Below are 66,523 nucleotides of genomic sequence, written 5' to 3'. Positions count from 1 at the left end.
TCATTACTTGCATGCCACAACAAGTGTTTTTAGCATGTGAACAAGTGTTGTGTTGGCTGTAACATTATCATTAGAATAAATATGAGAATCAAAAAAATTCAATAAATCAGTTTGAGGGCAAGCACGTGATTTACACCATCTATATTGTCAGCACATTATCCTTCACAATCAAACGGTCATAGAACATTTACATGCATGTATTATAGCTATTGACAAACTAAGCACAAGCTCCACTCTTCAACCCAATGGTAACCAAAAAAAAAAAAAAAACATAATTTTATGTTGTTTGAACTCTTTTAAATGTTCAGAATAACTAAACATTAAAAGCCAAAACTCTAACAGGCCTTTCATAAAAATGCAGAAAACTCACACAACTCTGTATGAAGGCACCAGTCTGAACAGCAAAAACACTGGTTGGATCAACAAGAGTGAATTATGTTCATGGAACATTCACAGAATATGTTAAATGAAATTGGTGTGATCTCATTAAATAAGCATGAATTTTACTCATCAGTACATTTAACTTAATTTAAGTTCAGATAAATCAGTTTAAATGCGTGGAAATGTGCGTCATAATTTGAAGTTAGATCAACAAACTTTTTTTTTTCTTTTTTTTTAGTGCAGGTGAGTAAAATCAGATACCACATTATTTCGGTGTGACTTTAATCAACTTGTTATACTTCTGACACAGCAGAACCTTTTAAAACGTTCCTTCACAGCGATGCACAACTGCTGTCTAAATTATTGTCCGTGGTAATCTTCACAGATAAAACTAAAACTAAAACAATCAGTAGTCAGTTCTCAACCCCACACACACAGGACCTCAAACCAACCAAACCGACCTCTAAAACACATCTCTCCTCACAGGCACTTTCCCCACTGCATTCAAGAACGCTTGGGTAACACCACTGCTCAAAAAACCTACATTAAACACTTCTCTTACAGATAGCTACAGACCTGTCTCTCTCTTTCCATTCATAGTGAAAAACTTTAACAAGTTGTTTTCAACCAGATACCATCGTTTCTTTCACAGAACAACAAACTGGATGCTAACCTTCCAGTTTCAGGAGTGGCCATTCAACTGAGACTGCGCTACTGTCAGTCACGGAAGCCTTGAGGATTGCAAAAGCTGATTTCAGATCATCAGTTCTTGTTCTGTTGGATCTGCAGCTTTTGACACTGTCAATCATCAAATACTCCTGTCAGCCCTCTCATCACTGGACATCACAGGGATTCCACTATCTCACTCCTTCAGGGTGGCCTGGGGAAGGGAGGTATCCAGAGCACATCAACTGGTTACTGGGGTTCCTCAAGGATCAGTTCTTGGACCCCTCCTCTTCTCCATAAACACGACATCACTGGGTCCCATCATACAGGCACATGGATTCTCCTACCATTGCTATGCTGATGACACACAGCTCTATCTCTCATTTCAAACAGATTGTCCAATGGTAGCTGCACGGATCTCATGCTGCCTGGCGGACATCTCGGCATAGATGAAGGGAAATCACCTACAGCTCAGCCTGGCAAAGACTGAGCATCTTGTCTACCCTGCCACTCGAACTCTACAGCATGATTTCACCATCCAGACAGGCTCTTCTACAATTAACCCATTAACTTCGGTCAGAAATCTTGGTGTAACCAAGATAAAGTAATCTTTAGCTGACCTTCAAATAACACATTGTAAAGACTGCTCGATCTTGCAGGTCAGAAAGATCAGGCCGTTTCTAATGGAGCATGCGGCACAACTTCTTGTCCAGGCCCTTGTCATTTCTAGGCTAAACTACTGCAATGCTCTTCTGGCCGGACTTCCATCAAGCACAAACAAACAACCGCAAATGCAGCAGAATGACTGGTCTTCAACGAGTCCAAAAGCATCCATGTCACACCTCTCTTTATTTCCTTCCATTCGCTCCCGGTTGCGGCTCGTTCAAGACATTGATGCATGCAACAGCCTCAGGCTCAGCATCCGCCTACTTCCACTCACTATTATGAGTCTGCATCTCCTCCAGAAGTCTGAGATCCGCTAGTGAGTGATGGCTTGTGGTACCATCACAGAGAGGTTTAAAATCACTTTCCAGAACATTCTTGTTCACCTTTCCTGGCTGGGAGAATGATCTATCCTATATTTATTTGAACAATGCCTGAAACTTGGTATTACAAGCTTTTCCTGTATCTGTTTGCCTCTTTAAGAAGAACCGCTTTATGTATTTTGCAATTATAAGTCGCTTTGGATAGAAGCATCTGCAAAATGACTTAATGTAAAATATAAATGTAATCAACAGTAATCCACACATACAGTACACACATTATCTTGAAAGAGCTCTTTAATATTCTTTTGATTCCTCTTGGGATGGCTGATATCTAGAATCTCTGACTCTCTGTAACTGTGTGTGTATGAGTGATGAGCGCCCAGGGCTGCAGGTGACCTCGCGTGACAGGTTGAGTGAAGGGGCCGGTGAGGGCCTGTCATCTCCTGTTCACTCACTCAGTGTCTGACGCAGCCAGGCAGAACTCTGCACAACACCTGCTGACACTCCACTGGCCCTGTGCCTTCATGTCATACACACTGCCGTCAGGATGCACTCGCGAGGTTACCAGCCTCCTACTTACACACACACCGCTGCCAGCACGTCACTCTCCATCTGTACGTTCTGCCATGTCCCGCTCAGAGGATCTTCTCACAACACACTTATCAAGCCTCCAACAGTCTGTAATATGTGTTTGCATGTAGTTTCTTGTCTTTGGTTGGCCAGAAATATACTGTAAGTAAATACGCAGAAGTGAATGCCTGGGGAGGGGATGACAAAAAGTCTGAGCCATCGAAACCATTTCCATAACTTGTTAATTCTTGACCATGATTTACTAATTTATTCTTTCATATTAGTAAATTGTGGCCATGTTGTACTAATTTGTTCCCTCCTTTTGAATGAGCTAAAACAAGGGAAGAAATTTGTAAATCATGAATTATTCATTTGTGGACAAGATATAGTGTATTTGTCCTTACATGCCAAGTGTGGAGCTCCGCACATTTCAAAAGGAATCAATACGATCCGGAATTTCACAAGAGGCAAAACATTTCTCCATGATTTCGCAACGGGTTCAAGTCACGCAGATTCGCCACACTGATCAACAGAAAGCTGCTTAATTTGAAAGTGATGTTATGAGCTGTACTCGTAGTACCATCACAAAGAGGCACAAAAACACTTTCCAGAACATTTTTTTTTTTACTTATTGTACTTATTTGAACAATGGTTGAAACTTGGTATGACGAGCACCTCCTGTGTCTATTTGCCTCTTTAAAATAAATCGCTTGATGTATTCCCTATTTGTAAGTAGCTTTTGATAAAATCATCTGCTTTTTTCCCATTTAATTCCACAGAAATGTTGGAAATGTGAGGGCATCATAAGGCACACTTTAGTTAGTCAGTCACATTAGCCTTGTTAAAGGCCGTGTTGCAGGGTAAATTTTTTTACGAATTTGTGCAATTTGCTTGATGGTAATAAACATTTAAACTGTTATCCATTGTATTTTATGTTGTTGGGTATCACAAAACGGAATATAATACGAAAAAGTAGGTACTATCTTACAGCGGTCTCCTTTCCCCCACGTGCTCACTTCCCTACAGCACAAGCTTCCCAACCCAGTTTTCATGGGACAGCACCCACACAAGCACCTGCCAAACACAGCGACACACACGCGGCTACGTTTGCAACAACATTTTCACCGGAGGAAGAGATAAACGCTTAGAAACGTCCATATAGCTAGGCAGGTTCGAAATTACACAGCTGCAGGTCATCATACATGTCGGCTCTTGCCATCTCTTCCTCATCCCAGTCAGTCGCTATAATGTTAGTTCTGATGCTGCGTTCCAGGCAGGTTTTTGAACTCGTAATCACTATTTCATACCACGACTAACGACTTTGTACTGTTCCAGGCAAGTTACCCCAAACTTTCTGAGTGCAAGGAATTGTAACTAGATTATTTTTTTTATTGCAACGGTACATTGACCTAAAATCGTTTTTTCAACGTGTGTCACTTGCATAAACCGCATCCGTAGGCAGTATTATCCGTAGGGGCTGTCATTGTTGTTTCGCATGCTGTGACCTCGGAACTCGGAGTACATCGATCTAGTACGAGACACGAGTTCACGGGTGGGAAGTCACGAGTTTGATTGCCGTTCCTGTGCACTTTCACGGGTTTAAGGTTGGAAAAACACGGGTTACGGGTTGCCTGGAACGCGGCATCATACTAGACTGAGGCTACCTTACCTTTCTTCGACTTCTCCCCAACGTGACGTCATCGCCGAGTTGCATAAAAAAAATGTTAATACCAAAAACTTAAAAAATAGGTCTTTAAGACTATTTTTGAGACATTTTAAAAATGATATATATATCTTGAGTGATTTATGTACCCATTAATCGAAAGTGGTGGTTAACCTGCAACATGGCCTTTAAGTCTGTCAGTCCATATCGGATTTTGTGCATATACGATTAGAATATACATTTACGTTCTTATTTAGCAAGTATAAACAGCAGCAAAAAAAACAAAAACATCTCAGGCTACATTCCTATTTGAAATACTATTCAAATCACATTTCTGGAAATCCGTTTCTGTCTGACCGCTCTGATCGGATGTTGCACCATGCAAAATGTAGACACATCAGACATTGTTTGTATTGTGTTGTTGCAAAGTGCAAGTCAATCAGAAAATAACAATTTATTGCCGGTCTACACAACACTTTTAGTTTTGAAACTGGCGGCAACACGTTGCGCATTCCAGTTTAATAGGTTTCTGCCACTGCAAGACATAATAATGTTGCAAAGCCAACATGTTGCCATGTTGTAAGAAAACATCTGCAGTGCAAACCAGATGTTTTGTTGTCCTTATAAACCAATGCAGATATTCAATAAAATGAAAGAGCACCTTGCATAGGACACATAGATCAGATCTGAACAGTTGTGATACACAGTGTGGAAAATCAGTAATTTAGATCAGATTGCAAAGAGATGAGTTGTGCAATCAGATTTGAATATTTCTGAGCCCTATGAACTTTTTTTTCGTTTTGTTTTATTTTTCTGGATTCCACCCCCCACCCCATTAACCACTTTGACAATAAAGGTATGGTCACACTGGACATTTTTCTGCAAATCTCTGTGGGTGAAATCCAGTCATTTGAATATGAAGCCACATGACTGGGAATTCTGTGCGAAGGAAAAAGATTTCCCTATGCAATGAGTTCCAGTTGGTCACATGGATTCAATCCATAGACCAAAAAAAAAAGAAAAAAAAAAGCAGCTTAGGCTGAAAGTGACTCATCACCTCTTTCTCACTTAATTTCCTGTTATTTGTCTGTCAGTCACTTTGAATGTTAGTGGGAGGGAGCTAGTAAAATGGCTAACATTGCACCATCTATTATGTTTTGATATTCAATGTTGCCACTGACGAAGACAAATATTAGGAATTATACAGCTGAATTGCACAATTGACCAATCAGAATTGAGCATTCTAGAGTGCAATTTAATAATGTCTGCTAACACAGCAATGCTGAGAAAGCGATGAATTTGTGATTTGTTCTAAATAATTATAACAAACATCCAGTCACATCTACCATTGTTCTGCACATTTCTGGGTGAAATCCAATCATTTCAGTAGGAAATAATGCCACTGGGCATTTTGTGTGAGGGGAAAAGATTTCCCCATGCAGATTTTGTGATAGGTTAAAAATCGTCATGCAGATTCAACCTGTTAACCAGAAGAAAGCTGCTTGTATTGAAAGTGAATTCTGTGTGTCATTGTTACAGTATTCACAAAAAAGACAATGCCTGCAAAACTGTGGAGAAATTTTGCTAATGTGAAAGAAATTTCAGAATGTAATTTGGAAAATCTAGCCAGTGTTGTTTGTAGCCCATGCGCATGTATCTGTGTAGAGCATTACTCTTTCTCCCACAGATGTCTGTGACTTTCAGTACATCTCTTTCAGATTCCCATCAGAGCCTGGGAAGCCAGTAAACTAGGGAGGATTATTGTGTTGACACGCACTGAGGAGGAATGGTAGGGGACGTGTACCTACATCCCGCTTCCTCTTGAAGTCCCCTCCTCAGCCAAGGGGTGAGATTAATCGCTTGTGTTGGATTTTGCACATTAAATCACTCTCTTAGACAGTCAGATCCTCAAAATTCCCTGTCTTATCATATCATTCCTCTAGTCCCAAGTGCACTTCCAGATCTAAATCCTGCAAGTAAGCCCTATAAAATGGGCGGCCATACTCCAGTGTGGGTTCCAGATCTTAAGAACGATAAAAAAGAAACTGGGACTCGACTCATGCATCCAAGCAGGAAGTATTAGTCAAAGTATTGTGTGTTGGCAACCCAGAGGTAGAGAGCCCCAGTGCTCTCTCTTTGGATAGGCTCCCGTAGCCCTGAGCTAAATGCTTTCCCCTGCCTTGCTCCTCTCTTCCTCACATGCGGTGACATTGGGAGGCCACATTGTTGGCGGTGTCCCAGGTGTGAGGAGGAGGCGCATTCCTGGGATGGCCATCGGCTCTGCCGGGGCAGGAACGCCCTACCACCCCCCTCTCCCGCACTTCGCCGCCCTACTCAGACAAATAATCTAAAACTATGACTTATGTAACGCAACACCAGCGAGCTGAGAGAGAGAGAGAGAGAAAGAGAGAGAGAGAAAGGAAGGAGGGCTGTTGAAAGTAAGAAGTCGTGAAGAGAACTTGAGGACATGTAAGGAAGGATGAAAAAAAAGATAGTTTTAACTGTTAACACTTGCTAACTTGCCACAATTTCCCTAAACACAGACAATCCAACATTACTGGATTTTGTTGGGGAACCTTGACCAGCCAGAAATAGCAGCAGAGGATCAAACCAAAGGCATGGGTTTGGGGACCGTTATTTGTCTGTCTGACCAATGGGAGAATGTTTTGGAACCTCTTTAGATAAAGTCTGCTGTGTCCCAAATGATGCACTATACATTTAGCACTAATTCTATGCACAGTGTTGGGGAGTAACTAGTTACATGTAATGGAATTATGTAATTTAATTACAAAATAAATGTAACTGTAATCTCATACAGTCACTGAGATAAAATTGTGTATTTAAATTACAATTACTTATGAAAATTAAAATTAATTTTAACACCTGAATATTTCACACACATGCAGATTTGATTCATTTCTTTTCCAAATTGCAATGAATGCTGGGAAATATGAGACACAAATGTTTCAGGAGTTTAGGACACATGCTTTTCCAATAATTGATTTATTTCTTATTGGATTTATGCAATATGCATATGCTGTATTTTTTAAGATAAACTTTTTTTATTCAAGCATTGTTAGATGCCATTGTTTCCTGTCATAGGTATGCAAAGATCTTATGATTTTAAATTTCAGTTTCAAATTTGGTAGCACTTTATTTTAGGAACCAATTCTCACTATAAACTATTTGCTTATTACCGTGCATATTCCCTGCATATTGGCTGTTCATTAGTACTTATAAAACACATAATAAATCCTTATTCTGTATGAGCACATTTTAGATCTCTTAATCCATCCCACACCTAAACTTAATAAGTACCTTTCTAGCTACCAATTAGCCTCAAATTAGGAATTTATTGAGGCAGAAGTCATAGTTAATAGTTAGTTAATAGTGATAATTGGTCCCCAAACAAAACTGTGACCACAAACTCATACAAAATCACCAACGGAGATCATGTTGGTTATGTACATAACTGTGTTTTTATGTCAGTGTTTATGGAAATATTATCATGTAACACCCTCTAAGACATACTGATGGTTTTATAGTACCAAAAGTTTGCAAAATAGGCTGATAATAATATAATTATACAATTTGACGGCAAATATATTTAGGAGCAGTAAATCATACAGGAGAAAATTTTTTAAGAAAATGTGCAAAGTATTTTGCAGCCATGATGACTGTCACTGGTGGTTGTTTCTATGTGTTTCTGTCATTTTTTTAGCATGGCTCCATTATGACTTATGACCAAATAGACCACACCTTTTTATACCTTAGTTTAAACAGGTATTTTTGCAAATCTGACTCCGTTTGGTGGATCACTTATTGTGTTAAGTGAACTTGGAAGATAACATTAGTTTAACATTACTAACACTGATTTAGATACAATTTACCAGATATTAACTACATTCTCGGAATAAGCTGGTGTCCATAGCACACAATAAGCAGCACTAAAGATTGTTCAAATGACTAAAGTATGAGCAACAGCCAACAGCCTCAGCAAACACCACTAATTAAAAGTACAAAAGGGAGTTTGACAGAGACACAACTAGAGGAAGAGAAAAGGAAGTGGGGTTGGGGACAATGCAATCATGCATCTTGCTGTAAATCATTTTAAGCATATTTATTTGATGGCCTAGTTTTGCCTCCCTGTGACGGACCCCTGGTTTGAGCGCTGTGTAATCTCACTGACAGAGCTCTGATGTGAACGCTTGAGGCCCGCTCCAAACCCAACAGCAATTGCATGTTTACTTCCTTTAATTTGCTGTCAAAGAAATTCTCTATCACCTCGGTGAGTGTGTGCGTAAGTGTCAGCCTTAGCGAGATAGAAACTAAACAGTTGAGAAGAGCAATTACAGATGGAAGATCTGCAATGCAGAGATAGTGTGAAAGCCCCTGAAAGCTCATCTGAGATTACAGAAGGGTTGTGTGCTGGATGTGTGGCCTACAGGTTTCAGTGTTTAAACAATGACAGACAGATTTTAACATGAGAAGAAAAATATATATTTTTTTTGTTTCTTTGTGTGTGTGTGTGTGTGTATTACTGTATCTAAATTCATCATGACACAGCAATCAACAGTGGTTTTCAGTCCAGGGCTGTTGGTTGCCTGAAAGGTTTGTGGTCTGATGAGCTCTGACTCAGGGCAAACCGTCCCAATGCCATATATCTTTCAACAGTGATGAAATAAAGAAGCTTTGATTTGGTCCATTGGATATTTATTCAAATACTTTACCAGCCATATATCTTTAATCTTGACAGGGTCACATCAAGAATTCAAGTCAACTTTATTTTTATAGAACTTTTAACAATAAAGATTGTGTCAAAGCAGCTTTACAGCATTAATTAGGTTAACACATACAATAGTGTGTCAATAATGCAGAAGGACAATAGTAAACATTACATTTGCAATTAAAGGCAGTTCATCATTGAAGTCAGTGATGTCATCATCCAGTTCAGTTCGGTTTAAATAGTATCTCTGCACTCAAGTCGATGAAACTGCTGGAAATTAAGTGTCCCCAACTAAGCAAACTAGAGGAACCAAAACTCCATATGTGACAGAATGGAGAAAAAACCTTGGGAGAAACCAGGCTCAGTCAGGGGGCCAGTTCTCCTCTGAGTAGAACAACTTAGAAAAAAAGAACAGAGGAACAATTTAGGAATAATGCCTATATTGGACTTCAGCATCATGAATGGAACAATGGGGAATATATATATATTTTTTTTTACATCATCAGTGACTTAAAAGTGTCAGATTCATATTTAAAATGTACAGGCTTGTACAAAGCCGATTCCAAAAAAGTTGGGACTTTGTTCAAATTGTGAGTAAAAAAAAGGAACGGAATAATTTACAAATCTCATAAACTTATATTTTATTCACAATAGATTATAGATAACATATCAAATGTTGAAAGTGAGACATTTTGAAATGTCATGCCAAATATTTGTTCATTTTGGATTTTATGAGAGCTACACATTCCAAAAAACTTGGGACAGATAGCAATAAGAGGCCGGAAAAGTTAAATGTACATATAAAGAACAGCTGGAGGACCAATTTGCAACTTATTAGGTCAATTGGCAACATGATTGGGTATAAAAAGAGCTTCTCAGAGTGGCAGTATCTCTCAGAAGTCAAGATGGGCAGATCACCAATTCCCCCAATGTTGCGGCGAAAAATAGTGGAGCAATATCAGAAAGGAGTTTCTCAGAGAAAAATTGCAAAGAGTTTGAAGTTATCATCATCTACAGTGCATAATATCAACCAAAGATTTAGAGAATCTGGAACAATCTTTGTGCGTAAGGGTCAAAGCCGGAAAACCATACTGGATGCCTGTGATCTTTGGGCCCTTAGATGGCACTGCATCACATACAGGAATGCTACTGTAATGGAAATCACAACATGGTCTCAGGAATACTTCCAGAAAACATTGTCGGTGAACACAATCCACTGTACCATTCACCGTTGCCGGCTAAAACTCTATAGGTCAAAAAAGAAGCCATATCTAAACATGATTCAGAAATGCAGGCATTTTCTTTGGGCCAAAGGCTCATTTAAAATGGACTGTGGCAAAGTGGACAACTGTTCTGTGGACAGACGGATCAAAATTTGAAGTTCTTTTTGGAAAGCTGGGACGCCATGTCATCCAGCCTAAAAGGGACAAGGACAACCCAAGTTGTTATCAGCGCTCAGTTCAGAAGCCTGCATCTCTGATGGTATGGGGTTGCATGAGTGCGTGTGGCATGGCCAGCTTACACATCTGGAAATGCACCATCAATGCTGAAAGGTATATCCAAGTTCTACAACATTTGCTCCCATCCAGACGTCATCTCTTTCAGGGAAGATCTTGCATTTTCCAACATGACAATACCAGACCACATATTGCATCAATTACAACATCATGGCTGAATAGAAGAAGGATCCCGGTCCTGAAATGGCCAGCCTGCAGTCCAGATCTTTCTTTTACCCATAGAAAACATTAGGCTCATCATAAAGAGGAAGATGTGACAAAGAAGACCTAAGACAGTTGAGCAGCTAGAAGCCTGTATAGAATGGGACAACATTCCTATTCCTTTACGTGAGCAACTTGTCTCCTCAGTCCCCAGACGTTTGCAGACTGTTATAAAAAGAAGAGGGGATGCCACACAGTGGTAAACATGGCCTAGTCCCAACTTTTTTGAGATGTGTTGATGCCATGAAATTTTAAATAAACTTATTTTCCCCTTAAAATGATACATTTTCTCAGTTTAAACATTTGATACACACACACCGTATTTGAATTTCACAAACAGTCACAGTGCTTTGAATACCTTACATGGGTAAAAATAATGGTTACAAATAGGGTTTTGACAGAAATTCCGTAGAAAGTGCCATGAACCATTTTTGGTTCCTCAAAGAACCCTTAAGTGAACAGTTCTCAAAAGAACCATTTTTCCCCCTTAATGTGTAGAACATTTAAAAAATCTGAATAATCTTTTTCTCTGTAAAGAACCTTGATAGAGTGTTGTTGAAGGTTCTTCATAGAAGCATCAATGCCACAGTCTAAAAATGCGGGCACCCAGCACTGGGTAAAATATGGACAAACCCAGCAACTGTGTTGTTCCTCTTCAGGAACTCGAGCTGCGTATGTTTGGGAAACGCCTGCGTGACGTCTCTGAATAACATGTGTAATCAGTCCAATGGAAGGGCAAGACGTCATAGGCGGGTGACGTCAGAGACCAGGAAGCATAAAAGCATGAGCGGCGACGCCGGTAATCAGCCTTCTGTTTTCAGCAAGCGCTCTCTGTGTGTGTCAGTCGTTTGTGAGTCTTATTTAGTGTCGTTTGTCCACTGATAAACTCAAAATTTTTCAAAGCTTTAGTCAAGAGAAGTTTTGGGTTAGTGCAGGCAGCGTTCAGGCTGTGTGGTTTCCCTGCCAGCAAAAAAAAAAAAAGGGTAGGGACACACGCAGCTTGTGTGTTGTCTGCTTGAGAGTGAAGCGCGCAGTGTCAGCTCTCAAGGGAGTTGACGACTGCGTTGCAAGCCTTTTGCTTCACTCTCAGAAAGCTCTCTTTGAGGAGGGAGCTTTCACTGGCGTTTCTCGCGGTGCCAGCTCCGCTTTCGCCGAGGCGGAGCGGTGGTTGTGCTCACGGGTTTCGTATTCGGATCCGCTGGAAGGAATGTAGACGGGCAAGTCCCTATCTTCTTCCTTAACCACCAGATCCGGCGCCTGCTCTCGGGGCTTCGGAAGCCCGCGTTTCTGGTACTTTCTCCCCAGTGAGAGGGTGCGATGCACTGCCTGTCTTTCACTGAGGAGCTTGCACAGTCGGCTCTCGGGGGGGGGGCTGATTGTGCTTTTCTCACTGTTAAGCACTCAGCTCTCGCCGGGCATGCTCCGAGGAGTGTGTCTGTGCATGCGATCTTGCGGTTGCGGTCAGGCTGGTGCTGAGGCACAGCATTGACTGCGATAGCGGGAATCACACATGATCTGGCGAACGGGTTGGAGACGGCTTGTCCTATCTCCACCCGTGTTCACTAGATCTAGAACTTGTTCTCGAGGCTTGGAAACCCGCGCTGCGGTTTCTTTGTCCTCGGAGGCAGAGCTCGCTGTAGCATTTCTCTTTCTCTGAGGAGATTGATGTTGTTTGTGTGACTTGAGTACTCCGGCCGAAGGCTTCTAGTAGAAAGGCCAAGTCCGAGGACTGGTGTGTCACAATCGATCAAAAAGATGCACTTATCTCCATCCTTCTTCATTGGAAGTTCCTGAGGTTTGTTCTTGGGGGCTTTTGCTTCCACTGGCCTTGCAGTCTCACCCCACACTTTCACAACTCAACCACATTGACGATTGGTTGATATTAGCTCAATCAGAGCAGATGGCGGTTCAGCATCGAGGTGTCGTTCTCGCTCACATGAAAGAGCTAGGGTTAAGACTTAACACCAAGAAAAGTGTGCTTTCTCCAGTACAGAGAACCACTTATCTGGGCGGAGTGTGGGATTCGACCACGTTGCAGGCACGTATGTCACCTGCTCGGATCGAGTTGATCCTCACTGCAGTCGCGAGAGTGAGAGAAGGCCGGTCACTCACTGTCAAGCAGTCTCTGAGATTGCTGGGTCTGATGGCAGCTGCGTCCAACATGAATACTATTGGCCTGCTGTACATGAGACCCCTACAGTGGTGGCTCAAGACCAAGGGTTTCTACCTGAGGGGAAACCCACTTCGCATGCTAAAGGTCACACGGCGGTGCCTACGTGCCTTAGACATGTGGCGAAAACATTGGTTCTTGTCTCAGGGCCTGGTGCTGGAAACTCCTTGTCACCGCGTAATGCTAGCGACAGACGCATCACTCACCGGCTGGGGTGCGGTCATGAGTGGCCACCCCGCTCGCGGCCTGTGGAGTGGCCACCATGCTGGCCGTGCTTCGAGCACTACATTACTTTCTCCCATACCTAAGAGGTCACCATGTGTTGCTACGCACCGACAACACAGCAGTGGTCTCTTACATCAACCACCAAGGAGTTCTGCGCTCATGCCGTTTATACAAACTAGCGTACCAGATCCTTGTGTGGTCCCAGGGTGAACTCCTCTCGTTGAGAGCAGTCCACATTCCTGGGCATCTTAATATGGGAGCAGACATCCTGTTGAGGCAGGGGCCGAGGCCCGGGGAATAGCGGCTTCACACCGAGATGATGAAGCATAGTTGGAGAGGTTGGCCAGCCTCGGTTGGATCTGTTTGCGACTCGAGAGACATTGCACTGTCCCCTCTGGCTTCCTATGACTCATCCAGCTCCACTGGGGCTGGACGCCATGGTACAGAGACGTGGCCAAGGCTTAATCTGTACATTTTTCCCCCAACTGCTCTGCTCCCGGGAGTTCTGGAGAGAGTGCGCCGGGACGGAGTCCAGCTGCTGTTAGTAGCCCCATTCTAGCCGTGCCGGGTATGGTACCTAGGCCTGATTTCTCTTTTTGACGGCACTCCATGGGAGGTTCCCATCAGGAGAGATCTCCTCTTGCAGGCGGAGGGTGCGCCCCCACATGGAGCGTAGAGGCTGTAGGTTTGGTCTCTGAGGAGCCACAACTCTTAGCTTCCAGTCTCTCAACCAAGGTTGTTGAGACCGTTCTCCAATACAGAGCCCCCTTAATGAGGAAACTGTATGCGTTGAAGTGGAAGCTTGTCACTTCTAGGTGCGGAGACCACCAGCTCGACCCAGTTAACTGCCTGGTTGGTACAGTGCTGGGGTTCCTGCAGACTCTCAGCAGGGTTGACCCACTCCACCCTGAAGGTCTACGTGACGGCCATGGTGGCCTACCGCGCCCCTCTCGGTGGCCAGTCAGTGGGCAGAAAACCTCTGGTTACATGTTTCCTCCATGGTGCGCTGAGGCCTCTGGCCAGAAGAACCTTATGCTAAGTGGTGATCAAGATGCTATCCTAAGCCTCGAGTACTCTGATCTCCCCTCTCCTGGGGGCCTTTGGACGGGTTGTCCCAGATTACTGTCAGGCTCCTGTTTCCTTCTCTTGCTTTAGCTGTGCTCTTCCACACTAGGCAGAGATTTGAAGTCTGGCGGCGTGGGCATTCTTGTTCCCCAAACGTTCTCGATGCAGCTCGAGTTCCTGAAGAGGAACGTCTAAGGTTACGTATGTAACCCTGGTTCCTCGAAGGAACGAGACGCTGCGTCGCCCCGCCACACTTCTGGCATCTCTGGCCGGCGCTTGCTTCATCCTTTGAGGCTGATTACCAGCTTCGCCGCTCATGCTTTCATGCTTCCTGGTCTCTGACATCACCCACCTATGATGTCTCACCCTTCCATTGGACTGATTACACATGTTATTCAGAGACGTCACACTGGAGGCGTTCCCCGAACGTTCTCGATGCAGCGTCTCGTGCCTTCGAGGAACCAGGGTTACATACGTAACCTTAGACGTTTTTACCCAGCAGCTGAAATTCAAGACCTATGCTCTAGGAGGCAGTATTTGTGAGTCACAACAACAACACATGAGCAATATTTAACAACTGCACAGTTTTATTGCACCATTTCTTTTAGAATTTGAAAGCGCAATTTGATTACGTAAAAAGGAAAATACAATTATAGTTCAATAATAGTCAATAAAAAAGCAGAAAACAATAGTCTTTTCGTCAATATCTACCCGAGTAGTAAATATGATCAAAAGTTCTTATCTGATCCTTGTGTAGTTTCATTCAAAGAAAAGTTCTGTGGAGACTGAAGATCCTAGAAATCGTTGAGAGATCGCATATAGAAAACTTCACTTCACTCACATAATTAAACAAAGGTACACCATTTTGAATCAAGTTTTAATATTTTATTAGCTAAACAAAAGCAAAGCTTCCACCAAGAAAAAAAAATTGTTCAAGTAAAAGTACAGCGCAGACAGCTGTTTTTTTTTTTTTTCAGGCATTGGCTAGTTTTTCTGTAACTAAGTTTCTTGGTCATTTATAACGCTGAGTTATTTTTTTCCTACCCAACCGCTGGGTTGAGCCTGTCTCCTATGAAACCCAGAGCAGGCTTTTTCAGTCCTCTACAGGAGAGAGCACTCGCCGTCACCTATTTGGTGCGCTTCTTCGGCAAAATAAAGGTTTGTATACATTTTATTATTGCTGTAAATTGTATTTCAGACAGGGCCACTTTGGCAAGTTACTTGAGTGTATTGAACACAATTTATCTTTGGCGGTATGGTTCCTTATGGGGGTTCTTGTTCCCAAATTCATTGAACATACAAGAGCTTAAACATCAACCCCCCGGAACCATCAGCTTGGAAATACGTGACAATTAAGACACTTAAATGTCTTTAAAAGCAAACAGTGGTAATCGTGTAGATGTGGCAGTGGGATGTCTATCCTGTAGCTTGGTGATGAGGATGAGTGTCTCTCAGTGGACCTCAGTGTGGTCCATGCCAACCGGGACTTGAAAGCCTTAGTGATCTGAAACAAAGAGACGACAGCCAGAAGGTGCACAGTAATATGCTCATGCTTATAATGGGAAGGGAGGGAGGGTTGCGAGGCATTTGAGCATACTTACCGAGTAGTAGTGCCACGTATATATGTCCCGTGTCTAATTGGAGAATGGTAGTGATTGGAGCTATTTTACAGTTGACCGCATCAGCTGGTCACAGCCTATGCCTCCGTGGCCTGACTGAACTAACACTGCGCTCAATTATTTTACACAACATAAGGACGAGCGGTCAGCGGTTGCCCGCTTCGCATGAAGCCTTTTGCCTTGCATAACAAATTAATTTTATTCATTATAATACTGAGTTTAATTGAATTTGATGTTAAAATATGTTCTCTAATCTCAGTATTGTTTGTGTATGGGCAGGTTTTGGAGTCAGTCACGCCATCTCTCAACTACGAGTAAAACGCGAGGCTAAAGTTAGCATTTTCCAAGATCTCCTACTGCACCTTTAAATAAAACAACCCAGCATGTTTGGTAAAAACATCTAACCCAAACAGCTAGGTAAAAATAATCCAGCATGTGTTCTGTCCCATATTTCCCCAGTGCTGGGTTGCCAAACAATCCAAGTTGGGTGGTTTTTAACACAACCTTTTTTATAGTGTAATAGCCATTTATTGAACAATAAATGTTGATTTCCAATCTATTTTGGGTTCATTTTAAGCAAGAATTACATAAATTTTTAAGCAATAATTGAGTTAAATAAAGCTGGGTCAATAGAGTAAAGAACCTTTATTTTAAATTTGTCTTTCTATGTAAAAATATACTCCCAAACATCATGAACATTATTTTACCTCTCGACATAGTAGAATGTGTTAAACTGAGCCGAGAGTACTGTAGACACTCTTCCTGGCAGCATTGTGAAATTAGCTAAAAGATTATGTAAGGAGGAGGGGTTTGTAGAACTTTGTGAATGATGTTCCTTCTCTGTGGAATAGTCTGTGGAATCTGCAGGTGCGGATTCTGTGTGGGCCTGCTAACAAGCTTAGATCAATTGTAGTGAGGCAGGATCAAGTCTAAGCTTCTTTACTACCCGGAATAAGGAGTTTAATGTTTAAGTAACTAAATCACAATTACAACAGAAGCTGCAAAGGTGGGTCACATTAGATTAGCCACATTAGCCAATTAGCAGTATGCGTCAGCTACGATAAATGTCTGACAGTCAGATATGTTGACATGCTTCAGAAATGTTTGCACACTTTTATTGCATTTACTTGCTTTATGGAAAATATGACTCTGCAATTTTGGTTTAGTACACAGAATTTGAAACAAAATGATTATAATTTAAGGTGTTTTTGAACTAAGCGTTTGAAACCAACATACAAAACCACAGCTAGCTAAAACTCAGATTGGCGTAACTGGACGAAGGTTAATAAAGCTTCTATAGCTCTTGTGACAACTAGCCCCGGCCTTGTGTAGCTGGGCTCTCAGGAAGCAAAGGCGAGTACTCCATTAAATGTGTTCAGCTGGCTCAGGCTCAGTGTTTTCATTCCATACTGTAGGAGTCACACCACATTCCTGTTACAACTTCATTGTGGCGCATAAAAATCTCCTTTTTCAAAAACCACAGGCCCATGTGTTGTGAATTAAACCTCTGTTTGTTCTCATGTACAGCATTTCGCTCTCTTATCCCTACCTTCCTCTGCATGAGCCTCTCGCTCTCCCTCTCTTTTCCACATTTTGCGTTGTAAAAGCAGGATTTATTCACGATGAAAGCCTTCCACTATTGAGCATTGGAGGATTAGGTTGCCATGGACGACCAGCTGTCAATGGTCCACCGTCACGTCACTGCTGGGATTTTCCACCCAAAAAACGGTTTACGGGTTTTATATGTGAAGATAGGCACCGCCCACCTGTGCCGCGGCACAGCCAATGAGAGCGGAGCGGTGTCTAGCAGCGTGCGGCGATTGGCGGAGCGCGTTCGCTGGCCCCTCCCCCTGTCGGATTCCATAGAATCTGATAGGCGCGCTGTGGCTCGCGGCGTGGGCGGAATCCCCTCGGTCAGTTTATCAGCGAGCCACACACGAGCCGCGCACTGAATGTCACGCTCGTTCACAGACAAGAGAAATTGCCAAGAGCCTTCGTTTCCTCCTCTTCCGAAGCACGCTTGGCAGAGTGTTTTTTGGCACTGCGGTGTCTCTCATGGATGATATGATGTTGGGCTGGAGATTATCTACTGACATGCGTCCACGAATAGCCGCTCTCGAGCGTTTTTCATCGGGGACTACCGTTATGTGGGCAGTAAAGCCGTGTTAAATGCATGCTTGGCCACTCTGCTCACATCCCTCCGCCTGTCAACGCAACAGGTTGCATTGCATTTCCTAGCTAATTATATTATATATATTATATATGCCTAGCACTTATTACTTATTCTTTTGCTAAACGTCACCAACTATTTTTTACATTCAACAAAAGACAGTTTTTGACATTAATATAGGCTATTTTCAGATCCTCATATTCACTTACTGCTAGTATTTCAGTTGATTGTACCTATTAGTTTTAATAGCCTATGGACTATTCCAATTGATTGTACCTGTACAGTTCTAATACTAGCAATTCATCACTAATGCCTGTTCAACTATTATGCCAGGTATTAGTATACATTTCAGTCAGTGTACCAACTGAACAGACACTAGACGACTTGTTTAATAGACTCCAATGTTTATTCCATTTGGAAATAGCAACATTTTGTTCATCTCACTTGAATTAGGCTACTGTATGTTTGACCTATATTGGATTCAATCCAAGTACAGTGTATAACGATAGTGAAACTGAAAGATGGTAAATTGGATTAGGCTACTTAGGAATTGGGAAGGTAATAAATAGGTTACACCTTTTTCCCCCATTCAGAAGCTGCTAGTAAATTAACAGTTAATTACAAAGAAACAGCAAATAACATTTGCAATTTGTTTTTGTTTTTTTTTACAGTGTACTAATTGGAATAACTGTTAAAACTACTTGACATAAGAGATGGACGTGCAAGGAAATTCTGCATATGTAAATCTTTTTAAAAGGCACGCATGTTGAGTGGTAGAAGATGCGCGTCCTCCGGATAAACCTGTTCTGGAGGGAGTGACTTGATCCAAGCGCCGTCCAATTATCTTATAGCAGCATTTATCCGCCGCTACAGCCCAGACTAGTCATTCGCGAACAGGCGTGAACCAATGTGGAAGCAATGCTCGTTTGAATATTCTATCTTACGCAAAGAAAAGGGGAAAAAACGCGTGGGGAAACTGACAATCGGGAGACGACGCGGCTGAATCGCGCGGTTCCATTCACGCCGTGTCTACTATCAGTAACAGTGACTGCGCTCGTGCGAAGGGAGACCGCTTACAAATCTGCGGAGAGAGAGAGAAAAGGGACGGGAGAGCTCCAGACAAACGGAAACTGTGGCCAGACTCCAGAGGAAGTCAATTGATTTCGCCCTTCTTGATGAGAGAGATTTACAAGCGTGTCTGTCAGACCGTCTGTCAAAGCAATCAACAGTTGGTGCGAGCGCGCGATTAAAGGGACTTTGCACGCGCGAGACGCTTCAGTGATGGGTGTGTGATTTCAGCACCTCAGCCCTATGGACACCCTCTTGCGTGTGACTGAATTGTTCAGTAATATGGAAGACAGACTGTTGCACATCGTGATGCATTGGATGCTTTTGCGCGTTTAGTACACCACAACAGACCAGAGACAGGAGAATGAGCAGTCTATTCACGGATTCCGGTGCTTCTGCGTTTATTCTCGTTTTGCATTTGCTGTAAAAAAAAAAAAAAAAAGAAAAGAAAAGACTACAGACAGAGAGAACCCCACACAGTATAACCTCACTGGATTTAAGGGCGCATTTGTTGCTTTTCCTCTTGACCTTGCCTTGTGACGCTCAAAAGCAGCATGTTAATGATGGAGAGCAGCGGCGTAGACGCGCATCAGGTTGAACTGGACGCCGACTATGAGCCGCACTGCCGCCCGAGGTCGTGCACCTGGCCGCTGCCGTGTCCGGAGGAGGAGAGCCGCGCGCTGCCGGTGAAAGTGGAGCCGCGCAACGTGCCGGCGTGCCGGAGCGGAGGGGCGCCGACGGAGTTCAAACATCCAGCCGGCGCCCCGGCGCCTATCGCGGCCGCCCCAGCGTGCATGTCCGGCGCCGCGCTGGATGTGGCCGGCCAGCTGCGCAAATCCAAGTCGTCGCGCCGGAACGCGTGGGGCAACCAGTCGTACGCGGATCTGATCACACGTGCCATTGAGAGCACCCCCGAGAAAAGGCTCACCCTGTCGCAAATCTACGACTGGATGGTGCGCTTTGTGCCCTATTTCAAGGATAAAGGAGACAGCAATAGCTCCGCCGGCTGGAAGGTACGGTCGCCTTGCACCTGATAGCGCGCGCGCGTGTGTGAGCTCCATGCTTTGTAGGAATCTCGCATTATACAAAAGGCAATTCTTTGCTCGTGCCAGACACCTACATGCATTTGACACGATGTGAGGGCCGGTCACTAAATCGTGCATTTGAAACGCTTTCAGAGCGTCGGGGGTAGAGCTTGGTAGAGTTCATTGCTCTCACAATATTTTAAATCGTTTCTGACGCATCGAGCTTGGTTATGACGCGGTCAGTGAGATGAGCTGGAGTAGGCAGGTCACCTGGGGGACACGCACGGTCCGGCCCGCTTCCCCGCGCGTCGGCCACGCACGCACGCCTGTCTGTCTGCTCTGAGATCTCCAACACCCTCCTCCCCCTAACCTCCCTCCCTCTGCCGTCTTCTCTTCAGTCCTAACATCCTTCCAAAAGATTATGGGAAATAAAACAGGCGGTGTAAAATTGTAATTAAAACATCACATAATCGAAAATGCTTATTTAGTGAAGCAAATGCAGCCGCATAATTGCACCACATTGGTTGGCAAAATAATAATAATAATAAAATAAAAATAAAATACACTGAATGTTTCAGCTGTTCGTTTTTATTTTAATTTGGTTCAAAGGTTTTAATGAGATCAGATTTGATAATTTGAGCTATATTCACATGCTCTCACTGCACAAGCTTCATGGAGAACCCAAGGGACCTCTGTCTGTCTGTCTGTCTCTCTCTCGGTTCCCTCAGCACTAACTTCTAAGTTAGAAAATGATAGTCAGACACAGCTGAACTTGAATTCTTGAATTGTTTCTCTCTGTGGTTTGTGGCTTTCTGGCAAGCATTTTAGATCACATCACAAAACATCCAGAATGACAGAAAATCATGAAGTTTACTGATTGGAGATATTTATTGTAGCCTTTTATAGATAAAATACAATACCAGCCAGAATAATATTATGTTTTTGTATTAGAGAACAGAGTTAAAATCATAGAATTCATATAGTAATATGTATATTATATTATTATATTGTTATTACATAAGTATTAACAATATTAATATTAATAATAAAAATAATCTATTGCTCTTGGTTTAAAAGGATGGCGTGCTCTTGTTTGAATTCATCTTGTCTTACAATTATAATTTTTTTTTCATATCTGTGCAATAGTTGATACACACAGGCCTTTATTACATCATCAAAACAACGGGAGTTTTTAATATTTCTAAATGCGATATTTACCTCACGCTAAAGCCTTGTTTTCTCATTGGATACAGAGGACAAAGACTAAGGCTAAACTAATCTTAAGCCTTTAGTTTTAAACTGAAATGAAATCTGGTTTAATTCCTAACATGACTTGTTTGTGCTGCCCAGGCATGCGCAGCTGTATGTTGCTTATATGTTCCTATAAGGCCAGGGATTTGATTGGCTGGCAGGAGATAAAAATGGAGAAAAACAACTTGATTGAATCAAAATAAGGTTGTGGAAAACAGACCATGCTCACACATGTTGGCCACAGAGCATTTGGCGGCAGATTTTAATGCGCATTTACTGTAATTCTGATACATGCGGTCCTGTGCGCAACACACAAACAATACACATAAAAACATGCAAACATATTTACTTAGGAATGTATAGAACCTCCTTAGCACTCTTATACAACATAGACAGACAGACAGACAGACAGAAAGAAAGAAAGAAAGAAAGAAAGATTAGATAGATAGATAGATAGATAGATAGATAGATAGATAGATAGATAGATAGATAGATAGATAGATAGATAGATAGATAGATAGATAGATAGATAGATAGATGATAGACCTGAAGGTGGTTTGGAGCAGACAGAGATCACATACAGCCAGCACCATTAAAAACACTCTTTAATAGCTGTTGTGTAATCCTGTCCGAGAGCGGCTTGTCTAAACTGTGGCAGCCGGTTTCGTGTCTCTCGGCTGGCCTGGCTTGGACATTGAGCCTTGCCGTCTTTGGCATCAATTAGCTGCTATTAATAGTTCTGGTTTTGTGTGACGGCTCGGATTATGGCTGTTGTGTGGCGGGCAGTAGGGCAATGAAGAACACGCATGGCTCATTCAAATGACCAGTGCATGTGGTTCATGGAGGGATGCCATGTTGGAATGTTTTGCTTTCATGTTCACATTCTTTTAAAGTGTCTCTATGTATCTGTGGTTTAACATGAGGTTTTCAGAAGAGCCTGCTGATGTGAGGCATCTGGTATAATAGTGCACCAATAGTGTGTCACATCCTGTAACTGGCTGTTGAGACGTATGAAATCACTAATCAGATTTCCTCAAGCCTTCCAAGGATTTATTGCGTTTATCTGTGATTTAAAAATAAGTAATGGGATGGGGCTCACTGTTAATGCATGTGTGTCTATAGCGGTTTATAGGTTTTTCCAGACAGTGAGAATATATAATGGATATGTTGTCTATTGCTTTATCTATAGCCAAAGTAGAATTTTATAGCTCAGAGGTTGCTTTTTCAAAGAACTTTATGGAGAGCTCAATCAAATGTAACTTTTCCTCAGATATTTTTCCTTGAGCATAAATAAAAAAAGACAGAAATTATACAATTATTGGCAGAAGCTAAGAATTTAGAGCTATAAAATAAATGTGGATAGTAAAGTTCAAAACATTCAGTCTGGAAAGGTACTGATGAGAATCTTGATTATCAGATGAGACGTTGTTTAAATGTTTTTGTTGTTGTTGTTGTTTTGTTATAGGAAAAATCTCAGAAGCAGGAGTCTTAAGCAAAAGTAAACATTTTATCCAAACTCATTCCTTTCTTGGAGAAACAGTTGAAAGATTAGGTCTCATTTGCGATTGCTGTTAATTATCTAGGATATCAATGTAGAAAAAAGGGGACAGATGCTAAATTGAAAGTTAAAACACTTGCCTTTTATCTTCATTGTTGTAACTATATAACTTCATAACTGAGTGTTAATGTGAGAGGAACAGGCAGAGAAGCTGTAGAGGAGATAATGAGCACACATAGTAACAAAAGAGTGAGAAACAGACAGAGATACACGAGCAACAGAGGCGGTAATTTAGTAATTGTTGACTGGGCTCCCCATTCACACTAGCTGGGGCAGCGCTGCTCAGCCTGGCATAGATGCAGGGCAGATCTAAGTGCCAGGCTATTTGGCCAGAGCCGTGGTTCAGTTGGATGCCCTCAGCTCTAGAGAAACACTGTCATTGTTACTCCCTCAAAGACTGTGTCAAAGAAGTGACTGCAGCGTAGTCGGCCATACTGAAAACCCTGAAAGCATATTGTAGTGTAGAGTTGAAACATGACATATAGAAATAAATTAGAATGATGGTTATTATTGGAGATAAGAGCAGTGGTTGAGATATTTTGAAAAAATAAAAAAATCACTATGACTTTTTAAGTCCTAATTCTTATTCTCACAAATGACTCATTTGATGCATATTCGATACATAAAATGCAAAATCCATTCTGAATGGCTTTAGGCATGTTGATATATACCAGTATTGACAAAAACTGTAATATGTAAAAAAAATAAAATGAAATGAAAAGATAAGACCTAAATATCATGTTAATGGTATATAATTAGTTCAGTGCCTTTACTGCATCTGGTTGACTCTCCAACATAGGTGGCAGTATTGCCCCAAAATGCTGTTTATTTCCCAACATTAAATGTACAAAAGACACTACTATAGACACTACTGTTCTGTAACAAACAGTTCACTGAAGGCATCTATTCCAAAGTAATCCAAACAAATACAAAACAAAGACTTGACTTGGATAGATTTGTCTTGGCATTAACAGACTTGAACAGAGTTGACTTGGCATAAATTAACTTGAATAAATGTGACCTGGCATGCACAGACTTGACTTGGCATGAGCAGACATGAACAGACTTGACTTAGTATAAACAGACTTTACTTAACATGAATAGACTTGACTTGGCATGAGTAGACAAGAACAGACTTGACTTGGCATGAATAGACTTGAACAGACTTGACTTGGCATGGATAGACTTGACTTGGCATGAACGGACTTCAGCAGACTTGACTTGGCTTGAATAGACTTGAACAGACTTGACTTGGCATGAACGGACTTCAGCAGATTTGACTTGGCTTGAAAAGACTTGAACAGACTTGACTTGGCATGGATAGACTTGACTTGGCATAAATAAACTTGACTAGGCATGAACAAATGTGACCTGGCATGCACAGATTTGACTTGGCATGAGCAGACATGAACAGACTTGACTTGGCATGAACCGACTTGACTTAGTATAAACAGACTTTACTTGGCATGAATAGACTTGTCTTAGCATGAGTAGACAAGAACAGACTTGACTTGGCATGAATAGACTTGAACAGACTTGACTTGGCATGAATAGACTTGAACACACTTGACTTGGCATGGATAGACTTGACTTGGCATGAACGGACTTCAGCAGACTTGACTTGGCATGAACAGACTTGAACAGACTTGACTTGGCATGAACAGACTTGACTTGGCATGAACAGACTTGACTTGGCATGGATAGACTTGACTTGGCATGGATAGACTTGAATTGGCATGAACAGACTTGAATAGACTTGACTTGGCATCGATTGACTTGACTTGGCATGAATAGATTTGACTTGGCATGAACAGACTTGACTTGGCATGGATAGACTTGAATTGGCATGAACAGACTTGAATAGACTTGACTTGGCATCGATTGACTTGACTTGGCATGAATAGACTTGACTTGACATGAACAGACTTGAATAGACTTGACATGCATGAATAGACTTTGACTTGGCATGAACAGACTTGACTTGGTATGGATAGACTTGAATTGGCATGAACAGACTTGAATAGACTTGACTTGGCATCGATAGACTTGACGGCATGAATAGACTTGACTTGGCATGGACGGACTTGAATAGACTTGACATGCATGAATAGACTTGACTTGGCATGAATAGACATGAACAGACTTGACTTGACTTGACATGAACAGAAACAAACTCACCAACAGGAGATTGCACATTTCACGTACTTGACAGGAGACTATGGCAAAATGAGGGCTATTTATATCAAACAACAAGGGTCACATGACAAGAACCAACCAATGAGAGACAAAACACATGACTAACACAACCAATGAGAACATGACACATGAACCTAAAAAACAATAGCAGGATAACATGAGGGCAAGGGAATCACATGACTAGACAGGGACCATTACTAAACTCCAAAATAAAAGACATTATGTTAAGTTAAGTTCTACAAATATCATGAGAATATATTGTTATTGTGAACCCTTTAGCAGTGAAAATCTGCTCTATACTCATTTTATGGGAGCAAAATTATATCAAATTCACACAGTTCTATACATCACAAACATGTTTTACATGTCAGTCAAGTGGTTTCTTAGATGGGCGGTTCTTTGCCAGAATAGGTTTGAAGTAAACCAGACTCAATGTCAATAGTAAGTAAATAAAATAAAAAAATACAAATTTCTCAGTAAAAATATCTGCTAGAAGGATTTGACTGCACCTGTCAATCGGATGCACTGACATATGCTTTGTGGTGGAAATGCTTTATGATATGACTGGACGTTCTAATAGGTGTTGGTTGGGTGAACCAGGAAAATGCTAAATGTTGGATGGTTTGTTGGTTTGGCATTATCTATTTGCTAGTTTACTCTTAAAAATGACTGAATTATTTCATAGCAGGTCATACATATTTAAAAATTACATTTGGCTGCCAGGAAAATGTACCAAAAATCTTGCTTGTATACAGATCTTTGTCCAATATCATGCTCTATATAGGATGCGAATGTCTGTTTTTTTTTTTTTCAGCATTTTTTTCAACCCATACAGTAGATGCAGGTTATGATCTTATTGCAAATATATATATATATATATATATATATATATATATATATATATATATATATATATATATACATTTATTTAATTAAGAAATCAAAATGTTAGAGCTGGATCTTCCAGTAAATCAACAGACTCGTCTCTCCAGTAATATAGTTGGTTTAAACTTTGTCCTCCACAAGACAGAAATCACATACATTTTTGAGTGCAACGGCCACATTTCATTATCCAGTCAACAACCAATGATTAGAAACAAGTCCCCACCCTACATTTAAATTTTTTTAATGATCCCGTTACACTCAAATGTACAGTACATTGCAATAACTGTTAATTGAGCCATAACTAAGAATACAAAATAATAATAATAATAATAATAATTGTTCATGATTGTACGGCAAGAAGATAAAATAGTTTGATGTTCCATAGATATGATATACATTGATGTGTTGCACCACAGTGCTTTTATATGGCTGGATACTATTTATGCATTATTATATGATGTGCTGGAATTGTTTGTTTGCGTGTGTGAGAGACAGTCTGACGGGATTTTACGTCCAGGGGGGTTCAGCTCTCGTTAATAATTCAGATGAGGCTCGTTATCACGGCAGCACAGATCCTGCTCTGATTCCACCTTAATTAAAGTCATGAAGCTCTGCTCACACACCAACACACATACTTGCATTTGTGGTTTACGCGGATTCTCCATAGTCATAATGGTTTTTTATACAGTACAAAACTGCATTTTCTATCACCCTAAACCTACCCCTCACAGAAAACTACTGGCAATTTGTGATTTTCATAAAACACCATTTAGTATGTTTTTTAAGCCTTTTGTTTTACGGGGACACAGGTTAACCATGCACATACACACATTCCTGGCCTTCACATGCTCACACACACCCTCGAGTGTCATGCGGCCACGTGCGCCTTTTCCGTTCCGGTGCTTTCAGAAACGATGTTGATGCAGGATTTGTAATATATTCAGATTATTTGGTGTGATTTTTCATCTGGAACAGTCACCCACAGCACTTCAGCATCAGAATCAAGTACGTTTGAAGAAAGGAAAGACGCCTCCGTGACCTCTGACCCCGACCACAGTCTCTTAGATACTCGCTAGAGCCTGTACGCATTAAAGACAATTGACTCTGAAGCCTGGCATGTGCTGCTATTATCAGGTGCTTACATATTTAATCAGATCTTCATAAGATTCCCCCCCACCGGAGCGCTGGGCAAACTGAGATTGATGAGCTGTAATGGGTGAGAGGAGAGCAGCCATGATTAATGCATGCGCAGAGGAAAGCCTGCCAGTGCGCTCCACATCCACTGTAGGACTGACCCTCGTCTCACTGAGCAGACTCTGACCGTCGACATCAAGATTACTCAGGCCTGAACCCACCAGCTCAGACAGGGAAAGAGAGTGTGACATGATGCTCAGCCATCCTACAGATTTCGCCGGTCTCATGCAGAATAGAAAAGTCTATAGGATGTTTGAGATCAAGGTCATGTTTCTCTTTACGTGAAGCAATTTCTTGAAGGTATTTCTTGTCATGGAAAGAAAATGCAAACGTCTCTCTCTCTCTCTCTCCACATATTTCAAGCTGAAAATATTTGAATATTCACTTTCTTCATTTGCATAGCTATATGGTAGACAAGTGTGTGTCCGTGTGCTGATGTGTCTGTGTGTGGTGGGATATTTTTATGAGGCAGACAGTGTGTGGATTTTGAGTGTCAGTTTGATGAAAATGGGTCAGGGTGCAGGCCTGAGTGTTTAATATGCTGCCCATGTCAGTGCTAACTCTCAGACACGACACATGGCCTGGAATGAACCCTCTGTGTCTCGCTCGCCTCTCTCACTCTCACAGTCTCTCGCCCTGGATTTTAGGGCTTCTTTTTTCATGATTTATCTTTTACACACTTGTAATGATATGCAGATTTTTTTTTCATTCTTTCTTTTATAAGAATCTCATATTATAAACTAAAAATTCCAATTGCTGTTGTTTTATTTTATTATTAATATTATTATAATTTTTTTATTTCTCTTTATCCACACTGTGATAACTGGCTGGATTTAGTTATTTCTGTATGCATGAAATACCCAGATGACCTACTAATTTTTCGAAGTGCAATGCAGTGCACTTCAGCTGACCGTCTATTTCCAGTGTGACCAATGCAACCACTGGGTTTTTTCTTGACTTTGTCAGGTTACCAAAAGTGAGGATGTTTTTATCAGATGTTGGTAGTCAGCTGTGACAAAAGTATTTTGCAATCCATAAAGTCTGGCATAAAGATAGTTGCACAGTTTGCCTTGGCTTTTGCCCAACGTCTGGAATCTTGAACATATTCCTTTAAGGGACAGTTCACCAAAAATGAAAGCTCATTATTTACTCACACTCATGTCATTCCAAACCCGTATGAGTTATTTTTTTATTATTTTGTTGAAAAAAAAAAAGTATTTTGATTAAATATTTTATGTTTTACAGATGAAAGTAAGTCATACTATTTTGGAATGACATTAAGGTATAATGACTTAAAATAATTTTCTTTTTTGGGTGAACCACTTCTTTAAGGAATTTTAGACTTTAGAATCTAATGTTCATTTCATTTCTATTGCTCTAACATACACATTCCCACAATTTTTTTTTAAATTTTTTTAATTGGTTGAGTTACCATCTCTATCGATTTATAGCCTCACCCTTAATTTTGACTACATAAAATCCTGGATTCCATTAAGCATCTGTATTGTCTTTGATGGCTTGCCATCGGACTCCATCAGTGTGCTAATAGTGACAGAATTCTGTGTTTTAACTAGTGCCAAGGAAAGAAAACCATGAGAATTAAAAAGAGGAAAAGGCTGTTGGAAGAGGGGTGGTAGAGTTGAAATGAGACAGACATACACTTGGAACAGTCCTTTTTACTGTTCAAGATGATTTAGATCGATGTCAAAAGCAGACAGATTTAGGAGCTTCATTTCTTGAGCGACGCCATTTCAGCTCTAACACTATTTCATAACACAATATCTTTGGTCTGATAACCTTACGGTATGACTTTTTTTTCATAAAAAGTATACTTATCAAATATTATCATAAAACATAAAACAACAGCTGCTTTAGCTAGGTATTCTTGTGCCATTTTGAGATATTCTGAATCTACAGCTCCACAGTATATTATAATAATATCTTACCCTCTTCTCCTGTTTGTTATTTGACCATTGTAGGCCAATTCACAATTAATGACCACCTACTGTATGAACACTTTTTTAATTTTATTTCTTTATTAAAAAAAAAATATAATAATTGCAACGTGGTTATAATATAATATAATATAATATAAAAATACAGTGAAACAGTGATATTGTGAAATATTATCACAATTTCAAATCCCGTTTGTAAATATATGTGTAAGTCTTTAATGTCACCTTAGATCAATTCAGTGTGTCCTTGCTGAATAGAAGTATAAATAAATAATTAAATATGTGTATTGCTGAAATAGTAAGAGCACGTAGTATGATAGTATGCTATTCTGAATGTGGCCAGCGAGAGGAAAAAACATTAAACCCTTAAAAACTGTAATCGGGAGACACTCAGAGACATAAATTGAAATGAGTTTGCGAATTGGACGGATATGTGGAGAGACGGCTGTGTGTTTGCAGCTGTAATTGCGTGACTGTGAACAGTGAGCTGGCCGGCCTGCGTTCTTCTTCTCTCAAACAGATAATGAGAAGCCCAAGGCCAGCGGCTGCGTCCAGAATCACATACTACTTCTACTCCTACTATTTCTGTATCATATATACTAAGCACAGTATGCAGAACGATGCATACAAGGAATACTCAGATGACCTACTTCATTTGCCAAAATGTGCAGCATATAAATATATAAATATCCCACAAGGCAGTGGGGCACCCGATGTGTTCCAATGAACCAGAAATAATACAACATCTGTGATTTTTAACTTATTTTACAACTTATTAAAAAAAAAAAGGTAATAATTTTTACAAATATACTGTTTAAAAATAATATTCATTGTATACTGCACAGTAAGCAGTATGCTAGTACTCCATTCTGAACAAAGCCACTCTCTCTCTCTCTCTCTCTCTCTCTCTCTCTCTCTATCTCTCTCCCTCTATCTCTCTCTCTCTCTCTCTGTCTCTCTCTCTGTCTCTATCTCTCCCTCCCTCTCTCTCTCTCTCTCTCTCTCTCTCTCTCGCACGCTCTCTCTCTATCTCTCTCTCCCTCTCTCTCTCTCTCTCCCTCTCTCTCTCTCTCTATCTCTCCCTCCCTCTCTCTCTCTCTCTCTCTCTCTCTCTCTCTCTCTCTCTCTCTCTCTCGCGCGCTCTGAATCTGAGCGATGCCCACCGACAGGGCCACTCAGGCGTAAAGACACACACACACACTCACACACAGACATATAGAAGAGAGGAATATCGCACGCTAGTGTTTATACAGAATATTTGAATAAACCCACACTGACACACAACCTCTCCATCACATGTATGGAGACTCTCTAAGTCATGCAAACACACTCGCATAATTGTGTCAGAAAACACACACACAAAAAACATTATAATACTGTACATTCAGGTCAAAAATGAGGTCAGATTGTGTGTCTTATGCCACTTTATCTTGAGGCTTCACTGCTCATTGACAAAGAATTGATTTAATATGGTCCACATGGCTTGATGTCTTCTCAATGGACTGCTTGGGAAGATCAACAGTTTGTCATATTATTATCAAAGATAATAGTTTTAGATTTAGAAAAGAACAGTTAATGTCTCCAAAAACATAGCGTCATGTGTTCACCATCTTCATCGTCCCAAACCCATATGATTGCTTTCTTCTGTGGAAAACAAAAGGAGCTATTATTCACAATGAATGTGAACAAGTATTGAGACTGTTGAGCTTCAAAAATGACTAAAAGTTACCATAAAAGTAGCACAAAGCTGCAATCCCATGTCTTACTGAAGCTGTGTGAGGAACAGACCAGCATCTGAGTTACTGTACACTGAAGATCTTCATCTCTTCTGAACCTCACAAAACTCACAGATATTCACATTTTGCACACTGTGCAAGGTTTAAATGTTTTCATTGAATAATGATACTGCAGTAGTGTGTTGAATATGTACATATATTTGATGGACCTTTGTAGCATTTTTTTTTTCTAATGGAACATATTCAAGAGAAATATGCCAGTCATTCAGAACACATGTAACATTAAAGCGGATCTTTAAAAAATGTTTCATTGAAGAGTTGTAGGTGGTATGTGTAACGTCACAGTATTTGAATGAACGATATATAAAGCCTTCATATGTATGCCAACTCTAAGCCAACCAGAGCGTCATTCACTGTTTTGTGACAAGAAATTCATTGTCTATCTGTCTTCAGGAGTCTGTTTATTAAGTGGTATGCGAGTGTGTGTGCATGCATGTAAGGCTGTTGAATATTCGCAGTGTGTGTGTATAGACTTCAGCTTTTTAATGAAGTTCTCCGTTAAGTCTCCCAAAGACTTTGCATCCCCCATACACACCCCCGAGCATACACACACACAACCAAATGACCCCTCCCCCCCATTGCAACACACACGCGCATGCACACAAACACTTAAAACACACATTCCAAGCATCCTCATTAGCAATTCATGAGCTGAGTCTCATTAGACACTAAGTTTTAGCGCGGGCCTCTGAAGTCGATGGCTAGAGCTGTTATTAATATTTCATATGTCTTCCCATTGAGGAGCTAAAAAAAAAAACAGAGAAGTTGCTTCGCTTCGGCTACAAAGTAGCTCGAGCTCTCCACTTTTACCCCTCTTCCTCTATTTTCCCTCCTTTTCCCCCTTCGTTAGACTGCTTTTATGGACTGCCTCTTTCTTCGGTGCTCCATCTCTCCGCCCCTCTCTCCCTAACTCAAACTGACTTAATTGGGCTGTCTTTGTTCGAGGAAATGTGGACCTACCTTACGTTTTCCCATAGATTCAGACCAAAGATTAAGACTGAACCCATAGGAAAGAATAATCACAGATGAGATCGCTTTAATATCTGTAAGAAAGTCGTCTCAGATGTGTCCCAACTCCATTGGGACGAATTCATTGGCAGATATAGAGTAGAGTGGTGTTCATGTTGAATTAGAGAGATTTGGCTAATGTGGGAGAATCCCAAGTGAACCCTATAACCCCTGTAAAGAGGTTTGGGGGGAACAGAGGGGCTTGACAAACACGCATGCTCTGGAAATAAACACATGCATGAATAAGTCAATAATGGCCGTGGCTCTGAATGTGTGCATAAACAAATGTACGAATGTGTGTGTGTGTCCGTGTGGAAGGCCAGACTCCAGTTCTCGACAGACGCCACATTCCCTGCGAATGAGAAACAGACCCGGACAGAGAGACAGAAAGATGTCTTTAACAGCCTGGGAATTCCGAGAGCCCCCTCCTTTCCAAACCAACTTTATTCCCACTTTATTTGTGGGAGAATATGTGCCAGTGCTCCTCTGTCTCTCATTTAATTCTCACTGTCATGAGAGCCGTAATCAAACTGAAAAACCTCACAAAGGCAGAAGAGCATGGCAGTATGGAACCAATTGTGATCCAATGGCAGCCAAAATAACCATTTACACCTGAGACAGTAGATTCGCCGGCTTTATCTCCTCATTTGACCCTCAACTCCTGAGCTTGATCAATATCATCTTTTGTTTTCTCTGTCTTCCCATGTTTTCGGACGTTGTTGCCTTGGCTGTAGCCAGGTATGAGGTCTAGACCTCAGTCAATTTTTCATGTTCAAAAATGTAATTTGCTCTCTTAATGCTCTCTCTGTCAGTAGGTTAGTTGTGTATAGATACAGCATTATGTAAAGCATACATATAGTTTGTATTTTTTGTTTATGTATAGGTAAACATTTATAAATAGTATATTTATAGTCAGAATCTTTCAGTAGGTTAGTTGTGTATAGGTTTATACTGTTTTACTTCATTGTTGTATGTCTGTATTTCTGTAGCACCATGGTCCTGTAAGGCACGGCATTTCGTTCCACTGTATGTCCACACATGTAGCCGAATGACAATAAAGCTTAACTTGAACTTGAACTTAAACTTAATGACTAATTTGCAGTTTAAAACTCCTCATATGACTGTCTGCATGTATAATTCAGTTTTAACAGTTTGCAAGAATACTTAGCGCCCGTGGTAGGAAAATGACTGCTGCGAGATGCTACTGGAGTGAACAATGCTTGAGAGAGTTGTGAGTGATCCAGCTATCATAATCATATTTAGGCTTGTCTTTTCCACCCCACCTTTGACGCTTTAGAAAGTTAATAAAGTGGAAAGTTGCAGTTTAGTGTTAGCGATATCATTATCTTAATTACAAAAGACTTTACTTTTGGCTTTTATTTATTTTATTTTTCTTAGCAATATCGGGGAACACTTCATTATCAGCACTTAAATTTACCTTATTTCTGATCTGCCAGGAATATTATGAATGCTATCAAGTAACTTTTAACACTAGTATACAGATCTGTAGGCTACAGAATGCCACACCAAAACATTCATAGGAGCACAAGAGAATGTTATCTTCTATATAGCAATAGTTATTAATAAAAGCTATGACAGTAATATCGGGGCGGACTTACTGAATTGGGGGCCCTGAGCAAATTCCAGTTATGGGGCCCCAACACAATAACTATGTGGTATTTTACACCTAACCCTTATTTTGCATGCTTGATCTCATGGTTTATAGTTTATATTTCCCTTCACAACCAGTAAATAATTAGTCAATCTTATGCTGTTCTAAAGCCATATTATGCTACCTTATTTTATTGTATTTTTATGGATCACAAAAGACAAAAAATAATAATAATTAGAAAAAAAATTATTGAGGAGTTAAAATGAGGAGTTTACTGACGATAGAAGGAGAATACAGACAATATACTACACTCACAATACAATAGCTCGTTAACATACAAATAACAGCTTTAACATAGACAATAGGTTAAGTTACAGATACAGCGGTATACAATCACGGACGAGGGAGAACTGAACAGACCGGGTATTTAAACACACAGGAGGTAATGAGGGAACTGGAGACAGGTGGGGAATAATCAATTAACCAAAACAAGAAAAGGAAGGTGACCAAATAAGGGAACAGAAATCCATGAATGTAACAGTTCGCCCCCTCCCGGAAAGGTACGTCCTCGCACCGCAAGAGGAATACCAGCGGAGGGAGGGTGGGGGTTCTGGAGGTGGGCGAGGAGCAGGCAAGGAGCAAGCGAAGAGGGAGCAAGGAGGATGGAACCAGGGCGGAGTGGATGGAGGGAGGAGCCAGGGAGGAGCCCGGAGCAGGAGGAGCCAGATGGTCCTCCAGAGACCAGCCAGGATGGAGATCCACGGTGGAGTCAATGGCGGGAGGAGCCATGGTGGAGAAGGGGCCAACGACACCAGGGGGCCGACAGGCAGAGATTGCACCGGTGGGTGAGGAGCCCAAGATGGAGCAGCACAGCCGCAGAGCCAGGGTGAAGCCGAGGATCCGGAGGGCCTAGGTGGAGCAGAAGGCTCAGGCGACCAAGGCGGAGGCGGGGCCCTGGAAGACCGCTGCAGAGCCGGAGTGACTGAGGATGGAGGTGGAACCAGAGGGAAGGAGGAGCCTGACAGAGCCGGAGGGATGGAGTGACGAGGTGTAGCCAGAGGAATGGAGTCCCAAGGTGGCGGATAGTCGATGAGGTGGAGCCGGAGGGACGAGGGAGCCCGGTGGAGCAGGTGGGATGCCAGGCCACGGTGTAGACGAGGGAGCTAAGAGCCAAGGCGCAGCCGCTGGGTCGAAGGACCGAGGAGGAGTCCAGGGTTTGGAGGCTGGAGGCGGAGACAGGGATTTCACATGCCAAGGCGGAGCTGGAGACTGGCAGTCCAGCGGCAAACCATCGCGCCCAGATGGCGCGGACTGAGGGTGAGCTGCGGGACTGACCAGCAGAGACGAGGTCGAGGAACTGGCTGGTCTAGGAGGAGAAGAGAGAGGGAGGATGGGAGGCAACAAAGGAGGATCAGGGCTGGACGGAACCAGCGGAAGTGGAGCAGAGGAACTGGCAGGTCTAGGAGGAGGTGGGAAAGGGAGGCTGGGAGGGAATACAGGAGACACAGAAAATTCAAGGCTGGGCGGAACCAGTAGAGACACAGAAAATTCAGGGCTGGGCGGAACCAGCAGAGACACAGAAAGTTCAGGGCTGGGCGGAACCAGCGGAGACACAGAAAGTTCTCCGCTAAGAGACACTCCTCGATCTCCACTAAGACTCCCACGATGCACGGTGTTGCCGGCTCACACACCTGGTCAGTCGCGCTCTCGAGGTCCTGCTTCCTGTCCGTGAATGGCTCGGGCTCTGCGGCTGCGGTGGGCTCTGGCTCCGTGCGGCGTGATGGTGGCTGGCTGGTCTCTGGGTCGGGAGTGGGGCTGGAGATATCCTCTTCAGCGGTGCAGATGGTCCATGATCCATTTTTCTCCAGCACCCACTCCACGAAAGCGGCGAAATCCTCTCGGGGACCGTTTGCTGGTAGGCGTGCCTTACACCGCTCGTTCAGGCCGGGGTCGAAGAAGTTAGAGAGCGAGCGGTCGGGGAAGTGGGTAAGGCACGCCAGATCTAGAAAGTCCCTGGTATGGTCCTCCAGCGAACGGTCCAGTTGCTCCAGGCATAGGAGACAGACTGCTGGAATGGCCATTCCGGGAGAGGGAGGAAAATAAAAAAATCAAAAGAAAGAAAAAACGCCGCTAATTAAACTATTTTGGTCCGTGATTCTGTTACAACTGGGGTGTGTATGCTAAAAGAAAGACAAAGAGCTTGAGGAGGATCGGGATCAAACGAGGAGTTTACTGACCATAGAAGGAGAATACAGACAATATACTACACTCACAATACAATATCTCGTTAACATACAAATAACAGCTTTAACATAGACAATAGGTTAAGTTACAGATACAGCAGTATACAATCACGGACGAGGGAGAACTGAACACACCGGGTATTTAAACACACAGGAAGTAATGAGGGAACTGGAGACAGGTGGGGAATAATCAATTAACCAAAACAAGAAAAGAAAGGTGACCAAATAAGGGAACAGAAATCCATGAACGCAACACATGCCTAGGGAAAGCACACAAGACAGTCATTATGAAACATCAAGATACAATTATGACATTTCTTTACTGAGGTGAATATCTCTGTTCTGAGACAATATTATACAGCCTAGAATGCGAGGAAAGAGCGCTCCCTTTATAATCACTAAAAGCTGTCATTCACTTCAGTTCATTGCGATCTCAGGACTTTCCATTAATAAGATCTCTACACGGCACAATGAATCTCTTATTCACATCGTAACTCAACACTTGACAAAAACTTTTTAGTGATGAATGTATTCTAACTTAAACGCTTCTGGTCATTCCGTTGAAGAAATCAACAGATGTCTGTGATTGGCTACATCGCTCAATGCTGCAAATGTGTTTCGCCAATATCAGATGGGGCCTCCTGATTCGCTTACCTTGCTTGTATGTTAAGTCTGCCCCTGAGTAATATGTATTGTAGCATGAATGATAAACAACTGATGAAATCATCCACCCCTAACTGATAGTAACAGTGCAATTTGATATAATTGAACAATGCTCATTCTTCCAAAGCAGAGAAAACATCTTTCACAAACGTCTACAAGTCTGTCTCTTTTAATGAGTTGTATTTGTAGGGGTTATTGTGGCACAATTCTTAACCCTGACTAATTTTCAAAGCCTGGTTATGGCGATGGTCTCGTCTCGTCTCACTCCAGGATGCTGTTTCCACAGGGGTGTTGATTTGTCGCGATGTTGTTTCTTGCGTCTCCTCTGAATTTGTGTTTAATGAATCTTTTGCGCAGTGCAGCATAATTAATTTGTATTCTGTCAAGTGTTTTATCAGACACACTTGTGATGACACGTCGCTTATATCAGGTGTAGATTTGATAAATGTGAGCCGTGATGTGCTTAATGAGCAAAGGCACAATCCACTTCAACAAAGTTCCCAAAAGCCAGGCCAGTTAGAGGGTAGTGTAACGAGAGGGGCCGGGTCGCGTCACAACCAAGTGCATGCTGGGAGGTGGCGTTCAAGTGTTTGCTTTGAACAATTAGAGGTAGTTTGCGGCCATCTTGTGCCGTCGCTGGCGGATGAGCAGAATGGGACGCGGTGCAGTAATCCGACGAGTCGTTTCATGGGAAAGAGCGGCTGAAAATGGTGCTCCGGAAGGCGCTAGTCTCTTTAAAAGCGCCTCTTTTCTTTTCCCTCTTTCGAACTCTATCAATTTTCCCAGCACATTCTCTCCCCTGGTTTTGTGGTTTGTCTGCCACCCCTCCTCCATCGCTTCCTCGCTTGCTGTGTTCTTTATAAAGTCTTGCTCTTTCAACATCATACCCATAAGCCCTCTTACACCCCCAACGCACCCTTGCGCGCACTCCGGCTCTCCTATATTCAATTCCCTGTCTTCCTTTCTTTCTTTCCGTCTTTCTCTGCCTACTATGGTCAGGTCTCATGGGGAAAGACAGTTGGCAGGAAGCAGGCTTGCTGCCATAGCAACAGGATCACTCCCTCTCCCACAGGTCTCCTTAGCAACCGGTAGCTTGGCATTGTTGTAATGAGCGGACCCTGTGTGCCAGGCTTACAGAGAACGAGTGTGTGCGTGCATGCATGTAACCGCTATGTCTTATTGAGAAAAAGGGCCACTTTTGTCTTTTTTCATCAACTTGAATATTAAAAGATGCCTCTTAAATGCATTAATGTAGCAGGTTTTAATTAACAATCACGTGACCTGGTGCTTCCCAATCTGTTTGGGGTTTGATTAAAGCGATCAGCTCATTCCACGCCCTGCAACCGAAATAATCGATGCGTGACTTAATTAATGATTTACTAATTAATTGTGCATGCTCTGCTAAGAACAGAGGATGACTTTGTGCTCGATGATAAAGTCAGTCGTAGTTGTGAAAGCTCGTGTTTTTGCTTGCGGAGAGAGCGGCGGCACAAAAGACTGAAGGAATGCTCCTTGTTTGTTGTGAATCAGTAGCTTGCTTTTTGTCTATACATTTATTCACTATTATTTAGCTTCACAGTTAGACACGAACCAAGCAAATTAATTATTCAAATGTACTGTAGTTCTAATAATTGTGCATCAAGACCCACATTGCAAAAATAATTGTATTAATCAGTCACACTTTATTTTAAGGTCCAATTCTCGCCATTAACAAACCATTAACTAAAACTTTTGCCTCAATAAACTCTTAATTTGGTGCTTTTTAATAGTTAGTAAGGTAGTTGTTAAGATTAGGATTAGGGATGTAGAATATGGGTCTTTAATGGGGAGAACTGGTCTCTATACTGTAGTGTTACCCATTAATTTTGTCTTATTGTTTAAGTAAACACATTCAAACTATCTTAAAATAAGATAAATGATAACACTTTATTTATCACTATTAACCAGCATGTATATCACTAGCATATTGGCTGTTTATTAGTGCTTATAAAATAGATACTAATGCCTTATTCTGAATGACCATATTTTAAATCCCTTAACCCTATCTAAATTTAACAATTACCTCACCAACTATTAATAAGTAGCAAATCAGGAGTTAATTGAGAATTGAGCCTTAAAATAAAATGTGTCCAGATACATTTATTTATAATCCAGATTATAATATTAATACATATTTTTCATCCTTTATTATATTTTAAGTATCAAATACATTTGGTTATATTTGTGCTTAACACAAGAAGAAAAACATTGCCAGTGGGGTAAGCAACATAACTATTCATATCTTATGCAATTTTGCTTCTCATGTGAATTTATCTTGCTTTGAGGCTGTTCAGATCCTTTTTATGGAAAACAAGAAATTAATATATATATATATATATATATATATATATATATATATATATATATATATATATATATATATATATATATATATATATATATATATATATATATATATATATATATTAAACCGTGTACAATTATTCAGTGTTATTTTGTGTTGTTCTATCACAGCAAAGTTTGTGTCACAACAAGAGGTGTACATCTGCGCTCAGGACCCAAGTGTAAGACAGTTCTTCTGAGTCTGTGCGATCTCCCACAGGTGTCTGTTCTCTCCACCTGTTGTGTGAAAGCTTAGCTAGGAATCATCATTGTTTCAGGCTGACGCTGCTCTTAGCGCTGCCCCGGTCTGGGCCGTGTGCCATGCGACGACCAGGCAAACGTATGCCAGGGGGCGGCTGTGCACTGCTCCGCGATGGCGAAGAGCTGGCTTTCGTGCCCCGAAGGTCTGGTCAGCTCTGGCATGCAGGGCGGATTTTCCGATCCCCTGCACCGCTCTCAGATGCTCCTTAATCTGCCTGCTCTATTTTTAAACCTCCCTCCCCTCGTTTTGCTCTATCCATCCATCCTTCACTTCCTCCCACTCTCTCTCCCTCCCTCAGGCTCTCCCCGTTCCCAGGGAACTTGGCCCGGCTCGCCCAGCAGCTCCAATTAGAGCTCGGTCCAAGGGGATGGAGCGCACTAGCTGGCTGCTCCCACCTACAGGCCCTCAGGGTCCCCGGCTTCTTTTTGTGCCCAGTCTTCCTCTCTCAGGTTAGGCTAGAGCTCCAGACGTGGCCCCTCCCTTCTGTCCTGGTCCCTCTGGTGGGTGGGCATTCCACAGGGAAGCCATCGGCCTTCTGTCACCAAAGTGTTGATAGCTGTAGTGATGCTCTGTTTTCAGGATATGAATGCTGGGCTTCTATCGTTAACAATGTCTAATTAAGTTAATTTGTCGATTTGAAGACAAAACATTAAAGGTTCAGCTAAAAATGAAAATTCTGCTGTTTACTCACTCTTATGTCACCCTAAACTCATATGTTCTTATTTTTTGCTGGACTACCAACATTTCAAGGCATCTAGACATTGTAAAATGTCAATGGAAAACAGTCATGGAAAAACTCCACTGCAGCTTTCAAATACCATTTTTTTATATTCAAACAGATGCATCATGTTTAGTTATAACATGCAACAGCCGGTGGGGTTTTGGGAGTTATGTTGTCAGAGTTTGTGTGGCAGGTCATTTTTAGCTGTAGATTATAAACAACAATGAATAACGACTTAAATTTCAATCTGTTCCACACAAAAATGTATTGTATGATGTAGAAAGAATGCCTTGAAAAAGTGCCTTGAAACTCTCAGCTTCTTTCAGTGCTTTTAATAATACAGATAAGCAAACCAGAGGAATCAAAACTATCGGTGACAGAAATGAAAAAAAAAAAAAAAAAAAATCTTCTAAATGCAAATTTTGTCAATGTTTTGGAACACACTAGCTTACACTAGGTATCATAAACTTGCTTTCAGGTCATTCCAATCACAACAAAGTCATGCAGAAACATATGCCCTGTTGCAAAGAGACACATGAAAAATTTAAACGTTTTTTTTTTAATCGGCTCAAAATAGCAAACATGCTTCATATCCATTGACTAGATTGAATCAAAGTCTGAAGCTAAAAAATGGACACTGTCCATTATACACCTTGTGATTTTCTATGAAACCTGTCAACTCAAATTGTCTAGACTGTAAATAGGGACACACTCTTGGTAAATGTTTTGTAGTGTATTCCAGCGTTTATTCGTATGAAGCAGTTTTATGGTGTTTTGTAACAGGTGTGGCTGGAACAGCATGGCTGCCTTGACTTTGAGTCAACCAAGAGAACATGTTTTACTTAACTTAGCAAATGAATACATAAAACACATCCTGTATTAACCAGAAATAGCACTGTTAGCAAACGTCCGTTAGCATCATTATGTATTAGGACTGTTCGATCCTATAATTTCATATCACTCCATCCGTCACATTGCCCACACCTCTCTCTTTTTCTCCATACAGCCGAGCACCGCCCGTGACATCACTCACAGGAAGTGCATCTTTAGCGCTGGCTAATTTCCATCGATTGCCTCCAGACAGGCTTAGCAGACGCGCCCTGTTCCCACACAGAACTCTCATTTAAAGTCTCCTCGCCTGCAGGAGTCTTCTCTCGCTCTCTCCCTCTCGCACAATGAACGCAGTCAGCGCTTTTATCTCCTACCCCACTTGTGCTTATTATCAAATAAATGCGAGGTAGAGAGATACCCATTGACAGTAGCATGCATAATGACTGCTGGCTGTGTGAAATGGATTAATAAATAATGGGTGAACGCGCCTGAAAACAGCTTTTGCAATCCTGCGAGTATGCGAGAAAGCTCGACAGAACAATCCCACAACACACGAGCCGTGCGTTCCGGACCGCGTCGAATGGAACACTGGGCATAATGTAAAACAGAACGCTGCCTGGAATACTTGGAGGAGTCAGCTCAGTAAATTAGAATCCTCTTTAAAATGAGAAACCGATCGCTTGGCAATGCTGGAATAGTTCGCTAAAACTTCTAGGTAGATAGCGTCTTAAACGCTGTCTTTTATTTCTACTGAAGTAATACTGTAGCTATGGCCTTTTGTACTGTTCAGAAACTGAATGAAATCTTGCATAAAAAAATTGTCATGGTCCTTCCAAATCCCATTCATTGTCCATAGTGAAGTCGATCCAATGGCACTAATCCAAGGCCTACATTGATAAATAGTGGACTGAATCACTGTATCATAGAATCATTTGATTAAAGCTTCTTTCTGGGTCCAGTCAATATATCATATTTTGGGTATTCATCAATAGGTGCTTTTGGCAAGAGATGATCTGATTAGGGAGCTAAGCAGGTCACAGGTCACATCTGTCTTTTTAAGATTTGTTTGATACTGTGACATCTTTGTACACCCTTCAGTATATTTGACTCACTGGATACAATCACAAATTTTCCCTGATTCCAAAACAAACCACTGTGGTAATGAAAGTGTCGAAAACCCTTGCTTTCTTGCTGTATGATATTTTGTTTTTGGTGTGTCAGGGCAATTGTTAAGGCAGAACTTTCCGTGTAATAGCAACCCTTTTTATGGCTTGTCGTGGGCAGATGTGCTAACATGAAAACAAGAGGGCGGAGGTGACCAATGGCGCCAGGCGGTCAAATACATAGGTAATGATCTTGGTTCATAAACCTCCATTTGACGAAATGTACCAAGCTACGTATTAGCATATATTATAAAAGATGGTAAAATTGTGAGCAGTGTCATTTAGTTGCTCCTTTCCACAAAAAGACTTGAAAGTATAAAAAACTGTTTTATTATTTTCTGTTAAAGAAAATGCCAGAACGAACACAGCATTACAAGTAACAAGGTTTGAATTTAGCCTAGTAGAAGTTGGTATTTAGTTATTTATGAACCAAAGTGGAATGTGCCATTTCTTTAAGGAAGCATGAGTACCCTGAATCTCTAACCCTACTGAAATTCTCCTAATTTTCCATCTTGATCTCAATGCCAATTATTACGCCTGTCATCGCTCTTCCTCTACACACCTCCTTCCTGGCCAATGTATGATCATTTCAGTCCCTCTTAGTGTGTTGCTTTTCCAGGGGTTATAGTCAGCTAAGGGGCCACCAGATTTAACCAGGATTAGCCCTAGATTTCTCTGGATTATGCAGGCTGGAGTGGGAATAAACATTATTGCCAGATTTTTCCAGCATATTTGAAAGTGTCTGTATTTTAGGTTAGAGTGAGTGTGTTTTCTCCATTGAGCACACTGTTTCTTATAGGAATATCATCCTTCATGTATGTGTTTGACTAGCAGGGTGTTTACATGTTTGTGATTAAAATGCTAACAGGTCAGTTTTGGCTACTTTAGATGTTGCTCAACTGTATCCAGTATCCAGTTGTATGAGGTGGCAAAAAGCTTCACTGTATGCCTTTTTCCCATTGGTAGTAGTTGCACTTTGTTGTATCGGCAGCATGCTGTTGCTTACTTTATATTGCCAACTATCTTTGACAGTAAATCCAATCTTTATTATCATTGTCAGACTTTACATCAAGAAGTTGTCATTTCTAAATGCCATGTGCCTGATCACGCCACATCTCACCCTTACAGAAGAAAAAAACTTTACTGGTGAAACATCTACTATAATAAAATTATAAAATAAAAAGTCTTTGTCAGAATAGACCAATTTTGTTGACCAAATAATTGTGTTGTTTCTGCCACTCATCAGTTAATACTATTATCCTTCATATTTCTCAGAGAGGTCATCATTACTGCAGCATTATACTGAGACTTTATGTAAGCGTTGATAAGAGAGTATCAGTTAGTAGTTGCAGATTTAACCAGAAGAGTATCTGTGAGAGCCAAAGCAGGTCACAAGAAGACAGCTACATGGCTGGCCAGCAAATGACTCAGACGCTTGAAGGTGTCTGGGTCAAATTCCGAACCACAGACCTGCTATTTATAACGCTTACCACAGGCCACACCACCACAGCAATTGTGACTTTATGAATGATCTGCTTTCATCAAACACCAAGCACTCTACCTCTTCCCCCGTCTTAATGGAGACACTAAGGGCAAAGAGCGAATCTTTTCAGCGACTAAACGACGACTCATGGCCTTTCAAGTCTGAGAGTTGTCATGTTTTAAAAATGCAAGCTTTCTACAACAAGCTCATGTGCAGACGGCTGTTTGGTGAGCTGAGCTGTGGAGTGGCGGGGTGCTGGTAGCTACTGTGAAGTCATGTAGCCTATAGTTGACTTGCTAATCACTGTTCCTCTGAGACAGCTCTAGCGACGGTGTGACTGCTGATGATTGAAGCTCTCTAGCGAGTTGGGCGAGTCGTCTGACTGTCAGAGATGAAAGGATGTTTGCAGTTTACCTGCAGCATCAAACGGCATCTGCCTCTCTCTTCCCCCCGCTTCTCGCATAGAGATCCTCTCTTCCCGTTTCCACAGTAGTCATGGTTACCCCCGCAACAGAGTGCACTTGCCGGAGCTGTCAGGGCGTCGTGCTCAGATCACCTCGCGCAGGTCGTTTCGGCACGCAGTTCCCACTCGTGACACCGCGCTTCAATTTGGCTTTGATTAAGTCAGCCTGGGAAGCATCTGGCTCTTTCACCAGCACGGGGGCTTCTGTAATTTGGCAGAATAACTGAATGAGAATAAAGCCCCCTATCTGGGGGTCGAGGGGACGTAAATGCATCTTGCTTATCCAATTTCTCACCATTCTGAATGGGAGCGCCGCAAAATGCAGCAAATCTGCTACCAGTGTTGGGGAAAGAATTAGCCTCTCAGGTGTGAGGTGACACTGAAACAGCACGCTCTCTGAGATTAGCCTGCTTTACAGTCGATATCCAGCTGTAGTGTAAATTTTGCCAAGGTAATTGGCTCTTTTCAGTGACTGATATCTGACCACTCGTGTGAGCGGTAATAGTTCTCAGAATCACTACGGAAAACAAGAGGTTGCTTTCCGTAAGGGGTTGTGATGAGGGATTATGGAGTATAGATGGGCTGATAGATGCACTTGAAGCGTAATTATATTGTGGATGATTGAGGGACAGGAAGTAGATTTGTTTTGTCTTATTTGCATTTTTTCTTCAGTCAGAGCAGGTGAATGAAATTAGTAGTGTGATTTGTGGCGGGATGGAGGGTGAGCGAAAAGAGAGAGATAAACAGATGCGGGACACAGGGGAAGAGAAGAATGAGTGAGAGAACGAGGGAATCTGAGTGAAGGAGGGTGTGAAGAGGCTATGCAGCTTTGAGAGAGATTTTGTGTGTTTGTAGGGAGTGGAGCTTGCACTACATTATTGTTGTTGTGTACACATCAACACATTATATGCATTGTTGGTAATGTTGAAAATTTGACCGACAGATGATAAAAAGTAATAGAGAGGGAAACAGAGATCAGTTAAAGATGATAAGTTTAAACTCTGATTGTGTACCAGGCCAAGAAAGGAGAACTATGAACATTGTCCCAGGCCCAGGGATGAGGGGCTTCTATGATTTTATCCTTCGCCTCTGTGGGAGAGGGGACCAAACATAAATATTTTGTCCCAGCCCCTTTGGATTTTAGGCACAGCCATTGTGTGCAAACCAGCATACTGGGACAAGAGCATGCAACAGGAAGAAGCAGATTGAGGGATGTCTCCCCTGAAACCCTTTTGCTTTTTTTTGTCTTAGAGTAGTTGTCCTCATTCTTTTTGTTTGTATTTCTTTCTTATGATGATTTATACCCATTCTCTAGCTAATCAAAAAATAGCTGTTTTCAAAGGAATAATTTTCAACCTCAGTAGACACCAACCATTAGAATTTCTTTTTTTAATTGCAACAGTTTTTTTATAATATATAAAATTAGTCAATAAATATCTTGTTGGTTTGAATTATTTCTGCATTGTACGTATGGAGTTAATGAATAAATACTTTAAACATGCTATTGAGAATCTTTACACTGAGGTAATGAAGCTATAAGGCATGCAAGACCTTACTATAGTGTGAAATATAAAGTTCATTGTTAGGCAAGATGCACAGAGGAATGTTTAGCAAAAAGCTTTTGCTGTGACTTTATTTAATATATAGTACAGCCTTGAGCCTTTATAATAAAAATGTAAGTAATGTAATTTAATTATTATTATTATTATTATTATTTTTATAAAGCAGACATATTAATGTGAAATAACTAAGGAACTGTGAGATCTGTGCAGTAGTATACACAATAACTACAGTATGTGAACAGGTGTTTCATGTCATATTTGCTCTAGTGCACAGCTGGAACAATGTATTGACCAATTCATATCTGAGACTATAACTATCATTAACATTCTTGACTCCATTGTTGTTGTACACCAAAGAAAGAGATGCATTTCTCTGCTGAATCTGTACCACTAAATCCTTTTCTCTCTCTCTCTCTCTCTCTCTCTCTCTCTCTCTCCCTCTCTCTCTCTTTCTGGTTTCCTTTGTCTGGTGCTCCTCCAGGATCTCTAGTGTGCCAAAATCACGCCTCGCTCTCACTTTCTCGTCTCACTCTCTGGCTTTCCCTCATATTTCCCCAAGACTGCAATCGATAGAGGCGTCTGTGATCAGGTTGCCACGTGTGATTCATTTGGGTAACCTTGACTACAGTTTGATGTGCGTGTGGACTTGGCTTGGCTAGCTGCAGCGTGAGTCAGAGAAAGCGTGTGCCATGCAGGAGCTGGTCTGCTTACAGTATTGATTTGCCTGAGCAGCCAAGAGGGGTTTCATCTCTTCCTACAATGAGTGTCCTGAACTGCTTTAGAGTTTTTATAGGAACTTGCATAATTCTTGTGGGATTAGCACCCTCAGTGGTTTTATTTTGAATATCTGTTTATTTGAATCACACTTGCTTGATAAACAATAAGGACTTTCACACCAGAGGAGCCTTTCATAGTTCCTAGAACTATTGGTGGAAGTACTCGCTTTTTGGCGTGTTCGCCCTGCAGAAACTAGTAATGGTTTTAGTTCTAGGAACTCTGTTTTGAAAACTAAATTAGCTCCTACTACAGAGTAGGGTCTAAAACAGTTTTATAGGAACTGCCAGTCATGTAACTGTCCAAATGCATAGGAAACACCGCCTACCTGGCATTTTTAAAAAGCCATGCAAAAATACTTACTCCATGAACATAGAAAACAGCAACAATGGTAGCTCCGATCATGGTGTTCTCCATTTAACGGTTGTTGATGCTTGTAAATTCCGTGAATAAAGACACAGCTGTTGCTCAAAGTTCCTGATGCCGGTGCGAATGCAACCAGGAAAATGGCCCGAGGGACCCTGCTGGCTAGTTCCTAGAACTATGTGGTACTTCTAATACTTCTAAAAACACCTTTTTGTATATATACCTTGTATACACTGAAAATTTATTAGAATAATCCTTGTAATATACCATAGTTCAGGGGTCTTCAGCAGTGGCGTCCATCGATTACTTTCTGAAATAAAAGTAAAACAATGGTAGTCTACAATAGTGTATTTCATGAATGATTATTTGGACACTGTACTGTATTTATCATAATAAACACACAATGTTAGTGAACCTCAATTCAAAATCACTAATTACTTTGTCTTATTTCTTCCTGTTTTCTCCTTCCCACAGAACTCCATCAGACACAACCTCTCCCTACATACCCGCTTCATCCGTGTTCAAAATGAAGGAACGGGAAAAAGTTCCTGGTGGATGCTTAACCCAGAGGGCGGAAAGATGGGCAAAGGGCCCCGAAGACGAGCTGTATCTATGGACAATGGCACTAAATACCTGAAGAGCCGAGGCCGAGTCAGCCGGAAGAGAGCAGGAGCTGTGGGAATGGGCAGAGAGCTTGGAGGACCCGGAATAGAGGGATCGCCAGAACATGGAAGCCCAGCTGGTAAAGGAGTAATTGGAGTTGGGGGTGAAGGGTTTGATGCCTGGACAGACCTTCACTCCAGAACAAGCTCCTCTGCGTCAACTTTAAGTGGATGCTTGTCTCCAATTCTGGCTGAGACAGAACCTGATGAACCAGAGGAAGGAGGACTTTCCTGCTCAGCCTCTCCAAGACTCTACCCTAGCCCCACTAGCACAAGATCTCCAGCCCTGGGAACAGGGGGACACTGTCCATCTGTCGAGCTCCCGCACCTGGCTGATCTAACTGGAGCCATCAGCTTGGAAGAGGGCTACTCACAGCCTCTACCACTTAAGCGCAATGGCTTTCACTATGGCCCTGGACCAAAAGGAGAGACCTCCTACTGTGGAACAGTTTATGGCCAACCGTCCATGGGCATGCTTAGGCATCATACGCCTATGCAGACAATTCAGGAAAACAAGCCTACCAGCTTCCAGCGTGCTCTTAGGGCATACTCAGAGAACAATGCCCTTGAAAGTCTGCTTGCTGGAGGGTCACAATACTGTGGTAAGGACATAGTTGTGGGGCAAGGAGCAGCATCCCATTCCCTTATGTCACAATCTAACAGCGCCTTGCACTCTCACAGCCACAATCAGAGCCAGAATCACAATCATAACCCAGAGCATGGCCACAATCGCAGTTCCAGTCAGAGTCTTCATAACGGCCATGGAGTAACCCACGAGCAAAACCCAAGCCATCATCACAATCCCAATCAAGCTCGTAACCCAAGTCTTGACTACAATCATCACAAACACCACCGTGGCCATGACTACGTTCAATCTCATGACCACAAAGTCAATGCTAGTCCCAATCCTAACCACATGCACAATCACCTACAACACAACAACTCCAGACAACCAGACCTTTCTCCCAGGGTGAACAATGACATGTTGCAACCCTATAACCACAAATCACCCAGCCTTTATGGCTCACATGCTCCCCTCCCTTCTACTGCCCTGCCTCCTAACCCTGCCAGTGTCTTGGATGTACCCCAAGACCCTTGTCGCCTGGCTTCAGCCCCCCACCCACGCCATCAATTCTATCCAGGTTCCCACCTCCACCAGGGCATAACAGAACCCTGGCTGGGGTATTACCACCACACATCACAGAATTCTAATTACCACGGCAACCACCAAGCTAACCATCACCAGGATCTTCACAACCGGTTGCAGTCCGAGCTGGAACTAGATGTGCACCAGGGCAGTCTGGATTGCGACGTGGAATCCATCCTCCTGAATGACTTCATGGACTCAACAGAGGGAATGGACTTTAATTTTGACGGGTCGCTATCACAGGGTGTTGGTATGGGAATGGGTTTGGGAATGGGAATGGGGGTTTTTGCAGGACCTCAGCAATCACACAACAGCCAGAGTTGGGTGCCTGGGTGAACCGTGGGGGCATTGAGGACCTATATATAAGCAAGTGTTCAACCATACAGCCTTCTGAAGGGCAGTAGGATCAGTTGGGAACTCACATGAACGAACTGACCAAGATTCCCTTTTGCTGATGTCAGATTCTGGACTCATGACTATCCCTTGCCCCATCTCCAAACCCAACCGCCCCCCCCCCCCCCATTACATTTTCCCTGCTGTGGAATAATGTCATAGTGCCCTAACTGTCCTTTCTGCGGTTCATGTCCTTCAGTTTGTGCTCAATTCATCACCTCCTTGTCTTTCTGGGCAAAAGCTCTGAAGCACTTTACATCGCCATCAATTCCGATGCTGTAACGACCACCCCGCGACCTGGGAGGAAACACATTGTCCGCTGGCCTGGGTTTAATGTATGCAAACGACTTTGTTATCCTTCCTGAACAAAAAAAGTTAATAAATAATTAAGCGTTGGTGTTGTTTTACTAAACATGAGTACAGGATTGAGCAGTTGCTATAGCTGTCTGGGTGTCTGTGCTGTCATTTGTGTATTCGTCAGTGTGTGTGGGTGCTTGAGTGTGGAGCTGCTTTTCTTTGGTACATCTACGCACCTCCTCCCAAGTAGGTCCCTTTATTGTAGGCCAGGACAGTCATCCATCAGACACACTCTATTGATATTCAGCATATCCTTTTTAATCTCCAAAGTAATGCACCGGCTATGCATCACTGTTGCAAATAGAATGTGATGCTCTGAGAGCGCAGGGCTGTTTTTCCCCCGGACACACAACGGCATAATGTGTTTTGGCAAAAGTGATGATTAAAGTCACTCTGCAGTAAGTGGGGGGCAGGGGGAGGGGTATTAGAAGGAGGTAGGGAGGGCAGAGATAGAAAGATAGAGGGGGAAAAGGAGAAATGCAAATATTATCACTATGCCCCCTTCCTCTCCATTCTGTGAATATATAAAGCTTTCCCTGTAATGAAATAAGAAACGATCCAACACTACCGCACATCCTGTGCAGAGCTCTTTCCTGGTTCACCTCGGTCTAGCTAATCTGTGGCAGCCTTACTCTGTCTTCAACCAATGCACTGGCTTTATTTCGGCTACATTAACATTCTTTATTCTTCTGCCTATGCAGCATTACCCTAGGTTATCAATGATGATTAATCAAAATTGATAATTTTGTCAACCCTTATTAACTGTGTGTTTTTTTTAATACAGATCTGGAATTTGGAAAATTATCCTTAACAAGTTAAAGCTTGACTAACATGACTAACTATTTGATGGTAGTGCTACCTCAAGGTTGCAAAAGGAGCCTTTGTGTCCTACACTAGTGAACTGCATGCTGATTAATTCAGTCAGCAAGCAAAAAATTGGTGCTATCTTCTCCTATCATGTTGCCCTTATCCAGTGATCTCCCAGACTCAAGTAATTAAGTGCAAGAGTACTGTATATTTTCTCATTCTGGGTGCAACATAACACCAAGGGTTCAAATAGAAAGAATTCTCCAATTATGACATGGTTTGAAAACATATGGGGCATGTTTATGCACACATCATAGATCAAAGTTGTCTTAACCTATTATGGCCACTACATAGGGATGGACAAATTAATGGAAACATCACATGGAAAAGGAGCTTCACTTTGAAGCAATTCAATCAAAGACTGTAATTACAAAGGAGTTTATTAGGTTGATTGACAATTACAAAACATGTCAGGTGTAAAAAAGGTCTGACAGTTAGCACTTATGAGAGCTTTCAAAGCAACGTGAGGCGACTAACAGGCTTTTAAAGCCGAATAGTTTGTATGTGAATTGCCGGTGCATCCATGTCAAAGATTGCTAAATTATTTATTTGTCAAGAGAGACAGGATCAAAAATAATGATAGCATTTTCCAAACAGTAAAAATGCATGGGCAAAGATTAACAGAAGTCGCAACTCAGTGCACTCTGACAATCAAAAACATATAAAGTACAGCATCAAAAACCATAGGCTATATGAATCAGTATTTCTCTTACCATGTCTTCACAAAAGGCATTTTCTAGCATCAGAGAGCAAAAGCACTGTTCACTTGTGATGTCCCATAATTACAGGATTATAATGTCTCTGTGCACACTACTAAACAAATGCAAGAGTAATTTCATGGCTGCTAGGATAAAGTCACCTTCCATGGCAAATCATTAAATCAGAACATCTTTGAATTTTTATGTAAATTTATGGAACACAAAGAGTAGATTTGGAGAGGTTTGTATCTCTTTAGCATTCCAACAAGAATGTGTCGTGAAGAAACCCTTATTAATTCTTATTTATATGCTGTTTGGTGTTTCAGGATATTTTGTCCACTCTTTGTATCATTACTTGCTTTTGTCTACCATTATCGATGTTCCATAAAGTGCATCCCCATCCCCCACACTCTTTTATTTATTTATTTATTTTATATATGTTGCCAGGTGCCTTCTCGGAGGCTGAAATTGTCCAGAGATACATGACTTGGATGCAGCTTTTTGTTCTGCTTAAATTTTGATGAGGAAAAACGTACATGGAGAGAGAAATGGAGAGTGCAGTTAAAAAAGATAAAGGAAGCTGACAGAGAGTGAGTTGAAAAGGACGGCACTAGGTTGCTTGAAAGAAGAAAAAAAAAGCTCTCACAGACAGAGATAGTGTGTGTTTTGTGCATGAGAGAGAGAGTCTGTCAGAGAAGCTTCTCTCAGCAGAGCTGTTTGAATCAGGACAAATGTCAAGTGGCTCTCTACAGTGTTTCTCACACAGGCCGATCAGATAGCCATCTATCTTTCTCACTCTCTCTCTTTCCTGCCAAGGACAATGAGCCCTGTCTTCATCCGCTTTCATTCCCATCTTTATGTTTTTTCGAGGTGGCCAGGAATATGTTGTTATCCAACTGTGATTTTGATTGCTGGCCTACGCTTGCTTCAGAGCTCAGCTTAGTGTGTGTGTGTGTGTGTGTGTGTGTGTGTGTGTAGCACAGTGACGTACCTGAAATGATATAAAAAAGAACTGAAATTGTGCCCTGGTATTTACTATGCCTGGCTATCAATAATATAATATACACAGTTTATATTTATTGGGTATAAAGATGGGCTTGTGGATGACAGTATGGAGCTCCTGTATCCCATTCATCTATATTACAAGATCATGATTCTATTACAGTTCATTTCTGTTACATGCTGTACAAAAATCTGTATTGAGAAAATTGTATAATATTTTTTGACAAGCAAATATCAGTTTTATTTCTTTTTTTAAATTATGTATCTGCTCATCTTGTGGCCTGTAAAATAAAACAAAAGAGAACTTGAAAATCCTGAAAGCCTTTTTCTGCCAATGTGTGTAAAGAACATTTTTGATGCTTCAATTGATTTGGTTCAGACAACAATGCATTTAAATGCACTTACCTCAGTATTTTGAATGACTTCTGAGTGAAACGAAATACTAAATGAGGATAAAAAGAGGAGCACTTGCATTATAGAAAAGCATTTTAGAGAAAAAACATCTGAGAAACATCGAGACAAACAAAATATTAAATAAACCCCATACAGTCGTGGCCAAAAGTTCTGAGAATTACATAAATATTGGAAATTGGAAAAGTTGCTGCTTAAGTTTTTATAATAGCAATTTGCATATACTCCAGATTGTTATGAAGAGTGATCAGATGAATTGCATAGTCCTTCTTTGCCATGAAAATTAACTTAATCCCAAAAAAACCTTTCCACTGCATTTCATTGCTGTCATTAAAGGACCTGCTGAGATCATTTCAGTAATCGTCTTGTTAACTCAGGTGAGAATGTTGACGAGCACAAGGCTGGAGATCATTATGTCAGGCTGATTGGGTTAGAATGGCAGACTTGACATGTTAAAAGGAGGGTGATGCTTGAAATCATTGTTCTTCCATTGTTAACCATGGTGAACTGCAAAGAAACGCGTGCAGCCATCATTGCATTGCATAAAAATGGCTTCACAGGCAAAGGATATTGTGGCTACTAAGATTGCACCTAAATCAACAATTTATAGGATCATCAAGAACTTCAAGGAAAGAGGTTCAATTCTTGTAAAGAAGGCTTCAGGGCGTCCAAGAAAGTCCAGCAAGCGCCAGGATGGTCTCCTAAAGAGGATTCAGCTGCGGGATCGGAGTGCCACCAGTGCAGAGCTTGCTCAGGAATGGCAGGAGGCAGGTGTGAGCGCATCTGCACGCACAGTGAGGCCAAGACTTTTGGAAGATGGCCTGGTGTCAAGAAGGGCAGCAAAGAAGCCACTTCTCTCCAAAAAAACATCAGGGACAGATTGATCTTCTGCAGAAAGTATAGTGAATGGACTGCTGAGGACTGGGACAAAGTCATATTCTCCGATGAAGCCCCTTTCCGATTGTTTGGGGCATCTGGAAAAAGGCTTGTCCGGAGAAGAAAAGGTGAGCGCTACCATCAGTCCTGTGTCATGCCAACAGTAAAGCATCATGACACCATTCATGTGTGGGGTTGCTTCTCATCCAAGGGAGTGGGCTCGCTCACAATTCTGCCCAAAAACACAGCAATGAATAAAGAATGGTACCAAAACACCCTCCAACAGCAACTTCTTCCAACAATCCAACAACAGTTTGGTGAAGAACAATACATTTTCCAGCACGATGGAGCACCGTGCCATAAGGCAAAAGTGATAACTAAGTGGCTCGGGGACCAGAATGTTGAAATTTTGGGTCCATGGCCTGGAAATTCCCCAGATCTTAATCCCATTGAGAACTTGTGGTCAATCCTCAAGAGGCGGTTGGACAAACAAAAACCCACTAATTCTGACAAACTCCAAGAAGTGATTATGAAAGAATGGGTTGCTATCAGTCAGGATTTGGCCCAGAAGTTGATTGAGAGCATGCCCAGTCGAATTGCAGAGGTCCTGAAAAAGAAGGGCCAACACTGCAAATACTGACTCTTTGCATAAATGTCATGTAATTGTCGATAAAAGCCTTTGAAATGTATGAAGTGCTTGTAATTATATTTGAGTACATCACAGAAACAACTGAAACAAAGATCTAAAAGCAGTTTAGCAGCAAACTTTTTGAAAACTAATATTTATGTAATTCTCAAAACTTTTGGCCACGACTGTACATGATAATTCAATTAAGTCTCCGAAGCTATGAGAGCATGACCCCTGAGCAATAAATGATTCCTTTGGGATTCCACAGAGGTCAATAAGAATAAAACTCATTATGCGTGTCATGAGAATCTCATATGGTTTCGACATGAAAGACAGTCCATACTGAGAATCAGCATTTTAAGACCTAGTGAGCTGCTGTTTACTGCTGCCTTGATTTGAAATGCTTTAAATAGACAGCAACTCCACACACAAATCGCAACGTTTGACATCATCATGTTGCTAAGCTAACAACAGTATTCTATAATCAGCGAAGCAAATATTGTGGAGAATAAACGCATTCAGTAGTGAATATAAAATACATTCAATTAGAATTTACATTGTTCGCTATTCTGCCATCACTATAATTGGTAACTCATTCTAGTATTGCCTTGTCCGCAAAATATACATGCAGTGCTGCATTAGAGTTTTGCTAAAGAGACATAATTATTCTGCCTACCTTTTTTTGGACAACCGTCATATTGGAAGCACATTTATGAGGCAGTTCAGTAGGGTTTGGAATGTGATGTGTATTCACTGTAAAAGTGCATAATTTACTATGCGTGTGTGTGTGTGTGTGTGTGTGTGTGTGTGTGTGATAAGGCTCGTTAACACCCCTGATGCTGTTCCACAGCTGTCCTCGTCCCTGTGGAAGCAGTCTCACTGAGGGAATGCCGGCATCTGCAGTGCCATACTGTTCCACATCTTTCTCTGAGATTCACACACACACACACACACACACACACTGCTGCTTGTCTAATTGACTCCGCTCATCTCTGGCTCTGCCTCGCCTCCACAGGCGACTGTGCGTGAGTGAGAAACGGACAACTGAGTCGTGAGAGAAAAAAGAGAGGGAAACGGTACTGGAAACACATGCTCACTCTGAACACGACTCCTCCTCTCTTCCCTGGGGAAAACGATAACCATAAAAACAGATTATTTTAATTTAGTTTTAAAGGAATATTCTGTCATCACCATTAACCTCTAGTTGTTCAAAACATGTTTGACTTTTAGTTATTAATATTATTTTTTTAAATCAATCTCCTAACACTGTCAAACTCTGAATGGAACCCAATCCTCTTTTTTTTTTTTAAGAAAAAGGTGTCTAGACATCTTGTGCACTATATCTTAAATGTTCTTAAATCATGCTATAGCTTTATGTGAGAAGCAGGCTGGAATTTACACTTTCAGGCAAATGATCATCTCTTCTGCTAATGCTCTTACATTATCAAAATCAAATTATTATTATTATTTTTTTTTTCAAAAATTAAAATTAAAATCCCCTCACACAAAATCCCCTGAACCAGTGTTATTTTAGTATTAGTTTCATTAATATTTTAAACTAGAGTTTATTTTTATGCTTTCTGGTTTTATTAGAATTTTAATTAACGCTTGGTATATATTTCTGACATTTTTATATGTATATTTTTTTGTTTTTAAATATGCCTGTATAGTTTTTATAAATTGTTATTTCAGTTTTACTTTTGGTTATTAGTACATCAAGTTAAAACTAAATGAAAATGAGAAATGTTGCCGAAACAAGATAAGTTTTTTCCTTTTTTTTCAGTTATTTATTTATTTTTTGTTAATGGTTTTAAATTTAGTTTTAGGAAACTAATAACCCTTCTCTCAGTACTCTAATTATATTATATTATATTATATTATATTAAATAATAGTATATGAATTATATTATATTATATTATATTATATTATATTATATTATATTATATTATTACATATAAGATCCATATAGACTACTTTAACATTGCTTTATTATATATATATAATAATATATATATATATATTTTTTTTTTTTTTTTTTTTTTTTTGGGGGGAGATTGAAAGATGCTGGTCACTATGAACTGTTGTATTCATTTACATGTACGTATTTAGCAGGGACTTTTATCCAAAGCATCTTAGAACAAAGTGACAAAGCAATTCATCAAAGAGCCAACAATCTTTCCAGTATTAGTATCAAAAAGAAAGGTGTGAAGATTCTTCAACAAATCTCTGTTTGAGTTCCAAGGGGGAAATAACAGTTTTGGAAAAAGATGGGGTGAGTAAAAGAAAAAAAGAAAAAAAGACAGAATTTGTCATTTTAGGCAAACTAATCATTTAAACTTGCATCCCTATAGGATAAACTGTCTGGAAAATGGATGGATGGATGGATGATTTTTACATTTCCAAATATGAGGTAAATTTAACATCTGAATGTTAAGTAAGAAACAAAATCTGACTTTGCTGCAGCCTGGAATTGAACTACTGGTTTCGTCCGGTCAGAGGAGAACTGGCCCCCCAACTGAGCCTGGTTTCTCCCAAGGTTTTTTTCTCCATTCTGTCACCGATGGAGTTTCGGTTCCTTGCCGCTGTGGCCTCTGGCTTGCTTAGTTGGGGACACTTCATCTACAGCGATATCGTTGACTTGATTGCAAATAAAAGCACAGACACTATTTAACTGAACAGAGATGACATCACTGAATTCAATGATGAACTGCCTTTAACTATCATTTTGCATTATTGACACACTGTTTTCCTAATGAATGTTTTTCAGTTGCTTTGACGCAATGTATTTTGTTTAAAGCGCTATATAAATAAAGGTGACTTTGACTTTGACTTTGACAAAAAAGCATTGTGTTCATGCTCAAATGTGAGGCATTTTTACAGACCCCTTCTCCACGTGCTCGCTAAGTATCAAGCGCAGCCATTAATGTCAGACAATAGAAGCTTCCGGATTCACGGGCCCTTTTCATCCCTGAGAGCAGGATTTGTCAAAACAGCATGTGTTATTGAACCCGGGTTTCTCACCGTGCTCAATGCAAATGAGAGCAGCCTGATTTATTCCCAGTGTTTGATGGATTTATTCTGACTGAGGAAGTGACAGCACTGTGACAGCCATGACCCCCCCCCCCCAACCTTTTCTATTTCAATTCTTATTCTATAAGGCATTCTATTCTGAAATTCTTTTTCAGCTCTCAGGGCTTTTTCTCAGCATTGTGGTGTAGAAAGGGCTGCATTATTCATGATTATAATATTCATTGTCATTTCATATACCACCACTGATTTGCACTCCATCCCCGTGCTCTCTGATAACTGCGGAGACTTTGTAAATTCTTTGAGGAATAGGCTTATATGTCTTTTCAGTGACTTCATTTGTGGTTCACACCATGAAGTTATATGGACTTGTTGAAATAGTGTTTGATTTGGCATGACACATAAGACTTGAATTACATTTGACCGAGTGGAGGGTTGTTTTAATACTGAAGCATCATTCACACCGGCAGTGATTTGCAGTGCAACCAGAAATGGTTTATCGTTAAATGCTGTTTTACTCTAGATGCGTTTAAAAGAGATACCAAAGAGGATCATAACCAACCTCCATCACATACAGTATGCAAACTGATATCTAAAAGTCTTTTATTTTTCCTAACATTTGCATATTAAAACTGAATAAAACTTCGACGAGACATGTTTTCTGGTTTGGTCGGGTGACTTTAGACATATAACCCATTCGCAAGAGTACAGAATTCAGTCAGGAAGCGTGAGCACTGAACACAACGACGAATAATCTGAACGCCTCTGATTGGCCATTGGATTCATAAGATCAACTGAATCGTATGATTGGTTATAATGCGCAATGTTGTAAAAACATGTAAAAAGAAATTTAATGCAGCATGACCAGATCTAAATATCATGCCGTACATGGACAGATTTGATTTCATTTTCACATTATTTGCAATAGATTGTCCAAATACCCACACTTGCGCCTCTTGAGAGCGCTTGCGCATGACAGGAAGTAAGAAATGCCAAAGCGCAGTGCCCTGAACGCACACTAAGTCCACACTATTTCGAATATCGCTCTGGAACGGTATTCAAGACTTAGTGTATCCCATCATGCAGCATGTTGTGGAAATAAATCGCAAGACTTTTTGCCAATATCACGAGAGGACACGGAAACCTTTCCATTGTAAGTTAGATATAAATAATAATTAGATATTAGATATAATTGGTAGTAAAACAAAGTGCTACAGGTTTTATTGGTGCAGAGGTGAGTAGCCTATATTTATTTTGTACATCATTTGCAACTGCTTTTATCACTTAATTAGAAACAACAGAAATTAAAGTGTGTCCCATCAGGTTATGAAAAATTGTACACACACTTGTGGTCTTCATCCTCACTTGAACACTTGGACCAAATACGGGAAATACGCCATTTAAGTAGTCAAGTGACCAAGTGCAAAGACTACAAGTGTGGGTATTTGGACAGCGTATTAGTTTAAGACATAGACTTGGTTGAAGACATCACATCCCATTGCTTGTAGTGTCCAAGAGTTGATCATGGCCTAAAGGGATAGTTCTTTAAAAAATGAAAAGTCGTCATCAATGTTTAGGCTACTCGACCTCAATCTGTTTCAAACTATTTTTTTTTCATTCATTTGGCAAAATATGTTAATTCAGAATAACCTGCAACATCAAACACAGAAGAAACATCAATGCTGCATATTAGAGGAGTTTAAGGTTTAATTACATTATATAGGCTACTTTTGTGTAAAATGCATGTTTATAAATATTTTTTTAATGAAAATAAATTTATTATTAATTTAAATACTATGAACACATTAAAAAGCTCCAAAATGAGTGATAAATGCCTTTTGTGATGTTTAATAATGTGTTTTTTTTATCTTATGTAACTGGAATCATGATATTTGCATTTTAATGGTGGCATTTTGCACACTTCATACCAGCTAACAGCTGCATATAGATACTGATCAACGCATACAGGTTTAACAGGTTAAACAGAGCACATCTAATATGGTAAACAGAAGCTTAACCGTACATGATTGACACACAAGAACAAACTTCAGTGAATCTTTGTGCAAGCGCAAGAGTGTTTGCGCAATACCCTCACTTTTTTACAAACAACATAACATTTCAAAGTCCTGACTAATTCCTCTATTAGCGTTTAAATAAAATAGAGGAGATGAGTGGTGGATTGCAGTGCAAGCTCAAGTATTCTCTGACATAGCAAATGCTCCTCTCCTCGGGCCTGCAGAGGACAGTAATGCTGAACTCCTGCTCTTGCTGTAGGCCGCTGGACTGTCTGCTATGATAATGATGATGATGGGTTGAAGGTGATAATAGCTGCTGTCTGAGTGAATTCTCCAGGGTCGTGCTATGATGGATAACATCGGAGGTGTTTCGTAACATGCCGGACGTGGGTGGAGGTCATCCCTGCTGCACCGATATTGCTATGCAGGATCAAAATAAATCATGTGGTTGCCTTAACTAGTGTATAAAGAATGCATTTTTGTATCATTTTGGCGATTGAGAATAGCTGTGTGTGAGGGTTGTGTGGTCCCCTGCTGGCTGGGGTCCCGGGTGTTTGAAGCACGTTTTGATCAGCGCTGGATCTGCGAGATCAGAAAGTGGATCAGGAGCTCCCAGGGGAGTGTCATTTACACGTGCCTCCTACCGAGGAGAGAACGCGCTGCAATTATACGTTTGTTAAAATGCTTATGTTTAATGTTGCATGTCCCAACACATATTCACTTACTCAGAAAGGGCGATTTTTTTTGGCCCACACTTCACTTTGAAATAATATTATGGCCTCAACTTATAGTATTGATTGTATTGTCATAGAATCACTAACCCACCCTGACTGTGCTGAGTCTACATTTTTATGATTTATAAGTGTGCAAAGAACACCACAACAGTGTCTGAGTTACCAGTGAGATTTTTTAAATATTATTTTAGTACAGTAATATTAATTTTAACTTATTTTATTTTTTTTTGGTTTGCCATTATTGCTATGTTTCTGGGTCCTATGCACATCATCCTCTAAGAAGTGACATAATTTCTGATGGAGAAACAACAACTTATACATAATTAAATATGATGTATTATGACAAATTCAGTGATTTGATGTGTCATAAGCTGGTTTGATTAAATTACAGAAATCGTTATGATATGTGTAAATACAGTAATCAAAAAATAATTAGGTTTAAATGTTTAAGAGCACTTAACCATCGTATATTTCTGTTTTGAGTCCGTTATACTATTATCTAAACATCTTTCCTTTTTTGGATTTTGAAAGATACTGCAATGAATTTTGACAAAATTAAATTGTTTGTACATATTTTGTAGCGTATTACTAAAGAATACAGTAGATATAGTGATATAGTAGATAAAGTTTACCACAAATGCTAATATAGCTGGTTCATAAAGTAACATATTAAAACAAAAAATTTTATCATCATTCTTTGTGGCAGCCTGAAAATATATAAACAAAGCATCAGTTATCCATCTAGTGTTCCTGATAGTGTTCCTGTAGCTCAATTGGTAGAGCACTGTGCTATCAAGTGCAAGGTTGGGGGTTCGATTCCCCGGGAACACATGATATGACATGTAAAAATTGATAGCCTGAATGCACTGTAAGTCGCTTTGGATAAAAGCGTCTGCTAAATGCATTAATTTAATCCATCTAATGTATTTACTTTGCTCTTCATTTTTTTTTACATCTAAAAAACGGTTTGTCTTTGGTGGTAAAGGGAGACATATAAAGTTCATCCACCCTACAAATACACCTCAAAAGATCTTAAAGTCTAAACAACAAACATAGCAACTGAATAATTTCTATTTAATAATTTATCAATTGCCTCAAAATATGAGCTTCTTCCTTACAAATGCCGCTTTTCTTTTTAAAAAACTGAGCAACAAGTCAAAATTATTGTCTGTGGTGATGGACAAAATGCCAGTAGTGCAGCACATGAACATTAAGGGGAGAATAACCCAGAATATTCCTTTAAAAACCGTTTGATTCTCATATAACTGTTGCCTCCAGATATATAACACAGCTTCCAACAGACACACATCCACTCTCAGCAGCTAATCATGAGCTGTAATGGATGCCGAAACCACTGCAGCTCACTGGATAAAACTGAGATAAAACAGCAGCCATAGGCCGAGCTCAGGAATGAGTCAGATGATCTGTCAATCACTGATCATGTGACTGCTGACTGACTGCCCATTAGTGTCCATCACTGTGTCTGCATGTGCTCATCACATCAGTAATTGTGTGTCTTACACTAGCTATATGTGTGAATGTGAGAGCTTGCTTGAATTGAGAGTGTTATTAATGATTTACATTTTAACACTCCCATCAATCACAGCGTGTGAAGCCATGTGTGAAACTCCAAGTCACACCCTCTGTTTTTTAATGCGTGTCTGTCGGTGTACTTGAGAGAAATTCCCTGTAGATGCAGGCCTCTTTTCTTCGCCATTGCTTATTATCTTGCCAATATTTACATTTGGGTAATTCTTAGGAAACAGTTGTGCCTGGCAATTTTAGGAGTTTAAATAATATTAATAGCAGTTATTAATAAATCGGTATTTGCAATGTTATCAATATTTAAAACCAGCACTGTAACAACCATAAGTAGATGTATCACCTAATATTAAGATTAATGATCTTTTTAAACCATTACTCCCAAGCCGATAATGTATATATGAGCAATACCACACCTGTACACACTGCTTTTTCCTGCCATGGATTCAAATCTAAAGTTGACAGATTATCGTCTTAGTCCAAGCCTCCGCTAGTTGCTTCATTAAAAACTTATTGTATTACTGTATTATGTGTATTAATTCAGCATAATACATTAGTTTGAATGTGTGCTGAGGAAAGCGATATCTTTGTCGCACTCTTCTTTCATCTGTTAACGGTGATTTCCAAAGACAGTGCTGCAGTGTATTTATATTCTGCATCTTACAATGTTTTTTTTGAAAAATAACTTCCTTGTTTACAACCCTGTTTCAGTCTCTTTAAAATAAAAATGTCTTCATTGATAACTCTCTTGTCGCCATCTAACAGTGGAGCAACGTAATCAAATCAGCATCACAAACACACAGTTTGCCAACACTAAATAATATAAATACTATTTATTATGTATCAATAATAAAACGTTAACAACCAGTTAAACGACAACAACCATCATAAAATCTGCCAGGCATTTCAGACAAAAGTACAAAGGCAGCATCAATATAAACAAATGTTAGATTTACCCCAAATTAATTCGATCTCATGTTTGTCACAATAGATAGCAGTAAATTCCAGAAGATCTCGCTGATGTGAGGCAGCTCTCAGTTGGATGTAAATCTCTCATTCCACCACATCCCGAAGGTGCTCTATTAAAATAAGATCTGGAGGCTATTTGAGAATGGTGAACTTATTGACATGTTCAAGAAATCAGTTTGAGATGGTTTGAGTTTGTGACATTATCCTGCTGGCATTAGCCATCACTAGATGTGTACACTGTCATAAACGGATGGATACTGTCAACTACAGTACTCAGGGAGGCTGTGGCATTTAAATGATGCTCAGATAGTGTAAGCAGCCCAAAGTGTGGCAAGAAAATAAAAAAGAAAATTTGATGCACTGTGTGGTCAGAAACATTAATAAGCCTTGGGCTCCCATGACCCCAATGCTAGTTCACAGGGTGTCCTTCTTGTAGCACTTTTAGTAGGTACCAACCACTGCATAGCCCAAAAGATTTGGAGATGGAGATGCTCTGACTCAGTCATCCAGCCATTGCTATTTGGCCCTTGTCAAAGTCACTCAGATCTTTGTGTTTGACCATTTTTCCTGATTCCAGCACTCTTAATTCAAGAACTTGCCGCCTAATATTTTACATCCTTTAACAGGTGCCAGTTTAACAATATAATCAATGCTGTTCACTTCACCTGTCAGCGGTTTTGTTGATTAATAAATTAAACAGAACTGGGGGTCATTTGCTGAATTCATTTGGAGAAATAACAGTTTTGGAGACTCTGGTAGCACTCTTTATCACAAGTCAAATTTGTAGCTTTCTAATGTTTTGTGGTGGAGGGAAAGAGATTTTCATAAAAGGGAATGAATCATGCCATAATCAGCATAATACTTTTTTATATAGGTATTTTGCTATTCCCAAGTTCTCAGCATTATTATATCACTGCCAGAATTTCATTCATGGTTCAACTTAGAGAGAGAGAGAGAGAGAGAGAGAGAGAGAGAGAGAGAGAGAGAGAGAGAGAGAGAGAAAGAGAGATGTCTAAAAAGGTGTCATAGACATCTCATTACATTTTCATGTGCCACTAACTGCCCCATAGGCTGGTCACGTGGCAAGAGGCGCAGTGTCATCCATGATTTAGGGAACTGCTTTGCAAGAAGCAGACGCCTGTGCTCACGCTCCTGAACGTTAATTAATTTCCCGCTCGTCACTTCACACTTCCTTCCCTGCAGCCATCTTCCTCTGCTGTGTTCCAGGTAGCATCTTGTGTGCTTGGGATTATTTCAGGTTGCTTTTATATTGACAAGTCAGATCCAGCATAAGTCTGGATGCTCTTAATTGCCTTGTTAGGGTTTCAGGAAGCTAGTCTGAAGATGAGAAAGTAATCCCTGGCCAGTCTGTATGTTTGATTGAGCAACAAGGCCCATGCTCATACTTAGATATAGAGTGACTAATCATATATTTTTTTCTATTTTTGAAAAACAGTATGTGGAGTTTTTCATGTTACACAATGATCCAGACAAAAATATGTGACTTTTCTTTCATAGCTCAGGAGGCTCAGTTATGTTTCCTCTAAATGAATAGTTGCACCACAATGAAAACATATTTACTTCAAGACTTTCTTTCTTTCTTTCTTTCATACAACATAAAAGAAATGTCAGCACTGTTCTTTTTCATAATATGAAGATTGATGCTGTGAAGCTCCAAAATTGAGAAAAAAATAAATAAAAAATATAACTGTAAACTATATATATAAAAAAAGCATAATTCATATGACAGCTGGAGAACGGATCCAAACTGATTTATAATAGCTGCAGCATAAACAAGTGTTTACTGAAGTGTTTTTTTTATGATTTGTAAACTAATATATTTTTACATTTCCATCACATAATCAGATCTATATTTATGAATTTTTCCAATGTAAACTTGCTTGGTAGCGCACCTGGTATAGCATTCTGGTACACAACATGTGCTGCAGTGTGCTCGGATAGGAGTCCCAGAAATCATAATAACACTTTCTGAAGATATGTAATAGCAAACTAACATGGCTTGGTTGTCTTATCAGATATGTTTTCAACTCTTGTTTGGTTTTGTCAACACTTTCAGGTTCAGTGTTAAGTATTTTGTTTTCAGTCTGCTGCAGTACATACAACAACCAATGTAAAACTTTACTGGATGTTCATCTGTTTCAGATCAAATTTAATGCACTTTTAACGTCACTCAATGTAAATTTAACTTAGCAAGTGTCACATAATGTCCACCAAGCACATTTTTCTAATGAGCCTGTGTTGAGTATAGAACTTTCAACTCCTTTAACTGGCTAACTTGTTGTCCTGATTGGTCACATGATGGATGAGAACCAATGTTCTTTGTTACCACTGACAAAAACTCATCTTTACACAGAATATTTGAATATACATACATTCAGTGTTGGGTTTTTGCAAATTGTAGTCTGTTATTTCTTACAAATTACAGTCTGAATATTGTAGTTAGAAATGTAATATTTATAATAGTTTGTGATGAATTCTGATTACTTTTAGATTACTATTGACCAAACTCATCATAGCTTCCAATAGTTTTTTCTTTTTCTTTTTTAGCATATTGCTATAAAGAAACATCTTTATTTTGATTGCAGACAGGTATATTGGCAAATCTGAGGCAAATTTAAGATATTGCTGACATTTTAGCCAAATTTCTAGAGAAGACATATGTGACTCTAGACCAAAAAATCAGTCTTAAGTCTCTGGGGTATATTTGTAGCATTAGCCAAAAATACATTGCATGGGTCAAAATTATAGATTTTTCTTTTATGCCAAAAATCATTAGGATATTAAGTAAAGATCATGTTCCATGAATATATTTTGTAAATTTCCCACTGTAAATATATTAAAACAGAATTTTTGATTAGTAATATACATCGCTGAGAACTTCATTTGGAAAAATGTAAAGGTGATTTTCTCAATATTTAGATTTTTTTGCTCCCTCAGATTCCAGATTTGCAAATAGTTGTAATTTGTAATATTGTAATATTGTCTGATCCTAATAAAACATAAATCTCAAATGTATTCTATTATTTATTCTTGAAAAATTGACCCTTATGACTGGTATGTGGTCCAGGGTCACATATATGACATTCTTTTTTAGTCAATGTGAAATAAATATGGACCTTTTTTACTTTCTTAAAACACATTTATGGTCTTGCTGTGAATGATTCACTGTTGCATATTCCATAGGGAAAAAAAAGTTTGTCTTGGTGTTCTTTCATCAAAATGTAATAACTTGTTTCAGCTCTGAAGCAACATTCCTGTTTGGTTTCTTAACTCCCACTTTCACAATCCAATCAATTCTGACTAGATACAATCAAATCACAGCCTACATTTTTCTCATTGACTATTTTGTTTGCAGATATCACATACTGGAAGTAAATGCCATCATTTCATGTTGACTCAAAAGTCTCAATCTCAAAGATTTATATGAGAAACTTTTGAGCGATTTGAGAGATCATTTGTAATTTCTCTCTCCTCTTACCATTCACGATGCATTGGAAAGTACAAGCTGCCTTTCTTGTGGAAGATATCACAGAGACGTGAACAGACATGCACATGCGGTGCCCTGCGGGAGGTTTGAGGAGACGCTAGAATCAGACCCCCCACTTGCTGGAGGGATGAGAGAGAGAGGGTGTATCCACACCTCCACTCATCTGCCACACTACATCAGCTACTCAGGCCGGGAGTCTACTGCGTCCCAAGACCACTTCCACACAGCGTCAGCAAATTCAGCTTTAGGACGACCCCTACACACATGAAGGCCTATATATATTATGGCCTGATCCCATTTTTTTGGAACTGTAATCTTATGCACTACAAATAGACAGTACTTTTACATTCTCTGTTAGAAATCAGTTTATGAATTTGAGTTTATGAGTTAAATTTATAGTCGCATACTAAACATATGATAGAAAACATGCTTAACCATTAATTGATATGTTAATTTTTATATATATTATATATTAGTTTATGTTTAAGCTTCTCAGCAGAGCAACACTCTGCTAGTGTTGTCAGTTAGGGGCGGGGCTATCTTTGACCTGACCAATGGCAAACAGCGAGATGGCTCACTTCTCCTTTCACTTTCCTTTTAAGGGTAGAATTAGAGCTATTTTGTTGTAATAGTTATTAGTGTTAAAACATTATAATAATAAAAGCAAAACAGTAAAAGTATTCATCCTATAGATAATTAGCAAGGTGGATGTTTGTATGTGTGTGTTCTAGATAAAAGTCACGTTCAGTGGCTTTGCTTGTCATCATGAATATGGAGAATAAAGTCATTTGTGATTTGCTGTATGTGAATGAGGATCTGTGAGATTGCATGTGTGTGTGTTAGCGGGTGTGTGAGGAGGTGTGTAAGAGTGTGTGAGGAAAGCTGAGGTTTCAGTCCTCCTCTGAATTCACATACACCGCATACAAATACCTTCAATTAAAGGCAGTCTATGAATACTGAACCTGAATGGAAGCTGACTTTTAATTATCCTGTCGTGTGTGTGTGTGTGATCTGTCTGTGTGTGGGACAACATGTGTGTGTTGTCTCTGTGGTGTGTACTCTCTTCTGGAGCTCTGATCGCCTCTGATGAGCTCTGGGCTGAATAATTGATTGGCGGCTTTGAAAGTTTGATGCTTTCGCCTGCAGGCGGGATTAACCTGCAGTCTGTCTGTCACACACACACACACACACACACACACACACACACACACAGCAGACGCCGACCCCATCGTATCACCACCATCTCGGTGCTCATCCACAGAATCT

The 66,523-nt window shown here is 40.6% G+C and overlaps 1 protein-coding gene across 1 annotated transcript; it reads left to right on the top strand.

Moving 5' to 3' along the window:
- Positions 1-18,729: 18,729 nt before the first annotated feature.
- On the top strand, positions 18,730-49,017 carry LOC132145688 (forkhead box protein O6-like). Its single transcript, XM_059556887.1, has 2 exons — positions 18,730-20,040; positions 46,895-49,017. Exons 1-2 carry the CDS (start codon positions 19,582-19,584, stop codon positions 48,563-48,565), a joined length of 2,130 nt encoding a protein of 709 aa, XP_059412870.1. The 5' UTR covers positions 18,730-19,581; the 3' UTR covers positions 48,566-49,017.
- The last annotated feature ends 17,506 nt before the right edge of the window (positions 49,018-66,523 follow it).

This window comes from Carassius carassius, chromosome 8 (genome assembly GCF_963082965.1).
Source record: "Carassius carassius chromosome 8, fCarCar2.1, whole genome shotgun sequence".
NCBI lineage: Eukaryota > Metazoa > Chordata > Actinopteri > Cypriniformes > Cyprinidae > Carassius > Carassius carassius.
The sequence above is the reverse complement of the archived record's forward strand: the minus strand, read 5'-3'. Positions and strand labels throughout refer to the sequence as shown.

Coding starts and splice junctions, on each gene's coding strand:
- LOC132145688 (XM_059556887.1), top strand. CDS start 19,582: ATGTTAATGATGGAGAGCAGCGGCGTAGACGCGCATCAGGTTGAACTG. Junction 20,041..46,894: donor ATAGCTCCGCCGGCTGGAAG/GTACGGTCGCCT, acceptor TCCTTCCCACAG/AACTCCATCAGACACAACCT.